The sequence below is a fragment of the Fundulus heteroclitus genome, chromosome 18 (assembly GCF_011125445.2).
Source record: "Fundulus heteroclitus isolate FHET01 chromosome 18, MU-UCD_Fhet_4.1, whole genome shotgun sequence".
NCBI lineage: Eukaryota > Metazoa > Chordata > Actinopteri > Cyprinodontiformes > Fundulidae > Fundulus > Fundulus heteroclitus.
This window is the reverse complement of record NC_046378.1, coordinates 6,526,038-6,589,171: the sequence shown is the minus strand read 5'-3', so window position 1 is coordinate 6,589,171 and position 63,134 is coordinate 6,526,038. Positions and strand designations below refer to the sequence as shown.

The following is a 63,134-nucleotide window of genomic DNA, read 5'->3' as shown; positions in this document are numbered from 1 at the left end:
ACACAGTAGCAGCCTACTGCTCCTCAAGGGGATGGGTTAAGATGCAGAAGTGAATTTCTCCATTGTGAGATCAATAAAGTTCAATTATTATTATTATTATTCTTATTATACAGAAGTGAATTTCTCAATTGTGCGATCAATAAAGTTGAATTATTGTTATTATTGTTAGTATTATAAAGTTTTTCTATCAGATGATGAACAATTAACATCTCAAAAAACTCTGGAAGCATTGAAGTCTCATATATCCTTGCCATGTTTGTTTTAATGCTTCTGACCCACATGCAAAACGCTCTCAGAAGAAGGGAGGAAAGTGAGGTAATGTCCTGTTTTTGAAATTACCTTCATTGGACCATTAAATCCCTTCCCGCTTGTCGGGGCCGCGGTTGTCTCTTCACCTGCCCCCGCTCGGCCGCGTTTGCCTTACAACCCCCCCCGCTCGGCCGCGTTTGTCTTAAAACAAACCGCCGCCCCCCCCCCCCCCCCCCAACCCCCCCCCCACACCCCGACGCTCCGAGGGGTCCTGGTTTTCCCAAATGAAAATATGGTCACCCTAGTAGTGTCGGTGATTTTTCCAGAATTTTCCCCAAGTCCCTTTTTGAATAACTGTGCCTGTGCAAGACCGTCTTACCTTGCTCTTCCGCTCCTCAGGGGTATAGCTTGAAAAAATCTCACTTTGGTCTTATTTCTTTCTACTGAGGTCGTCGTCTTCTTTTCATACTTGTATGCAGTTTACTTCTTGTGACTCTCAGCCATGTTCAGAGTCTACGGTAAGAGCTACAATGAACGGCTAACACCGAAGCTAACCGCTAAGCTAACTGGATACATAAACACTAGAAGTGCGGATGCACAACCAGCAAGCGGAAACTAACAAGGAACGGGCACACACACTGCCGTTACGTGAGTGCATCTGAATGATTTCCATGTGGGACAACCAACAGTTAAGGGCGATACCCCCGGAACTGGTGGGACACATGGGGATGATGACTTTGACTTAGGGCTGGACGATATAGAAAAAAAGCTTATCGATAAAAAAAAAAATCCATATTGATCGATATCGATAATTATTGAAAATATTTAAAACCATATTTTATGTGCAGCTCTGCCTGGACATTTTATGATATTGCTAAATGATTTAATTTTAATAAAGAACCAAAACACAGAATATCAATTAAATCTTTATTTAACCAACTTTTGTTAACCATAACAGAATTTTTTTTGTTTTAATAACTTAAGACCTGATTTATGTTATTAAATAATGACAAAGAATAAACTATAGTAACCAGTAAAATGACCAAAATAAATATACCAAATAAATAAATAAAATTGCCTATTTAGGTGGAATAGTACACTAGTTACTTCTCAGGTTTCATAATTGAAAGGCTGACGAAGGGCTGAGGTCCGAGGTTCTGGCGTGGGAAGACGCAGAATGCAGCTCATTTTGCACTGATTCCCGGTACTAGTTGCACAATTTAGGGAGCGCTGTTAGAGAAACTTGCGTCCCGGAACTTTATATCGCGCGCGGATCAAGAGTGGCAAGTAATTTTTGAAGCCAGGTTTTTCAGCTGCAGACAACAGCAGCATATTCGGGGAGTCGCGCGGGGCTGACACAGCTCGGGCTGCTGCGGTAGTGAGCGGCTGATCGGCTTACGTGATGAAACAAGTTTGTTGCGTTACCAGACTTTGTTTTTACCGGTTCCTTGCAAGTTTTACAAATCACTGGTTTATTTCTGTCAGATTGGCGAACTAGTAAAACCCCGTTTTGGGACCGTTTCCTCCGCCGCTCCTTGCTGCGACATATTCTCGTGCTTTGTGTTGTGGTTTGAGAGGGCGGCGCTTTGTGACGGCGTGCCTGGGTCCGCGATTACGATTGGTTGAGAGGAAGTAGTGACTGTAGCATCAGCTAATATGATAGGCTGAAAGGAAGGAAGGAAAACTGTTTCTATATCAAAGTTTTTTCGACCCTATTTTTTCCTATCGCGGCACACATCTATCGATCGATATATATTGTTATTGAATTATCATCCAGCCCTACTTTGACTATTCCCTGCCATTTGGACCGAATGGATTGGTCAGAGTTTTTACAGACCTCCAGCTTTGACAGAGATCACATTTTTTAACTTCCTTTTTCTGAATACATAATGTATTGACTACTGTCAGGATGGAGGGACCATTTTACCCAGTATAACAAAAAGTATTGAGTAAGGGGTGTGTGTGTGGAAACACCAGTACCAAACAGCTGCTCCACACTGCCCTCTGGTGACCACCTGAAAGAACAACAACACAACCCTGGACTCTTGACAATCCTGGGGTGTTGCTAAAGAAAACACTGGTCTGTACAGGTGCTGTAAAATCAAGAAATGTCCTGCTCCCATCCCAAGTATAAGATTATTGCCCTGATCACAGCATTTCCTTTAATAGTTTAACAAAACTCACCTTGTGATATTTATTAGTTGTTTGTCTTATAGTTTGTGAGCTGCAGCCTCAGTTGTATTGCTCAGTTTTTAACAATCAAAGTCTAATTGCTCATGCATGGCTTATAACATTTTATTACTGCTGTTTTGGAAAAAGGAGAACAGCTATTTGTGAAAGATTTGTCTGGGTCCCCCCTAGTAATGTTGGATTTGTCCTGTCGGGTGTTGTGGCTGATGTGGGGTTGCCTGGGTTTTGGGGGTGTGGGGAGCACCCGGGGTGGGGTGTCTGGTGGGTCTGGCACTGGGGTCTGTGGCCCCCGCCGGGGTGGGGCTTTGGGGGCCTCCAGGGTGACCTCCGGCAGCTCCATGCGATGTTCTTCAGGAGTCTGTTCCGGCAGGTGTGGATTACTGGCCTTGTAGCTGTGCCGTTCCTGGGTAGGTCTGGGGTGGGCATGGGGTTCTTGAGATATGCCACCTCCTGACAGGGCCTCAGGGGCTTGGCTCTTGGAGAGTAGGTCCCTGGGGTTCTGGGCCGGTGTATGCTCAGGTGTCTGGCCCGGGGGTCTTTGATGCACTAGTGGACCTGGGGGCCTGTTAAGCTGGTTGGGAGTTTGGTTCCTAACATCTCAATGCAGGTGCCCCTCTTCAGAGAGTGCATTCTGCTGGTGGGGGATGTGCAGAAGGGAGTGTGGGGTGAACTCAGCCTGATTGTCTATTGTTGTATGTGGTCTGGGAGTTGTTCGAATGGTGGGGTAGATGTAAAAAAAAAAATTTTCTTCTGGGGTGGGAATCCTTGGATGGCTCTTTATCTGAATCCAGCTCGCTATCTCGGTTCTGGTCTGAGACTATTCTCAATACTGATCCTGTCTGGAGGTCAGGGGTTCTGTATGGTTCCGGCGGCCTGGTTGACAGGAGTTGTTATGCGGGAGAGTGGTCAAGGTCTTTTGGTGGGTTCAGGTCCTGGTTGTGTGGGCTCTCCTGCAGGGCCATAAGATCAGGGGGTCAGGGTAGTCCCGGGGGAGTTTGTTCTGGTATACGGTTGGTTCTAAGCCCTCAGTGTTTGCCTCAACCCTTGTGCCTTGCAGATTTTGGTGGTGCTGCTGGTGGTGCCTCCCTCTTCGGCTGGGTTTTGGAGAACTAGGGTGCCTATTGGGGTAGTACTCTTTAGTGTTGTTATCACAGGCGTTGGTTATTTGTACCTGTGATACTCTTTTGATTGTTTTTACAGTTCTTTCTTTATCTCTTTCTGCAGGTGTAGAAGCAGACTACAAGGATGTTATATTACACTTTCTTTTTCCTCTGCTCTATTCTTATCACCTTTTTTCCCTTTAACCTTTTGTCTCATCTTTCTCTCTTCCATTCTTTCTCTTTTACCTTTACATTTTTGTGTCCATTGAATTTGAAATAATCCCAAAATAATATCCAATAAAAAATGTTTGCATACGCATGTTGGGCTCTCTTTGGCATCAAGAAACCAATTCTTAGTGCTACACTACCAGACAGGACATTACATTTTTTCTTCCCTAACCAGAAACAGAAATGGGTTGGTGAGAAAAACTAATGTGCTCACCAACTTGCAGAGTTGTTTAACCTCTCCCTACAGCTCTCCATGATCCCTTTCTGCAGATTTCCTCCATCATTGTGCCTGTGCCCAAAAAACAACCATCACCTGCCTAAATGTTTACCATCCTGTTGCTCTGACCCCAGTCATCATGAAGTGCTTTGAAAGGATCCTCCGGAAGCACATCAAGGACGCCAATCCTGCTGGCAATGCACTGTTTGTGCACTGTTAATTCTTATCAGATGCTAAGGACTATTTCCACACTTTTTAGTTTATCAGGGGGTGTTGTTGGTGCATTAAACTTAAACAGCATGTCTTGATTTGTCTCTGTATTTGATGTGTGAATTCCGGTGTCCCACCAAAATTACATTATGGTTAGATAAATCGCATATGTTTAAACTGTAATGAAGTATTAGGGAGTCTTTATTGTCCTTGTTTATTAAAACAGATGCCTAGGAATAAAAATAATAGATGAAATTCATGTCTGAATACGTCTTCATAAAATTAAGCCTCTGTGAACTGGTTTCTGATTAAAAAAATAAAAGTAACCTTAGCTCTGTTGAGTCCCAGCACCTCCTCATGCACATACACCGACCACAGGTTACATGTGGCCTCTGTAGTGTGGGGTTGAAACTCCAAGCAGCTTCTCTGTTGATTATGTCCCAGCTCATGAGTTTCCCCCCACAGACCTTTGGTCCGGGCATCTTCTGGTTTGAACAGCTCAGCTCCAATAGAAGAGTGCATCATAATCGGATAACCTGAATGCAGCCAACCTGGGAAGAGAAAAAAATTAGTCCATCCTGGTTTATATGTAACTAATTTAAAAACTTTAAAATCTTTCTTTTCTTCAGCCAGCGGCTTTTCTCACAGCAACAGTGTTGCTGTTTCTTATGTTGAATCCCCACCCAACATTTATTTTCAATTATTAATTAAATGCTTTTGAGTCATAAAAGACGGCTAACTGGAGCTGTTCAGAAAAAGAAGTCTATTCACGAACTCCCAAAGCAGATGTCAGCAGAATCGTGTAACACGATTCGTGTTACACACGTTTTATTGCTGTAGGGTACCAAGATCGTTTATGTAGCACTGAAAATAAACAAAGGTCTGTGTCTTCGTGGACTGCTCCATGTTAGGACTAAGTAAACGGCTGGCTAAACAAGAATTTGGTACCACTTTGGATCTTTGCTTTATGCACAGCTCTCACTCAGATCCTGGTTCTGGTCCTCTCTTTGACAATGTTCTGCCAGGCAGTGAAAGTAGAGACTTTCTATGCCTAGTGCTGGACCCCTCTGCCCTTCAGTGTGCTTGAATTGTTTCTTATCTGAGAGGGACTCATACCCCACCCCCCATTTCCCAACCTTGCATCCTTCTCCTCCTTCTACATTGAAAAAATATTTTTTCCTAAACTTGCCCTCTGTGTAATATTGGCTCTCAGATGTCACGTTCACAGTGTTCTTTTGCTCTGTGTTAAAAGCGTTTTTGTGATATGTTTTATCAAACAGTATAACAAACATGTACAAAACAATTTCACCATTTTTAATGTTTTGTTTTGAAAAATGTGTCTTAAAGAAAAGTGTGTCGCCTTGTTAGTTTATACTTTTACTTTAACAAATTTTTCTGCAAAAACCTTCAATATAAAACTTAAAATTTGCATTTGCTTTATGTTGTGTGTACTAAACTTTTAAAATGCATATTTATCACTTGTTTGAACTTATTGTTAAAATTTGCCATGGATTACAAGAAATTCCTTTAGAACTATTTTTCTTCATCTCATCCATCTATGTAAGTACATACTGCTTTTTTTTGTTATGTATTTTTCGTTTAAATTAATGAACTGCCAACACTGCATTCACAGAGCAGACAGCATCAAAAGGGACAACAGTTATTTTTCTGTCTCTTCACATGAATCCAGTCCCCAAAGAAATATAGAAGTTTAAAAACAAGAACTACCAATCTGCTACTAGAGTCCAACTTTTAAATCAGAACTCTACCCATATTGTCACTTTTTTAAGCCCTTTAGGTTTGGCTCTTTTGATGCTTTTCTTATTAGCTTAGTCATATGTTACTTTCAAACATTTTTTGTTATTGAATACTGAAGAAAGTTTTTTTGATTAATTGCATGTATGAAATACAGGGGTTGGACAATGAAACTGAAACACCTGGTTTTAGACCACAATAATTTATTAGTATGGTGTAGGGCCTCCTTTTGCGGCCAATACAGCATCAATTCGTCTTGGGAATGACATATACAAGTCCCGCACAGTGGTCAGAGGGATTTTAAGCCATTCTTCTTGCAGGATAGTGGCCAGGTCACGACGTGATGCTGGTGGAGGAAAATGTTTCCTGACTCGCTCCTCCAAAACACCCCAAAGTGGCTCAATAATATTTAGATCTGGTGACTGGGCAGGCCATGGGAGATGTTAAACTTCACTTTCATGTTCATCAAACCAATCTTTCACCAGTCTTGCTGTGTGTATTGGTGCATTGTCATCCTGATACACGGCACCTCCTTCAGGATACAATGTTTGAACCATTGGATGCACATGGTCCTCCAGAATGGTTCGGTAGTCCTTGGCAGTGACGCGCCCATCTAGCACAAGTATGGGGCCAAGGGAATGCCATGATATGGCAGCCCAAACCATCACTGATCCACCCCCATGCTTCACTCTGGGCATGCAACAGTCTGGGTGGTACGCTTCTTTGGGGCTTCTCCACACCGTATCTCTCCCGGATGTGGGGAAAACAGTAAAGGTGGACTCATCAGAGAACAATACATGTTTCAAATTGTCCACAGCCCAAGATTTGCACTCCTTGCACCATTGAAACCGACGTTTGGCATTGGCACGAGTGACCAAAGGTTTGGCTATAGCAGCCCGGCCGTGGATATTGACCCTGTGGAGCTCCCGACGGACAGTTTTGGTGGAAACAGGAGTGTTGAGGTGCACATTTAATTCTGCTGTGATTTGGGGAGCCGTGGTTTTATGTTTTTGGATACAATCCGGGTTAGCACCCGAACATCCCTTTCAGACAGCTTCCTCTTGCGTTCACAGTTAATCCTGTTGGATGTGGTTCGTCCTTCTTGGTGGTATGCTGACATTACCCTGGATACCGTGGCTCTTGATACATCACAAAGACTTGCTGTCTTGGTCACAGATGCGCCAGCAAGACGGGCACCAACAATTTGTCCTCTTTTGAACTCTGGTATGTCACCCATAATGTTGTGTGCATTGCAATATTTTGGGCAAAACTGTGCTCTTACCCTGCTAATTGGACCTTCACACTCTGCTCTTATTGGTTCAATGTGCAATTAATGAAGATTGGCCACCAGGCTGGTCCAATTTAGCCATGAAATCTCCCACACTAAAATGAAAGGTGTTTCAGTTTCATTGTCCAACCCCTGTATCTATAAAAAAAGGAACAATAAGTAATAATGACACCTAGAGGTTAAAATCGGAACAACACATACACAATGCCTTTCACGGAGATCCACCATTTACTCAACGGTCCATTGATGCACTGGATTTTTTCTTACACAGGATAGATATATGATGTTGTATTCTGTTGTATTTCGGGTCTCCTTCTCTTACTGGCTTCCATGTTAGCAGGCTGCTGTGCTTTTGCTAAGATAAAATACCTCTAGGTTTACAAGGAGAAAACTTGCCAAAGACATTGTTGATGGAGCGGACTGGTTGTTTATAGGGAATGTTACTTCCATCCCAGGTGACAAATGAGAATGAGTTAGATTGATTTTACAGTAAGTACCTTAATTATTTCTCGTTTAAAAATAATTTTTATACTGATCACAACAATCAAAACATTTAAAAATTTGATAGAAAAGCATCCGTACCTGCAGAAATCTGCACATCAGCCACGATGCGTTCCTTGCGGATGAATTTTTGTGGAATGACAGCTAGATCTGAGACACCCTTCATGATACCATTCCAGAGTTTTTCCACCTCCTTAGGCCTCTCCAGTTCACGAATGATGTGTGACGGTACGGTGAGGATGATGTTGTCAAACTCCATCTCTGCCCACGGTGCCGGAGCTCGACGCAGAGAGGACCAATCAGCTGGCTTTGTTACACCTGAAGAAAAACGAGGCTAGATATTGTCATAAATCTTAGGAATATCAGTCATAGAATGGAGTACAGTTGCAAAAGTTTGCAAATGTTACAAATTCGAATACAAAACTGTACACAATAAACATATCTGCCATGAAACTTATTTTAGCAACCATTCACTCTATAAGTCAGCTTCTCTCGTGAGCTAATTCAAATTGTTTAGTGCTTTTATAGTTATTGGAAATATTGCACATTAGGACATTGTAAATGAAAAAAGGTGGATGACTGATTTATGCTTTAAATCCAAATTTCCCCAAAACTCATCTTCCTGATCACAACGTACTCCACTGCCACAAGAATTCCCCTCCTGGCTGACTTTCCTGTCAGTCAAAACAGGGATTCTTTTAGACACAGCAGCTCAGAAACTTTACTAATGAACGGGCTTTGCAGCCTTTTACTCAGTCCTGGATTCATGGTTAATCTTGTGAAATCCCCACGTTTAATTTGTTATGTACCAATGTCTGGAGCACATTATTGAAATCATTCACCTGTTTGGCAAGTTCAAGCGTTTGTCTCTCAAAAGCACTTTATGAATTTCCTGTTTCCTTTGCTCTGTTATGTCTGTGTAGTGTATATGGTTAATAATATATATTAGAAAATATTTTGGTACTGTAATATTAAATCAGAAATCAATTAGGATTACCAACACGATTTCTTTGTCAGAATGAGAGTTTGTATCAAATTTTTGATTACGGTCCTCAAAATTCGTAACTCACATTCAATTATTACACGAAAAATCAGATGATGATGGTGTTGATGTTTCTAAAAGGTTAAGTTACAACATTTTAGTGAAATGGTTCACCTGTGACTCCAGCTACTTATCCCTGCCTCTCTCACCACTCCCTGCCAGGCGGTGCCTCTCTACTCACCGCCTGCTTATGGACTCCCCAGTGTTTTTGTTGCACCGCCTGCTGATCCTGTTCTCCTGTGGTCACCCTGCCTTAACTAGATTTACTTTCTAGTGCTTGTGCACCGCCTGCTTCTTGTTTAGATCTAGTGCCTGTCCTGCCCTCTGGGAATTCATCAGCTGTTCTCCTGGTCATTTGCTTGTGCTCCACACTTGGTTTATAACTCTGTTCCCCGTCTATAGAAGGGGAGTTGACAAGACACATAAATATACTGGGATATGTAATCTGATTCTATTTCTTCAGATCATGCTTCTAAACTTTGAAAAATGGAGGCACTGCTATGAAAGTATAAGCCCATTTAAAATGTTAAAGTTGATGTTCCTACATGTTTTTACCTGTGTTTACTTTGCAAGAGACCATTAACATGTGAAAAGACAGAAACAGATGTTTCCAACAGAATGCACGCAATATATCACAGGATTGAGGAACAAGGTGCATTTACCCTCTCTTCTATGGTGGAAAGTCTGTCATTATGCTTTATTATTATAGACAGACTTTACATTGGTGTCTTCATTCAAAAACAAACACAGTAAGTCACCACTGAAATAAAATACATGAAAAAGTAACCAGTGGTCTCAATGTTTTAGAAAGTTACCAAGCAGCCAATGGATGTGATGTAAACAGTAGATCAGAAATATCAGAGCTCATCACAGGCATTAGATTCCCCAAATATCATCATATGGAGCATGAGCAGAAGGTGACACTCACCAGACTTGTAATAGGGAGCAGACACAGCCTTTTGGACCACAACCTCTTCCTCATCCACCTTTACGTCACGTGGAGCCAGCAGGTAGATGAGTCCCCCCCACAAGTTCCACACCTGCATCTTCTCTGATGTAACAGGGAACCTTTTGATGACGTATGGTGCTCTCCATAACTCCTCTTTGTGCAGCGCATCACTTTGGCAGCCTATCTGGATCTTTGGACGACACAGACCGAGAAGTAGTGGGTTGAAAAGAGCATAATGTGCTGCTGTGATTTGTGGCATGACTTTTCTTCCACTGGAAGGTAAGACGCAGCCATGAATTAAAGCACTGATGTATATGGTGACAATAGAATTGTACATTTGATCTGGATATGTGATTTAGCATAATGTTTAGTGGAACAAAAAAAGACAGTAAAGATTTGATTTTATATGCACTACCATCCATCTCCTGTTGACAAGTTTTGGCGGGAAGATAATTTCTGTCTTCATGGCAGGAGAAAGGTACAAGCCCGTACTGATCCACTCCTCATGTTCTGTCACACAAACAGAAGAGTCACTGTTAAGTTCATACTTAGAAAAAAATTAGTCATTTATTGTAGTTGTTCTATAATAATTGTGAGCTCTGACCTCCTGTTTGAGCAGTGATCTTGATCCGTTGGTTCATGACCACAGGTAGTGGTGGGTTATCCTTGATAATGTAGGGCAGAAGCTCCTGCTGGTTTAGGGACACGTCATATATATTTGTTGCCAGGCTGAGGACCATGTGCTCTTTGGGACTCTTTGTGGGCTTCTGCTCACTCACCTTCAAGAAATAGTTCATATAAACACTAGAAGTGTTAAACATCAGTCAAAAGCAACATTTACTACTTGTACTGATGAGTGATGAAAATAAAATTTTAAACTGGTGCCACAGTGCAAGAAAATATTACATTTGCAAAAAACATAGTTGTGCGTAAGTCTTGTTATTCTATAGTTTTTGACTCTCAAGTTTAACTTTTACTCTTTCAGTTATAGGGTAACTTAAATGAAACCATATTCGTTCCGGTTGATTTTGTAATGGAGCTGATGGCTATTTGCAGGGTTTTTAAGACCATATCCACTGGCCAAAAGGATGTTCTTGCTGATCAATATGTGTGGATTTGGCACCTGATGTCTTGACATGAAGTGCCTTACCAAAATATTCATTACCCTTTCAGCATTTGCACATTTTTAGTCAGCAACCACAGTTTTCAATGTGTTTACTAGGGATTTTATTTGATAGATGAACATAAAGTGACAAATCATTGTTAAGTTCAAGTGATTAAAAACAAAAGATCAAAGTGAAAGTTGTGGAGAAGATTAAAACTTGGTCAGGTTATTGAACATATCCCTACCTGTGAATGTTTTAAAGAGCACTGTTCAATCCATCATCTGAAAAAGAGTGGATTACTTTTGTACTCCACAACTCAGCCCTTAATGGAAGACTTGCAAAAAGGAAGTGATTGTTGAAAGAACACCATAAGATGCCTACTTTGAAGTGTGGTGCAAGCCCTGGAGGGGCCAGAGCAAACATGTGGAAGAAGGTGCCTTGCAAAAATGTAACCAAATCTGATCTCTTTGATTATTTCAGAAATATTCTTTAATTCCATGTCCCTGAATATGCCACCCCTATTGTGAACTGTAGTGGAGACTGGATTGGTGGCAGATGTGGGGATACTTTTCTTTACCATGGATATGAAACTTGGTAGTTATTGGAAAGGCTAGATGGAGGTAGAAAAAAGGCAACACTGAAGGACAAAAGGCGATAGAATGGTGGAGTCTATTGAGGAGGTGGCATGTTCGAGTCAAAGTACAGCCCTAAATCAAATGAGAACGTGTGGCAAAGGTGTTTACCGATTCTATCAATATAATATGAAAGAGGTTAAGTTTTTTTTTCACATAGTACATTTGACTTGCAGTTATAAATGCACATAAAAGGTTGTCGACAAACCTTGCAGGTATCCAGCCCTCTTTGTTAAAAAAGAGGGCTGGATACCTAAGCACGCCACACATTTGATGTCTTGCCACTGTAAATTTTCTGAAACAATTAAGAAATATATGCATCCACACGAGAGGACACAGCAGAACTGAAAAGGCTGTAAAAGGAAAGCTGGGCATATTGGTGGCACTGTGACACTGCCAGGGAAACATGCAAAGAAGAAAACAAAAACTAGAATGTGCAGACAACTCATGTGAAGAAAGCACTTTTCCCCCCCAAAAATTCTTGAAAAAACAGTTGCTTCTCAAATTCATGACCATCTCACCCACAATAGTCTCTATGAACAGTTCCAATCTGGTTTTTAAAATAACCTTATTAAAATAACCAATGACCTCCTCATAGCTACAGATTCTGGATTACTAACAATACTCATCCTCCTAGATTTGAGTGCGGCTTTTGACACCATCTCCCACACCATCCTTATCAACTGATTAGCTTCCGTTGAATTATGTTACACCCTTGCACTGGTTTAAATCATATCTCTCTGGCCGTACTCAGTTTGTACAACTCAAAAATGTCGATCCCACTCTGCCCCCCTTTCCTCAGGTGTTCACCAAGGCTCTGTCCTTGGACCTCTTTTGTTCATTATTTACCTTCTCCCTCTTGGCCATATCTTTTGTAAACATAACATCCAGTTCCATTGCTATGCAGATGACGCCCAGCTCTACTTATCCACCAAACCCACTACATCCCTCCCTCCCACCTCCTCATCAAATTGCCTTCAGGAAATCAGATCCTGGTTTTCATTAAACTTCCTCAAGCTTAATAGTGACAAAACTGAACTTCTTCTTATTGGCACCAAATCCATCCTCTCCAAAATAAATGAATTCTCCATCTCCATCGATAATTCATCTGTGTCTCCTGTGTCTCCCTCCCCTCAAGTTAAGAGTGTGGGTGTCATCCTAGATAGCACACTGTCATTTCAGTCCCATATTAATAATATCACTCGGTCAGCATACTTTTATTTATGTAACATCTCTCGCTTACGTCCAACTCTCTCTGGTAACAGTGCTGAAATTCTGGTTCATACCCTGGTTACCTCCCGCTTAGATTATTGCAATTCTCTCCTGTATAGGCTACCTGACAAATCCATTCATAAATTACAACTACTCCTAACTTCTGCTGCCCGTATCATTACCAGAACCCCCTTTATCAGTCACATAACACCTGTCCTGCAGCAACTTCATTGGCTTCCCTTTAAATATCGCATAATTTATAAAATTCTTCTCCTTACATTTAAAGCTATCAATAATCTTGCCCCCAAGTATCTCACCGAGCTCCTTCATATCAAGATTCCCACTCGCTCTCTCAGGTCCTGTTCTTCCATTCAGCTCATCCTTCCACATGCTCGTCTGGTTACCATGGGATGTAGAGCTTTCAGTCATTAAGCCCCATATCTTTGTAACTCTCTGCCCCGCTGCTTTCAACATTCCATATATATAACTACTTTTAAAACTCACTTAAAAACATATCTTTTTAGAGAGGCATACTCTTTATGATTTTTAAATTTAATTTGATTTTAAGGAGCCCATCCTTTCTCCTGTTCTTTTCAATTGTTTCTCTTTGTTTATTCAATTGGATTGGATTGAATGTTTTATTGTTGATTTTGTAAGGTGACCTTGATTGTTGAGAATGGCGCCTATAAATAAAATTCATTATTATTATCATTATTAAGCCTAGCACCATAATGAGGGATCATACAAACATTTACAATTTTTTTCTGTCTTTATGAGGGTCGGTAGGAGAGGAACTGTGTGGAGTATGCTTGATAGAAAGTAACCATAACAAAGGCAATACTTTCCTCTGCATGAATGCAATAGCAGATGGCACACACTGTTATTTTTGAGCGCGATGTGCATGTGGGTTACAAAGAGAGGCAAAGCTACAACATCATCATTTAAGCAAAGATACGCTTGCATGTACGCACGAAAAAAGGAAATTGCCTTTTGAAATGTATCCACTCTGGGATCCGGATTGAGAAAGGCCCCGTCCACACCGTCAGTGTGGACGGGGCCTTAGCTTCTTTAAGATGAGCACCATGCAATGCCGCTCCCTTTGCTATACCTGTTCCTGTCCTACACCTACATTTTTAATGCACTGGAGACACCTTGGGGTTGAGTGGGGAGATTGCTGTCGACAAGCAGTTTGGGTTTCGTACATCCTAGCAAAAACCCCAATTTTAATGCACTTTACACATACACATACACATTCATCGCAACACTTCACAGTACCCAGGCATGCACACAAACACCACAGGGGTGGGAGCTGTGGGACTGTTGGGGGGCACTGTGATGGAGGCAACGTAGGCTGGGTGGGGGCTCCGGGGAGCTTCTCCCTTCTTAGTGTCAGGTGGTCTCATGGCCAGGGGTCGGGGTGGGCCCGGGAGGATCAGTTCCTGGGCTTGGCTTGTGCAGCTGGTGTTGTGGCTGGGTTGGTGGAGTTCAATAGCTACCGTCCAGTGGTGGTCACAGCTAAAAAAAAAAAGTTGGCCTCACTAACTCGTATTCCACAAAAAAAATATTAACTTCACTACCACTAAACCAATGATAAATAAGGAAATAAGCTATCGAAAGCCTCCAGTGGCTGTCACTCAGTCTGTGTCATATGTCTTCAGACAAAGGATGCTGCTTGCAGACACATGGTCCATGACAGACATGTGCAGTTTCAGGGGATAGCTCTACAGCAGAGACAGTAAACTAAATAAAACCTAAGACAAATTAATGTTATGTGGCCCACCTCTGAGATGCCCTGCTTCTTCAGGATGTCAGTCAGAAGGGACAGAATCTCCGTGTAGGAGAACCTGTCATAAGCCTTCACCATTAAGAATGAGGCACAATCTGCTCCCAGTTTCTTAAGGTGCTCCTCATCTTGCTTGGTGAGTTCCCCATTCTCCAGAACATGACCAGCTAAGCGATGCAGAAGATGACGGAAGTGGAAGCTGTTGACCTGGCTTGGATTGGGAGCTTTGTAGACACCTGCTGTTACTGTTTCTTTCAACAAGCTCAAGCCCATTTTGTTCAAGATCTTGTTTCCTGGAACAAAGAAAATTGAAATTAACTTGTAACACCGTAATCTTCACTTTGAATCACATATCAACATTGATCTTATTATTTGTTTTACTGATTTTTCATCTGTGTAATTTTTGTTTCTGGCTTACATACTGTATGTTGGTATTTAGAGTATAATGTAAGCCTTGTGACAATGCAACGTATGCACCACCTTCACAGAGTACAATGATTCTGTTTAGAAGAATGTGAGCCTCAGCGCTGTAGTCAGTTCTGGTGCCCTGCCCACAGAACTTTCTTCTACGTGAGCAAATAACCGTACCTTGATACTGTTAAACCCAATTTATTTATACCCCTGGCAGATTAAGGACTTGTCCACACATAACCGGATATTTAGGGAAAAAAGTGCATTTTTATGCGTTTTGGCCTTTCATCCACATGAAAGATCAAAACCAGTTTTACATCACTGAAAACGATTAGTGGAGATTTGAGATAACCCTGTTTTTGTGTTTAGACATTTGGGTATGCATGGTTTTGGGTTCTACAGTACTTATGTTTTCAGCTTTCAGGTTTGTAGGCATTTGTCCCATTAAAATATTTTCTAAACAATTTCTGTAACTTTCCCTTCTAAACAGTTCCTAAGAAACATGACATAGTTTCTAAAAATCTCATCGGTCAGGTATAAATAAAATAGCTAAAATGTTATGATGATATTGCTAAGTATGTATACTGTTATGTAACACTACTGAAACTTTCCAAAAACCAAGGAGGTTTGAGTGCATGCTTTAAATTGGTCATTGGTTGGAGCTTGGTGAATGACATCATAGTTTAGTATTGGTTATCAGCATAAAAGTCCAACAAATAAAACCACCTTACCTAATATAACCTCATGTCATACTCTATCAATAAAAAACTTTATTAATTTCAGTATCTTTACAGTTTTGTGAGAAAGTGTTTGGCCCCTTTCAGACTTCAACGTGTATCATACCTGAAAAGTCATGCATGGGGTTTTCCCCCTGGTGTGTCGATGCCCAATACCAGGCATGTCCACCAATCAGAAGGCCTCCTCCTTCGGCCACAAAGTTTTGGATCCTCTCAGGATCAATGTTACTGTATGCTTCGCAGACAAAGACACTGAGATCCTGGTTTAACTCTGTTGTCTTACATGTCAACCCTAAATTAGGTAAGGGTTTAATGTCTCGTTCAAACCCAACTACCCCTCTTCTGCCTTGGTCCAACCAATCACATGCATTCTTCCAAAATGATGCCAGTTTCTGTTAGAAAAGAGGGGTTAATTAGAGAAAGAGAGCAAAACGTTTTCTGAACTCTCAGTAGATAACAAGCTAACTGAAACTGTGCATTACACTGTGAACACATAGCTCATATTGTATAAAATTTACTATATTCTATTTTCTGCACCTTGTATTGCAGAAAAGCCTCATGAGTCACCAAAATGACTCGTCCCCGCCCGTAGTAGGTTCCTGCCAGGAACACCTCTCGTTTATCTGTGGTACAGATGGAAAATGCAAGACGGCCATGGACCAAAGCTCCAGAGGGAACTCCTTCTCCCTGAATGTTAAAATCTGAAATCCCTTTCAGCAAGAACTGCAGGTCTTCTTTGAAGTCCATCCCATAACTGTGGGGAGAAGATGAAGACAGAAACAAAGAGCTGATATTGTGAGTGAAAGAAAAACTCATTTTTAAATAACACCAATGTACAAGCTCAACATCAGTAGCTCCTCAAGCATAATATGATATACTGAACAAACACATCTGAAATGTGCATTAAAACCAAAGTTGATACGTACTCTATAGCTTTCCAAGAGGATGGGATCTCAGAATAAATGGGCAGTTTTTCTGCTTTTCCATACTTAGCAGAAAAATGGATCCCTGCCACTCCTGCTACTTTATTCCCTGGAAACTCAAGGATTAGGTTTGCATGCTTGTTCTGTGAAGCCCAATGCCAAGCTTGACCCCCAATCAGCAACCCTCCCCCTGCTTTCATGAAGGCTATCAGCTCTCCTGACTTTGCACCCACTTCGTAGGCATCTGTCACATAAACACTGACCCCATGATCTTTATCAAAGTCCTCCATAAGATTGACTTTGTAGTTGGATCTGTTGAGGTTATCTGCCACTGCCTGTCTTTTTTTCTGCACTCCCAAAGACAGGTTTGCAGACTCCCCTCCTCCCAGCCAGGCCAGAGCATTCTTTACCAGAGCAGGACAGAGGGTCAAGTAGGTCTCATGGCTCAGGACCACAATTCTTCCTCGGCCATACACTGAAGCAGCCGCTAGGATGTGACCGTGGCTGTTTATCACTAAAGGAAAGGCATCTCCTGTTAGCACCAAGTTACAAGGAACACTGGAGTGGTGAAGGTCCAGCTCCTTAATGCCTCTCATCAGGGCCCTGTAGGCATCCTTAGGGTAGGACTGGGTTGTCTGCTTTGACATGTTGGGAAATAAATATCCTCTATAGTTTGGATGAAGAGCCTATGGATGAAAGGAAGGAGTCCCGGAGAGCTTTGTGTCACTGTTTCTTCCTGTAAGAAAAACAAAATACTTATGTTTATAATGCTATCTTATAAATGAATATCATGTAAGTCATGACATTTTTCACATTTTGTTTTCACCATAAAACAACACTCTTAAACAACAGTTTTGGGGGTTGTTGATGACACTTAAAATACAAAGCATTTTCACCATAGAAATTCAGGCTGGTTGTTTGAAGACATTTTAAGTTGATAACTTATCTTGAGAAGTACGTAAGTCTAAGTAAAGAAAAAGTAAAACACCTTTAAACTTTTACACACTTTAGAATTTTGTAGACCTAAAAGGCAGTCTTTGGAACGCAGTTTATGAATCGATTGCAGTTGGTAGAATTGATATGGAATTTTTAAATGAAATAGTGGGACACCAATCAGTTCACTGGTTAAGCTGGAGTCCTTATATTAAAAGTTTCCAATGAGACATCATGGTAAACAATGATAAGAGTTGAGCCAGGTCGCCTGCAACAAAGTATATTATAGTTTTCGGAATGCCACTTGTTAGAAGTTCAAAAGTCCTTTGGTTTGTTTTTACAATGTATTCACAATGTGAATAATAAGAAAAATATTTGGCAAATAAACAGAACAAAAGTGCACGTACTAAATTGGCCAAAATTGTATTACCGACCAAACCTCTTTTCCATCTAGTCCTTATTAAATAAGGCAAAGGCTATAATATTTTAGATTTGAACTTATTTATTTTAAGAGTACCATTCACAACATCAAAATCTGTTATTCGAACTTCAGCACCAGCAAGTATTTGGTTATATCTGTTTTCTTAATAAACCCTGGAGATAGGCACCAGCCACCCCCGCGACCTCATGAAGGTTTAAGCAGGGGTCAGAAAATGGATGGATGGATGGATGGATGGATGGATGGATGTTTTCTTAATCTGCGATGGACTGGGAATCTGTCCAGGATCCACCGCAGCAGCCCTAAGAATCCCACTATAGGGATAGGCGTGCGGGTATGATAATTTATCGATGGATAAATGTGTTCTAAATGTAATGTACATTTGTCTCTAAAATATTAATTTGATTTATGTTTTATGACATTTGTTTTTGATAGGGTGTAAGGATAGATAAATACATCTCCACAATGATTCCTTATTGTTGCTTATTTTAGAGTGTTTGTTATGTAATTTTAACATCCGAAAATAAGATTTAATAAAGATTTAAAATGCTTTTTTTAGCCATTTATTTACAGTTTAATTTGTATTTTTTAAGTTGAAAGTGTTCTTGGGCGTTTCAAAAGGTGTTGTCAAGTAAATTGCGTTATTATTATTATAATTATTATAACGCGGCTAGTACAGGATATAGTGTCACTAGCGCCCCCTTCATTTCCGGAGTGCAACGGTCCCATTTCCATATAAGGTATGAGACTGACAGTGGTCTGTCCCCGCCCCTTTCCGCAGGCAGCAGCGAGGTGTACTTGGCTGAACTCATATAAAGATTACTCCCACTTTCTATGTTAACCCAGTGTAGAGTTTAATCTTTAAATTTGTTGTTTCTTCTTAATTTCTTATTTAGCCTCTTCGTTGAAATGACCGACACAGAGCCTGTTTTACGCGTGTAACAACCTTATGACGCAGCACGGTCGCATCGCGGTAAAACTACCGTGTTGATCCGTCAGCCATCATTTATTTTCCCTCCACAACACAAGTACAAATGTCTTCTTCACGGGCAATACAAAACCACAGCGCCCTCTACAGCCAAAATGCATATAACAGCACTTTCTTCACAGAATGTCTCCAAATCTGCAATAACAAAACAACTGTACTCGTTCTCAAACTGCTTAATACAAAGCAAAAACATAACACATTGATACATAACATAAATCAGTTATTGATGTCCAAATTTCACAAAATGGCGCTTACACCCAGAATGTATAAAAGTTTAGTGTGCCCTTTTCCTCTTGCTCTGTTTCCTGCAGTGTTGTATAAAGCACTGAAATCTCGGAGTCAAGTAAAAGTATAAGTACCTCTCCAAAATATGACTTTGGTAAAAGTCCAAGTCACTGACTAAAATGTTACTTGAGTAAAAGTCTTAAAGTATCTGAAATGTCTTGTACTTAAGTATGAAAATTACCGTAAAAATAGATGTACTCAAGTAATGTAATAAAAAGTAAGAGTAAAAAGTATAACAAAGCTAATGCAGTTCGAATGACATTTTTTAGATTTTGGTAAACTTTGAAGGTCAAATTTACTTAAAATAATATACACAACCAAGTGTTGGAGAAATTTAGGCCAACTTTAGACAGAAAACACAACCTTTTGTAAGCTTTCAGTTTTTCATTCTTCAAATAAGGTCAGTGCTATGCACTTTAAAATTGTACACAACCAAGTGCAGGCAAGATTTAGACAAGGGGGTGCATACTAAGAACATGGTTAAGTATTAAACCGGGCTTAGTGAACCTACAGGAAGTGGTAAACCTGCTGATAGAAACACCTGCAGGCAGGCCAGCTGACAGCTTTGCTAGGGCCCGGGGCAACAGTCTTTTTGCCCCCCCCCCCCCCCCCCCCCCCCCCCTACACCTGCCGCCACCACACCACACACACACACACACACACACACACACACACACACACACACACACACACACACACACACACACCAAAAAAGTCAAATTAAATGTATACTTCATGCCCTGGAAATCTCTGCATTTTATATTTTCAACCCATCTATTGAATTTAGTACACTAGTTGATCTTTACTTCATAAGAGAACAACAAGCACTGCAGACAAAATATGGCCTTTTTTGACCTGCTGTATATCAGCCAGTCCCTAACAAATTATTCCCTTCCATTGCAGGAGGTAGAATATGTTAGATACTTTGGGAATTCTCTGCCCTCTGAATCTGCTGGCAGTTCATTTTCCATTGCTGAGAAAGGCGTCATTAAACGCACAACATTCATTCAATGAGAATCAGTCATTTTTGTTGGCCATAACGTAGGATCGCTAAAATTAACGCTGTGATCTGATTCTGAGCCACTACGCTCAGACTATTCGATCGGGCAGTAAGCCCCTCCACCTGCACTCTGTCTCCTCCTCAAACACACGCTGCTCCCTGGACCTGTTCCTTACTCTTACTCAGCAGCTTTCACCTATTTTAGTGCAAATAATATTTAGTTTCTTAACTGGGACTAGTTTCGTAGTCTAGTATTAATTCTGGAGAGTGGAGTTAAGGGGGGGTGCCTACCTTGTCAATTAAAGGCCAGGCGCATTAGTGACCAAGCCCCGCCCCCGCTGGCGCATAGCAGCGATGAAATGATACAGTGGGAACGCGGAGCGCTTCAAACGGAGGCGCTCCAGGCGAACCTGTGCATGTACGCATGTCTGGCAGAGCCGAACCGACACGCAGGAATTCTAAGTTTTCAGGGGTGCTGAGCTAAGATTTAGGGGTGTTTGAGCACGCCTCTCTGTCTCTCTCTCTCTCTCAATGAGTTACTAAACCAAACATTGAAAATGTATCGGAGTAAAAGTATGCAATTAAGTTCGGAAATATAGTGAAGTAAAAGTAAAAGTTATCACAAAAAATGTATACTCGAGAAAAGTATAAAGTACTCCAAAATATACTTACTGTAAGTACAGTAGTGAAGTATTTTTACTTCGTTACTATACAACACTAGTTTCCTGACTACATTGGGTGATAGAGACATTCAAATGCTTCTTGCCTTTGAATTAAAAACGTACAAAAACAAGATGCATCTTTTCTTTGCATGAGTAGTGTGCTCGCTTTATTGATAATTATTATTATCCACTACATCCCTCCTTATAGCAAGGTGGGACAAGAAAACATAAACAATACCCATGCACACTGAAATAATCACATAATGAATTTAGCAACAATAAAATCAGTACACATCCATGTACAATTCAGTTAAAACAGGCTGAACAACAAATTAAGCCTGATAACCTTTAAAATGTATCTGAATGATGGCCTGGCTAGTAAAAAAGTTTTTCCATCTGTTTGTTCTTGATTTGGGATGTATGAATCTCCTTGATAGGTTCAATATCATTTTAAAACACAGGACATTTCTCAGACCACACAACAAGACATAGGTACCTTTGGTTTTACTTGCGCAAGGGGAGAGGGCTCCAGCGAAACCAGCCACCGTCTGACAAAGGGGCCCCTCCTTTCACAGTCTTTTATTAAGTTAATTTACATACATAGCAGGGAGTTAACATAACTGAACAGATTCCTTATTTGGTTATATACTCAAGTTATTTAAAGCAGATGGCATTAAGTGACAGTACATGTGTGTGTCTGTCTGTCACAGGACATCTTGCAACACAGAACAACACCTCTGTAGAAACCACAGTTTAAAAAAAAACAGGAAATGCAGTCACTTGTCAGTGTTTCCACTGAACTTGCATGATATGAACACTAAAACAATTAAAAAACAAAATAGAATTCCTTTATCAATAATAACATTCATTATTTTCCTGACACTCCTCCCCAATAGTAGTAGCTTGAATTCACTATGAAGTGGGTGAAATGAAGAATTAATTGTGTTCTGCCTTTTGCAGGACTTTTTAAAAAAAGTTTCTTCTAAATTTGACAATCTCACTCCTATGATTTTGCCAGCAATTTTTACAACTTGTTTAATCCTGTTCTTGTTTTAAGTTGATAGACTGCCAAACCAGGTGATAAAAGCGAGATGAGGACAGTTATAGAAAAAATATAAAAAATTGTCATCAACTTTTTACACACTCCAAACTTATTTAATTTACGTAGGAAGTGGAGTCTTTGGTGATTTTTTTTTACTAAGCTTATCTGCGTTTCCACTGAATGTCAGCTTGTTGTCGATGACAACTCCCACATATTTGTAGGACAGAATTGTCTCCACAGTTTGATTTTTAATGAGAACTGAAGATACTGGACTGGATTTTTTTCTAAAATCTATACACGTCTTTAGTTTTAGAGACTTTAATGTCAAATAGGAATAATCACACCACAAAATGAAATCCTCCACACTACTTGACCAATTGAGTTATCCTCTCCCTCTAACAGGTTGACAATAACTGTATCATCTGCAAATTTCAGGATGTGTCTATCTATGTACTTACTCCTGCAATCATTAGTGTACAAGATATACAGCAGGGGAAAAAGAACACAGCCCTGAGGAGAACCAGTAGAAGAAAACACCTCAAATGACGTATAACCATTTACCCTGATACGCTGTGATCTGTCAACAAGAAAGTCTAAGACCCATCCAACAATAATAGGACACAAGTTAAAATCAGTCAGTAATTTAGAAGCTAAAATATGGGGCTAAATTGTATTAAAAGCAGAGGAATAGTCTACAGACAGTAAATTAGCACAATTTCTGAGGCCATCAATGTGCTCAAAAATTAAATTAAGAAGTGTTGAAATGGTGCAGTGGGTAACAATGTTGCAGCAAGAAGGTCCTGGATTTGAGTCTTACACATAACCTGGGTGTTTCTGCATGGAGTTTGCATGTTCCCCCTGTGCATGCGTGGGTTCTCTCCGGGTACTCTGGCTTCCTCCCACAGTCCAAAAACATGACTGTTAGGTTAATTGGCCTCGCTAAGGCACCAGCACCCCTCGCGACCCCAACAGGGATAAGCGTGTAGGAAAATGGATGGCTGGTTGGTGTTAAAATGGCATCGTCAACCCCTTTGTCACATCTACAAGCCAATTTTAAAGGATCTAATTTGTCCGTGACGGATTCAATGAACTTCTTCTTAATTCGTTTTTCAAAAGCTTTCATAACTAAGGATGTGAGAGCCATCACTTATGTCCTTAGGGGACTTGTTCTTTGGTACAGGAATAATTGTGGATTTTTTTTCCACAATCCTTGTGTCACAGTTTGAGTTGTTTAGTTTTAGGTTTGCATTTTTCTTCATTTAATTTGTCACTCCTCTGTCAGTGACAGTGAGACCTGGAGAGGCGTGGTTGGGAGGAATGGCCCACCTGATCTGAACTCGAGTGGTGTTCTGTTGTTGGACTTCTGTGTTCGTCATGGATTGTCCATGACGAACACCATGTTCAAGCATAAGGGTGTCCATATGTGCTCTTGGCACCAGGAAACCCTAGGCCGTAGTTCAATGATCGACTTTGTTGTCGTTTCATCTGACCTGCAGCCGCTTGTCTTGGACACTCGGGTAAAGAGAGGGGCGGAGCTCTCTACCGACCACTACCTGGTGGTGAGCTGGCTCCAATGGTGGGGGAGGAAGCTGGTCAGACCTGGCAGGCCCAAATGTATTCAGAGGGAACGTCTGGTGCAGTCCCCTGTGAGACGTAGGTTTAACTCCTACCTCCGGGAGAGCTTTGAACATGTCTCGAGGGAGGCGGGGGACATTGAGTCTGAGTGGACCAGGCTAGTCGGAGCTGTGGCCGCAAAGTTGTCGTTGCATGTCGCGGTGGCAACCCTCGAACACGCTGGTGGACACCAGCAGTGAGGGAAGCCGTCAAGCTGAAGGAGTCCTATCGGGCTTTATTGGCCTGTGGGACTCCAGAAGCAGCTGATATGTATCAGCAGTCAAAGCGGCAGGCGGCTCGGCTGGTCGCCGAGGCAAAAACTTGGGCGTGGGAAGAGTTCGGAGAGGCCATGGAGAACGACTTCCGTACAGCTTTGAAGCAATTCTGGTCCACTATCCGGCGTCTCAGGAGAGGGAAGCGGTGCAGTACCAACACTGTTTATAGTGGGGGTGGTGTGCTGCTGACCTTGACTCGGGACGCCGTGCGTTGGCGGGCAGAATACTTTGAAGACCTCCTTAATCCCACCAACACGTCTTCCATTGCGGAAGCAGAGCGTGAGGACTCTGGGTTGGGTTCTCCCATCTCTGGTGCTGAGGTCAACTCTTAAGCTTCCCTGGTAAGGTCTATTCGGGGGTTCTGGTAAGGAGGGTCCGTCGGATAGTCGAATCTCGGATTTAGGAAGAGCAGTGTGGTTTTCGTCCTGGCCGTGGAACACTAGATCAGCTCTACACCCTCAGCAGGATCCTGGAGGGTGCATGGGAGCTTGCCCAACCATTCTACATGTGCTTTGTGGATCTGGAGAAGGCATTCGACCTTGTCCTTCGAGGGATCATGTGGGGGGTACTCCGGGAATATGGAGTACCGGGCCCTTTAATAAGGGCTGTTAGGTCTCTGTATGACCGGTGTCAGAGTCTGGTCTGCATAGCTGGCAGTAAGTCGGACTCGTTTCCAGTGAGAGTTGGACTCCACCGAGGTTGCCCTTTGTCACCGATTCTGTTCATAACTTTTATGGACAGAATTTCTAGGTGTAGCCAAGGTGTTGAGGGGTTCCATTTTGGAGGCCTTAGGATTGTTACTCTGCTATTCGCAGATGACGTGGTCCTATTGGCTTCATCAGGGTGTGATCTACAGCTCTCACTATAGCGGTTCGCAACCAAGTGTGAAGCGGCTGGGATAAGAACCAATGCCTCCAAATCTGAGACCATGGTCTTGAACAGTGTTGTATAGTAACGAAGTAAAAATACTTCACTACTGTACTTATTTGTACTTATAGTATATTTTGGAATACTTTATACTTTTCTCGAGTATAATTTTTTTGATAACTTCTACTTCTACTTCACTATATTTCCAAACTTAATTGCATACTTTTACTCCGATACATTTTCAATGATTGGTTTAGTTACTCGTTACAAAAAAAGCTAGATGGAGGGAGAGAGAGAGAGAGAGAGAGAGAGAGAGAGAGAGAGAGAGAGAGAGAGAGAGACGCATGCACGCACGCACGCAAGTGTTTTGACCCCACCTACTGATTGACTGCAGTTGGGACTTGGCTGGGCTTGTTCATCACGACCAGAGGCGTGCTCAAGCACCCCTTAATCTTAGCTCAGCACCCCTGAAAACGTAGTATTCCTGCGTGTCGGTTCGGCTCTGCCAGACATGCGTACATGCACAGGTTCGCCTGGAGCGCCTCCGTTTGAAGCGCTCGGCGTTTCCACTGTATCATTTCATCGCTGCTATGCGCCAGCGGGGGCGGGGCCTGGTCACTAACGCGCCTGGCCTTTGATTGACAAGGTAGGCACCCCCCTTAACTCCACTCTCCAGAATTAATACTAGACTACGAAACTAGTCCCAGTTAAGAAACTAAATATTATTTGCACTAAAATAGGTGAAAGCTGCTGAGTAGGAGTAAGGAACAGGTCCAGGAAGCAGCGTGTGTTTGAGGAGGAGACAGAGTGCAGGTGGTGGGGCTTACTGCCCGATCGAATAGTCTGAGCGTATCACAGCGTTAATTTTAGCGATGCTACGTTATGGCCAACAAAAATTACTGATTCTGATTGAATGAATGTTGTGTGTTTAATGGCAAAAACCACGCCTTTCTCAGCAATGGAAAATGAACTGCCAGCAGATTCAGAGGGCAGAGAATTCTCAAAGTATCTAACATATTCTACCTCCTGCAATGGAAGGGAAAAATTTGTTAGGGACTGGCTGATATACAGCAGGTCAAAAAAAGGCCATATTTTGTCTGCAGTGCTTGTTGTTCTCTTATGAAGAAAAGATCAACTAGTGTACTAAATTCAATAGATGGGTTGAAAATATAAAATGCAGAGATTTCCAGGGCATGAAGTATACAGTTAATTTGACTTTTTTTGGTGTGTGTGTGTGTGTGTGTGTGTGTGTGTGTGTGTGTGGTGTGGTGGCGGCAGGTGTAGGGGGGGGGGGGGGGGGGGGGGGGGCAAAAAGACTGTTGCCCCGGGCCCTAGCAAAGCTGTCAGCTGGCCTGCCTGCAGGTGTATCTATCAGCAGGTTTACCACTTCCTGTAGGTTCATTAAGCCTGATTTATCACTTAACCATGTTCTTAGTATGCACCCCCTTGTCTAAATCTTGCCTGCACTTGGTTGTGTACAATTTTAAAGTGCATAGCACTGACCTTATTTGAAGAATGAAAACTGAAAGCTTACAAAAAGGTTGTGTTTTCTGTCTAAAGTTGGCCTAAATTTCTCCAACACTTGGTTGTGTATATTATTTTAAGTAAATTTGACCTTCAAAGTTTACCAAAATCTAAAAAATGTCATTCAAACTGCATTAGCTTTGTTTTACTTTTTAGTCTTACTTTTTATTACATTACTTGAGTACATCAATTTTTACAGTAATTTTCATGCTTAAGTACAAGACATTTCAGATACTTTAAGACTTTTACTCAAGTAACATTTCATTCAGTGACTTGGACTTTTACCAAAGTCATATTTTGGAGAGGAACTTATACTTTTACTTGACTCCGAGATTTCAGTACTTTATACAACACTGGTCTTGAACCGGAAAAGGGTAGAGTGCCTCCTCCGGTTTGGGGAGGATGTGTTACCCCTAGTGGAGGAGTTTAAGTATCTTGGGGTCTTGTTCACGAATGAGGGGAAGATGGAGCGGGAGATCGACAGGCGGATTGGTGCAGCGTCTGCTGTGAAGCGAGCGCTGTACCGGTCCGTTGTGGTGAAGAGAGAGCTGAGCCAAAAGGTGAAGCTCTCGATTTGCTGGTCGAGCTACGTTCCTACCTTTATATATGGTCATGAGCTTTGGGTCGTGACCGAAAGAACGAGATCCCGGATACAAGCGGCCAAAATGAGTTTTCTCTGTAGTGTGTCTGGGCTATCCCTGAGGTGTTCCGGGCACGTCCCAGCGGGAGGAGGCCCAGGGGAAGACCCAGGACACGCTGGAGGGACTATGTCTCTCGGCTGGCCTGGGAACGCCTTGGGATTCCCCTGGAGGAGCTGACTCAAGTGGCTGGGGAGAGGGACGTCTGGGCCTCCCTACTGAAGCTACTACCCCCGCGACCTGACCCTGGATAATCGGAAGACGAGGAATGGATGGACTCCTCTGTCATCAGCCAGTAATCAGTCAGTATAGTGCATCTCTCAGTTACTAGCCACTATCCAACCAGTTCTGTTCACCTCTCAGACACCAGTCACTAACCAGTTCATTCCACTCCAAAAAAGATAAGTCTCTCTCTTACGTCAAGCGTGATTTATGACACCTGATTTACACTTAGACTTAGACAACTTTATTTGTAATTTTGTATGCACAGAGTGCGTACAGAAAGGAATTTCGTTGCATACAGCTTGTAAAATTGCAGAAGAATTGAATTTACAGTATGAGGTGCAGCATTGATTTAAAAGTAAACAATTTAAATGTAGACAATGCAAGAGAAGATTTATGCCCCCCCCGATTTATGACCCCCCCGATATATGACCCCCCCACACTCCCCCATGACCCCACTCTCCACCCCATAACCCCCCAGCAAAACGCACACACCCACACACACAATCCTGTTCTGCCAATAACCATACAATAGCAAGACATTTTTTTATTCTAATCATTTAAGACAGCTATAAATCTACATCTCACACTATTACAACTACAAAAAGTTTTGTTTTTTCAATATCTTACATCTATTTATGTATCTTGGTAAACCCATTGTCTCTTACACATTGTATCTCTCTTCTGTTCTTTTCTCCTCTCTAAAGAATCATGACGGTCTTTTCTTAGCTAAAAGCATTACTCAGTGGCTTAGTAATACATGGGGCTGCTCAGTTACAAAATGTGTCAACATATTGTCTTAGTGACCAGGACATCTGTTCACCTCCAATCAAATGGTCAGCTTTTAGTCGTACCGGGGTAGGTGTTTTAACAAACACCAGCTCACCTGATCAGATGAATTTTGAGGCAGCATGGCCAGTTTAAACCCAGCATGATATTTCCTTCCGTCTCAGTTAACATAATACTAGGTTTTTCACCGTGTTACTTAGAATCAAAAAGGCAGCTTTCACCCGTACCGGGGTAGGTGTTTTTTTACAAACACCAGCTCACCCGATCAGACAAATTTAAAGGTGGCAGTGCCAGTTTAAACCCAGCATGATATTTCCTTCCTGTCAGGATTCTGCAGGCCGTGCTGTTTTCCACAGCCGTGCTCTGTCAGTTTTCATTCCACAGGTGGCCTGAGTTGACTAGTGGGCGTGGCCCGCACCTGCTGCTCATTGTGGCAGTCCAGGCTGGAGCTTAAAGGGGGCACTCAGACAGCTGAAGGACGCCAGAGTGTTAAACCGTGATGGTACACCTAGTGGCCGCTATCCCACAAGTCCCTGAGAGTTTGACGTCTCAGAATCCTTGTTCTAACTTTGTCTCCTGTCACTCCTAGTTCGCTTTGTTTTGGATTACTCACCCGTTGTGACTTTGTGCGCTAAGGACTGGTTCCTGAATCCCCGCTGCTCAGATTCTGCTCTGGCGTTCCCCTTGAGCCCTCTTGGTATTACCAAGCCGAACAAGACACCCCATCCCCTGGATTCACTCTGGTTCCTTCAGCTGCTCCTTTAACCTGTTCTCCGCTGTGGTGCTGCTCAGGCTCCCCGCCTTCGTTCCACCTGCTGGTCCATCTGTCGCTCAGCCGGCGTCACCATCGAAAGGCAGAGTGCTGTAGAATCCGTCCTTCCACTAATCCTCTCGGATAGGTTTATCTTTCCTGGCGGTAAGCCAGCAATAGCAGCATCTATCCCCCCACCCCACCCCCATTCGACTCACGCTAACCTGCCTTTTCTTTTCCTGCAGTGCTCCAATACTGACGTTCCGTTCCTCGTTTGTGGCTCACTTCATGAGCAAGTTTCCCGTGTGTTACCAATCTAGTCTGTGGCTCGCTTTGTGAGCCGTTCCCATTTGTAGCCTTTATAATAAACATCTTTAACTGCTACTTGTTTCCCGACTGTGTCTGCATGTGGGCCAAACACCTAAAAACCATGACACTTCCGTCTCAGTTAACATAATATTAGGTTTTTCACTGGGTTACTTAGAATCAAATGGTAAAATTAAATTATGGCTAGTTGTTTGGTTAAGATACCGGGTCGTCCAATGACAGACCCGGTATAGAGAGGGATAGAGTTTTTCCCGTCTCATGATATAAACCCTTCTCGAACCCCCTGTGTTTTAGACGTCTCCATAGTGATCAAATCCTGTTCAACATGGCCCGAGTAGGAAGCAAGCTCCAGTCTTTTCTGAGACACATGTCACGATCTACCATGATCAGACCGGCGTTCAGCGAGCTCAGCAGACCCCTCGCAAGAAGAGAGGAATGGTCTTTGGAACAGCCTCTCCTGAACAAAACTGACACAGATTCAAGAAATAGGATCTTTGACTTGCTACTTGCCAGTCAAAGACAGGGTTACAGGCCGGTGGTTTTTCCACACAAGTCTCAGAAAAGCTCAAGATAAAACACTGTCAGTTATTTTTGTGCTCAGGTATTATAACTGACTGTGGTGTATTCAGGACATTGCTAGCCATCTGAAACCATGATGAAGGACACAGGCTACGGTATGGGGTTCTGCGGACAAGATATCTCTCCCTTCAGCAGTTTAAACATCACCGGAGCTTGGCTCCCCAGACAGCAATTCTTCCCGGGGCCATACCAACCTCCTTTACCCGCATTCTCAACAACTTTGGCTTCTTCCCAAAGTGGCAGCGGGAACGATGCAGAGATGCTTCCCTGACTGGTCCAGGCCCTCCCAGGGCATCAAGTGTGGCCCAGAGTACTTGGTTTTATGGGATAAGAATGCCAAGCTTCCTGCCTACCTGTCTCAACCAGGGACCCAGGACGAGGATTCACAACCTCCAGTTGACATGGGGCCACAGGTTCCACCCTCCCCGGGCCCTTCAATCAGAATAGAGATTGAATGTGTCAAATTACCTCTAAAATCGGTGGTGTGGTGAGCCCGACCATATTCCCAATTAATCACAAATTAAGAAATAATTTGGACATTACCACTAGAAGTACCAGAGATACGAGAATTTTCGTCAGTCTCCAGTCCCCCGACAGTACTTCACAACTCATGAATCCCTTTTCAGATGTAAATGCCCCATTAGCGCTGTCGTTGGAGAACCATTCCACCCCCTTCAGTTTCGGTTTTAGCTCAAACCTCTCTGTTGACGAGTGTTTTACCTGAGAGCAGGGGGGGGGGATCATATTTGTAATGAAATATAACTAGGTCTACGTCATCAGTGCCGCCAGCACCGGAATGATTTTAGACAGCGGAGCCACCAGTGCAGCGATCAGCTGATAACTCATCTGTACAATGAAAATAGCTGCATGAGCTGGAACACTGTAGAGAGGGAAAGCAAGAATATTTATACAATAATGACCATCTGCCCTATTTACTAGGGGGCAAATATAACTCAAGTCACTTCAGCGCGATCTCTCCGCGCAGCGCGCTCGCGATTTCCAGCGCCAAGATGCAGCGCAGAGACTGCACAGTCCAGCAGGGTTGCATAAAATGCTGGAAAATGAGTGTGTTTGAGCTGATGGAGTTCATTGCGGTTCTGTTTATGAAGGCAGCACAGGGGAGTGTTGGCGCCATGCGGGATTTGTGGTCCAAAGACTTTGGGAATTTACACATCAAAGCCACAATGCCTCGAAACAGGTTTCAAGATATAATGAAGAAATTTCGGGCCCTAGGCAAAGAAAGGCAAGGGGCCCTCTGAATTGTGAAGACAACACATGAAACAGACCCATTATACAGATACAAAAATTTTAATAGAATAGACATACATTATTTTGTCTACCTTTTGTCCCTCTCTTATCCCTTTTCTAGTTGTTTTCCTCTATGTTTTCTTTTGTCCCTTTTTCTAATAGACAAGCCATGATCTGCTTATCTGTTCTCCATTTTTTATTTGAATGAAACAATAGCTGGAAGTAAATCTGCGCCCGTCTCCATTTCTTGATAAGATCCTGTTATTCACCTGGAGCGGTCCTCTCAGTACTATTGAGCAGCGTGCACGATCAGACAGCTGATTGGCCAGAGCTGGGTCATCTTCAGGAAGTACACTGTGCTTACAGTCCAGGGCAACATATTACTGTTGATGAGCAGTTATTTCCATCAAGGGTTAGTTGTCCGTTTATGCAATACATTGTATCCAAGCCTGATAAATTTGGATCTGGACCCAAAATACATGTGTAATGCTATCCCCTATTTGGGAAAAGATCCCTCCCGCCCCACAGGAGAAAGGCTGTCTGAGAACGTTGTTGTGAAACTGATGGAGCCATTTATGGGCCACCGGGCAGGACTGTAACTATGGACAATTTGATGAACTTCGTTACAGGTTTATGCAATATAAATTAGTCTGTTGGTGAATGGACAATATAAATAGGCTCTGCATTGCCTTGTTGGAAAAGCATGGTTATGGCCTGTTCTCAGCTCAGGAACTAGGACCCGTCACAGGTTATTTGCATTACAATAGGGACAGTTAGCAAGGTGGAATGAATACACAAATTTAAAGGGGGGGGGGGCTTGCAAGAAAACTGAAATTCTATGGGACTTCTAGTTTTAAATGTATTAAGTTAAAAAGGCAACATAGAGAGCTCTGTAATTATATGTTTAAACTGATTGTTTTCTCTGTATTGAATTATATGTTGACTGATTGTTTTTCTTTTTCTAAAAGGATCAAGCACTTATGTGTTAAATAAATTAAGTAATGAGTGTTTTAGTGTAGACAGGCTGAGTAGAAAAATAGAATTAACATGTTCAGTGAAGAGGATGTGGGACTGTGGAGGAGTAGATGAGCGAGGTATGGAAAGAGTAACGATAGAGAGAAGGAGCAGATGTTGTTTACAGGAAGTCTGCCTGAGAAGAAAGAGGATGTGGTCTGTCTATAGCAGAAGAAGAGGAACGAAACCTTTGGTTCAACCGACTCAGAGAGTGGGGTAAAGGTCGAGGGGCCCCTTGCAATACTAGAAAGAAGGAACCAGAACTTCAGCTCAACTGACAAAGAGGAACCAGACCTTCAGCTTAACTGACTCGCTGCCTAGGGTAAAGGTTGAGAGGAAATGAGAGACGTGGTGCTGTTGTTCGGTACAGGGGGAGGGTTTGAAACGTTGCAACCTCCCAACAGTTCTTTCACCACATAAAGGAACGATCATCTGTGCGCTAGTGGCTCAGATCTCGACTCAAGAAGACACGCATCGCGGAGCAAAAGAACAAAAGACCCAAGATGGGAAAAGAAGATCAACGGGCCAAGGGAAAGAACACCTGTCTCTGAGAACCACAGAGACTGAGCAATTACCCACCATTCTGTGTTCTTCCACGATTCGGGGCCAACAATTCTGCAAATCCTGCCAACAAGAACTGCTGTGGTTTTGACCTGGTTGATGAGAAGAGTCTAGATGTTCCGAAAATGTGGGTTTCACCTGTGAGATGTCAGTTCTGAAGCTGAACCAACTTGTCGAGCAGAAGAGACGGACCTCAAACACAGACATCAAAGCAGGGTCTCAAAGCGTGAGTCTTTGTGAGCTGGGCATTAACGTGAAATTGGGGTTGCCATCGAGAGAAGTGATAGGGTTATTAAAGATAATCCCTTTTATCCTAGAATGAAAAGCACACAACACGAGTTTCAGACTCTTCTTATAGAAGAGGACAGAGGATGACCCAAACGGAGAACTGCACTCCCTGAAAAGTTTAGGATCGTCTGCGCTGGGTCATTTCTGTCCTCTTGCTTTTATTTTCACACATCAGGAGAAAAGGGTCAGGGGGGTTGGGTCAGGAGGTTACAACATGAGGGTTGAAAAAGGGTCAGGAGGCTTCAGGAATTTACAACATGGGGGTGGAAAGCAAAGAAGGGAGCAAGGGATTCCTTATCTGAGAGAATTATTTGTTATTCCTGTCTAAGGTTAAATACAACAGAACCTTCCTGAAAGCAAACTCTTAAAACAAACCAAATACCTGTAACTTGATAGAAATAAAATGATTACGTTCACATTTTTCCAACATTTTCCCCCTTTTAATCATTTTATTGAAAACTTAATTTAACCTACTTCAAGTATTCTTTTCTTGCAGTCTGTATTTTCAATGAGACTGTCATTTTGTTAAGCATCTAACAAGGGAAAAGTTAAACTACGGGGTGTATTTCTTCAAGAGGGATTTGTGAAAGCATTTGATATTGAAACATTACATTTCCCATAGTTTTAGCAATCATAGACTTTAGGCATGGGATTACACAAGCAGTAAAAACAAAAAGAATAATAAGAACAATAATAATAGGTGTCATTATTTTTAGTAAAAGGTGCCACCACGATCCTGAAAAGAAGTCCATACTTAGAGGAACAGCGTCCTGGGACATTGCTTGTTGCAGATTCTTCAAAGCAGACATAGCTTCAGTAATATGAGTTTCATTTACATCAGAAATGTACGTACAGCAGGAAATTCCAATCATTACACATACGCCATCTTGGCTAGCAGTTTACATGTCCAAAACCATTCTGTTTTGCAGTACCATTAAACTTAATTGTTTGTTTTGTCCTTTGTTGATGTCCATCGTCATGTTTACCAGGGTCTTCATTCTATAGTCCAATGTCTCAATCATCAGCATAGATTTACCAACTCCAAACCACGGGAAAGTCCTATTTTATTCGCTGTGCTCCAGTGCTTATGTTCAGAGGGAACGTTGGAACCCCATATGGGATCATCGGGTTGGAACACTGAGCTGGAGCTGAGTTCTCTTCTCCTCCTATTAGCAGAGTGATGGTCCTTCACAGCCTGAGCTGAGATGATGATAGTGTGGTCAGAAACAAACACAGGAGCACATGTACCTGACCAGTTTACAGGCAACGATGGATAGATACTGTCTCCTCCAAACAGGAACCAGCCACCCTCTGTAGGAAAGTTGACTTGTGGTTTCCAAGTAGAACAGCTCGTGTACGTTCCATTAGGGATGATGCCGCAGACAAAGTCAGAGTAAAGGTCAGTGATGGTACTCTGGCATCCTGCTGCATGTCCTACCTTCACCGTATTGTTCCCTCTAGGTGAGTGAATACACTGGATGTTTTATTCCTTTAGGCATAACAGCCTTCATCTTGGTGGGATAGCCTGTAACATTGCTGTTAGAGAACAGTGACGACTTTACTCCTTTGCACACTCGTTCCATCATAATCTTCCCAGTCGTGGCATTCATTAATTGAGCAGACATAAACTGGAATGCATATGATGCAAAACAAATAGCCTGTGAGATGTTCATGGATGTTATGTACAAGGTAGGCTGCTTGGTAGATTTAGGCATGACAGAACACACGTAGCAATCTTGTTATGCTGCTGGATTACAGTTCTTGCATACGTTTCCCATAGGTTGTCATCGTAGTGGTTTGGGATATCACCCAGCCAAATCTTCATGGCAGCAGAGTGGATGAACCTCTTTCCTCTCTCACTCAGCGGATCTGGACTCAAACAGATAATGCACGCATAGCCACAACGCAAAGGAGCCCCATCTCCGTGGGAACCCCATTTTTGCTAGGTTAGCAGAGATGTTAATTTTACCCAGGACTCTAAAGAACAGGGATCAGTTTGTTTCTTCACCGAGATTGAGATGAGTGGCCCTAAAAAACCAAACCCCTTTGTAGTCGGACTTCCCCACTGTTCCAACCTTTAGGTACTTAACACTCTCTGTAACTTACAGTGGCTGAGGTGACTCCAGGAAGGTCTTTCAGCGATCTTCACAGCTGTTGGCGTGGTCAGGAGCACTTGGAATGGTCCTTCCCAACTTTGGCTCGCCCAGTCCTTCCTTCTGATGATTTTGATGAACACCCAGTCTCCTAGTCTCACTGCTTGTGGATCCTGTGGAGACAAAGGTTCTCCTGGCAGTAAATTTGCATTGGACACTTTTTTAAACTGCATCATTTCTCTCATATAGTCTGCTAGAGTTTTTCCTTCCTCCTTAGGTGGCGTCTGTTTTGTGAACAGCGGTAATTTATATGGTCTGCCATATATTATTTCAAACGGAGTCAAACCACTGCTTGTTGGAGTTATTCTCAGGTACAGTTTTACTAGGTCCAGACATTCTGGCCATGGCCTCTTTGTTTCTTCCATGCACTTTTTAAGTCTGGATTTAAATGTCCTATTTGTCCTTTTCACAAGTTCTGCACTTTGTGGCACGGTGTTTCTTTAAGGTTATCTGTAACCTGCTTGCCATTTGCTGATCAGAAAATGTGGACCATTTTCACTGTAATGTGGGATGCCAAACCTTTGCATATATCTTACCTACTGTCAGTGCATCTGTGCTTTGCTGGAACTATTTCAACCCATTTTGAAAATGCATCAATCATTACCAGACAGTATTTGTAAGGGCCACTTTGTCAGTTCATTAAAATCCATATGCATCACTTCAAAAGGTTCCTTTTGTTCTGGAAACCTTCACTCTTCTGATATAAAATTAACCTGAGGGTAATTTTTAACACAAATCTTACAGGCTTTACAAAAAAATATTTTTTTGTAAGAATTAAATACTATGAATTAAATCCATATGTTGCTGTATTATAGTTATCCCTCCCTTTTTGAGACATGGCAATTGCCCATGGCTCAAAAGAGCTGCTGCTTGGAATAAGCTTTTAGGGAGAACTGCTTTGTTACAAACTATAGAATCCTTCTGATTCATTGTTGCTACATTTTTTACCCACATTTATGTTTTTCTACAGTTGGCGCTCTTTGTCTAATTAACAACACTTCTAGAACAATGATTTGCTCTGTTTTTTTCTCTAGGCAAATATCAGAAAGACCAAATTGTAATACATCTACTACATGGGGGTCTAGTGGTTGAATGAAACCAGACCGCTTCAGCTGAATTTCCTACAGCCATGGTAGTTGCTCAAACTGCTTGCAGACATGGGGGTAGCGCTGCTGCTGCTACAGGTTTGAGCTTATCACCACGGGGCTGTAAACAACACAGAAGTCGTAAAACTAGAGCTAAGACCGTTGCTGAGATAAGCTTTACTTTTAGCTCTGTGAATTGCTGCTCTGCTTTTAAGGTCCACTGGATTGTCTCCGACATGGCCATCAGCATGTCATGAATAAAATTTTAAGAGAAGCTAAGTTTTCTCTACATAATGTAGAATTCAAGCTCTGCAGTAATAACATAATCCAAAAAAAAAAAAGACGTCACTTGTTTTTTAGTGACTGGTTTGGGCGCACTTACTATAGCAATTCTTGACTTCCTGTATCTTTTTACCTTCTTCTGAGATAACATGGCCTAAGTAACGGACTTGTTTCTGCACCCACTGCATTTTATCTTTGATAACTTTGTTTCCCTTATTTTAGCCAAAATGATGTAGCAGCTGTTTAAATGCAATTAGAAGGCCATCTATGTACATTAATACTTTACTTCCATGCTTTGGATTAAAGCTCTCCAAGCATGTTAAAATAGCCTGGATAAAAATTGTAGAACGGTCTACAAATCCCTGTGGCAGGTGTCTCTCTATGTATATTTTTCCTCTTTCTTGAAAGTAAAAACTGAGAATCTGGACATGGTCTAATTATTCCTGCATCCAATAAATTTTTTATAACTGCCATATTACCTTCCTGTTCTTCATATTTTAGCCCGTACTGTTTTATCTGCGGCCTGAACTTTAATTTAGGAACTATTTTAACTGGTTCTACAGTTGTCAATAATCCTTTATCAGTTGGCCCTGTAGACCACAAAGCATTTGGAACACCTTTTAAATCATTTTCATTGGATTCTGATAGCAAAGAATGTTGGAATATTTTGTCTCATGCCAAATCCTGGACACAGGGTTCTGCATTGAACAGAACTTTGTAAGGCTGTTTCCATAGTTCTGTACTAGGGCTATAAAGCCAGCCTGTTTTGTGTGGGCACAGCTGAAAATCAGACGGTCTGTCTGCAGCTTTTAAACGCGGGCCTGTGTCTCTCCACTGCTCTTCAGTGATCTTAAACAATGACAAAAAAAATTTCCCATGATAAGCAATACAAATTTTGCATCTGTGTAGAAAGCATAACAGTAACTGCTGCAAATGAACTCTCATCTGTAGCGACAATTGTGGTTTCCTGTTTTTCAAACTTTTCATCTGAGGTTAAGCACACATTCATAGTGGTTTGTAGATCAGCTAACCGAGTTTCATCCTCTGGATTTGACAATGTGCTTCTAGCATTTTGCATAGGTTTGCTTTTCTCTTTTATTTGGAGCAGAGATGGTAAGCATAGTGCATAAAACACATGAGGATTTTGTTGCAGCGACATTTCCTGTTCTACACGGAAACCTTCATTCCACTCTGGGTGGGAAAACTGCAATGCCTAATTTTTCCATTAAATCCCGTCCTAACAAATTAACGGGGCAAGTTAGTGACATTACTACAGGAGCATACCTTTTTTCCTGTTTGAGGGTCCTTTATTTCTAATGCTTTTAACATCCATTCTTGGGATGTTTGACCATTTGCTGATTTTACAAAAATGGACATTTTAGAAGTTCTTAGTCTTAAAATATCTTTTATACATGTTTTATAGGCTCCTGAATTGCATAAACAAGTAACTGGCTGTCCATTAATTGTAAGCACTATGTATGTTTTTTTTCTTTCTTTTAATGCATTTAAAAGCTCCCATGCTCCATACACATCTACTGTTTTTAATGGGTCTGGATCCCCATTTGCTTTAGGCCCCTAGTCACATTTTATATGAAGAACTGCCCCTGCGGTCTCTTCCTTGTCCCCGCAGATGAGGTGCTTGTATCTGATTGGGACATTCCCTGGAACAATGGTCAGGTGACCCTTCAATTCCAGCACCCCCCATCTGTTTTTACTGATTTGGGCTGAAAGCCCCCTCGGTCGCTAGGACCGCCCCTGCCTCCTCGGAAACCTCCTCGACGCTCCAGTGGCTTGGAAAGCAAATATTTCGTCTGGGTAACATGAAGGATCTGCCCAGAAAATGTGTCCCCCCCTCCAGACGCACCACCTCCCTTTTTAACGTTTTTTTCGGCGTGACGCGCCTAGGCCTATTCCATAACTGTGGTTACGTTAGACGTTATCAGTGTAACTAAGTGTTTTTTAACCCACGCAGATATATGCGGCTGGAAACCTTCCATTAACAGATATAAGTATTTTTATTGTTTTATGGATCCCAAATTTCCAATTATCCGCCCTCCTGCGAAAACTGCTCCCGCGGCGTCTGCTGCTGTTCCCCATTTACGCTTCATGTTCAAATATTCCGCCTTGTGGGGTTCTGCCTGTATAATTCGCCCTTATTTTTTTCCCCAATGTTTTTTTCCCACTGACGACTGTAAGGCTTGTCCGAACTCATGTCCATTTAAACCATATGAGTTATAAATTCCCTCCATGTCTTGGATCCATAATTCTGGATCTTCCTGCGGAGAATTACACATTCTTCAGCCTTTCTGACTTCTTCTAACGACCACGGACAGAAAACTAGGATTGTTTGAGGCTGCTGTGTTCCTACATTAGCATTTGCGACCTGCACCATAGGATACAATCATTTGGACAGGTCTGTTGATAACGAATGATCTGATTTACTCAGTCCATCCAGGTCTGGGTACAGATCTGAAATATCTCTGGGGGGGGTTAAGAGATTACACGGTGGTGGTCTGCCTTCTTCAGTTGCTACCATAGTTTGCGTTACTTTAGTATTGTTCTGGCGAGTTCTTTTTTATTTAGAGCCTAATTTTGTGGGAGATCAACAGGTGTTGGGGGAAGGTTGTCAGCCGGACGCGGCGGTGCTGCAGTCACCGTCGTTCCATCAGCCAACCCAACCCCTCCTGCTGCACAGGACTGTCTCTCATCCTGCCTATTTTGTGCTTGAATTAACTTACAGCGCGCAACATCAAGCCCTTAAATAGCTATAAATATATTTATATACATACATACACACATAGACATAGACATACACGCACACATTTTTTATTTCCCCTCTTTTTTTTCTTTCGCAGCGCTTATTTTTAGCCGGCACACAACGTTTTTCCATTGATTCACCTTCAACACACCATCTATTTTATACTTTTTCTTCCACTTCTCCAAGTATTTTTTAATATTAAGCAATATATATGATAATATTTATTGCAATAACATTTTAAATTTACTTGGATACACAAACTTTTCATCCCCTCTGGGATTTCCCCTTCTACTTTGTCCTGAACCCATCCTAATTACTTTTGCAATGTGTTTATCTACCTTCCAGGACCTTAATCCTGTTTATTTTCTTTTAAGGTACCGTTCAAGACTTTAACCTGAGTTTTTTAGCTACTTTTAATTCTACGACGGACTGAAATCCGGTCGTATTGCTTCGAGGGACTCAAACCTCTCGATTTAACTTTTCTGGGATTATTTTAATCACCCGTTACAAGCGACTAAAACCGCTTGCACAACTGTTCGGGGAACTTTTAATCACCCGAAACCCTGAACGACGGACTTTAACCGATCGCTTTAAAACTTACTTGCTGTGGTGTGTTTTTCTCCCGGTCGGATCCCGTCAATCCCTCATTGGCGAAAGGAGTTAACCTATGACGCTGGCCCAGCGAGGAAGTTACCTCCCGGGACTTTAGACAGGTCCTTGACTCAGACCACCGGTGGGTTTCAGCGTGTCCGCTACTCTCGTCAGCGAGCTGATATGTTGGGATCCGCGTCACGGCACCAGGCTGATAGGGTTATTAAAGATAACCCCTTTTATCCTAGAATGAAAAGCACACAACACAAGTTTCAGACTCTTCTTATAGAAGAGGAGAGAGGATGACCCAAACGGAGAACTGCACTCCCTGAAAAGTTTAGGATTGTCTGCGCTGGGTCATTTCTGTCCTCTTGCTTTTATTTTCACACATCAGGAGAAAAGGGTCAGGGGGGTTGGGTCAGGAGGTTACAACATGAGGGTTGAAAAAGGGTCAGGAGGCTTCAGGAATTTACAACATGGGGGTGGAAAGCAAAGAAGGGAGCAAGGGATTCCTTATCTGAGAGAATTATTTGTTATTCCTGTCTAAGGTTAAATACAACAGAACCTTCCTGAAAGCAAACTCTTAAAACAAACCAAATACCTGTAACTTTATGGAAATAAAATGATTACATTCACATTTTTCCAACAAGAAGGGAAGTTGTTTGGCTTAACAACTCCTTTACCCAGAAATCAAAGACACTTTGGGATTCCATCTGAGGTTCGGGTCCGTTTGCTCATCCAAATTTAAAAGCCTCTCCTGAACGCATTAGTAAGCAGCCTTAGATAAGAGATAGGAAGTTGATTAAATTTTAATTTGTCAAATTACTCAATGCTGTTGCTAATTCCCTGCTAAAAGCATACTAATTAAAGAAGCATATACAATTTTATTAGAAGTTGTGGACATTCTGTTATTCAATTCAATTCAATTTTATTTATATAGCGGCAATTCATGAAACATGTCATCTCGAGGCACTTTACAAAGTCAAAATCAATCATATTATACAGAAATATATTCCTGATAGTAAAGAATTACAATAGTCCAGCCTTGAAGTAACAAATGCATGGACTAGTTTTTCAGCATCACCCCTGGACAGAATGTTTCTAATTATGGCGATATTCCTGAGGTAAAAAAAGGAAACCCTGAAAACCTCTTTAATATGGGATTGAAATGACAAGTCTTGGTAAAAAATAACACCAAGATTTTTTACTTTATTACCAGAGGCCAAGTTAATGCCATCCAGATTAAGTGAGTGATTAAGAAGTTTATTTTTTGAGGACTCTGGTCCAAAGATTACAACTTCTGTCTTGTTAGAATTTAAAACCAGGAAGTTTAAAGTCATCCAGCTTTTGATGTCATCAAGACATGACTGTAGTTAAAGTAATTGATTGGATTCATCAGTATTTATGGATAAATATAGCTGAGTGTCATCAGCATAACAGTGGAAATTAATCCCATGCTACCTGATAATTTTACCAATTGGAAGAATATATATTGTAAAGAGAGTTGGCCCAAGGACTGAACCCTGTGGTACTCCAAAAGTGACCCTAGAGTTTGAAGAAGATTTATTATTAACATGAACAAACTGGAATCTGTCCGACAGATAAGATTTAAACCAGCCTAATGCTTTCCCCTTAATCCCTACAGTATGCTCAAGTCTTTGTAAGAGAATATTGTGATCAACTGTGTCAAATGCAGCACTGAGATCTAACAGGACAAGTACAGACACAAGTCCATTATCTGAGGCCATGAGAATATCATTAGTGACCTTCACCAGAGCCGTTTCAGTGCTATGATGAGCTCTGAAGCCTGACTGAAACTCCTCAAGTAGGTCATTACTTTATAAATGTTCACATAGTTGATTAGCAACTACTTTCTCAAGAATTTTAGATAGGAAAAGAAGATTAGATATAGGTCTGTAATTTACTAACTCATCTTGATCAAGAGAAGGTTTCTTAATTAAAGGTTTAATAACAGCTACTTTAAAAGCCTGTGGTACATATCCATTTACTAAGGATAGATTAACCATGTCCAAAATAGGGCCACTGATCAATGGGAATATCTCCTTAAACAACTTGGTTGGGATTGGGTCTAACATACAGGTAGAAGGTTTAGATGAAGCTAAAATTTTAGATAGCCCAGAAAGCTCTACTGCTTCTAAACAGTTCAGACACTGTGCAGGTTCTAAAGATTCCTCCAACGCTGCCTTACTTACTGAGGATGAGGTAATCATGTTTGGGAGGATGCCAATTATTTTATTTTTAATGGCATCAATTTTATTTATGAAGAATCCCATAAAGTCATTACTGCTAAGAGCTAAGGGAATGGATGGATCAACAGAGCTGTGGGTCTGGGTAAGTTTAGCAACCGTACTGAAGAGAAATCTAGGATTATTTTTATTCTCCTCAATTAATGATGAAAAATATGCTGCTCTAACTCCGCGAAGGCTCTTATTATACAACAATAGACTGTCTTTCCAGATTAGGTAGGATTCCTCTTGGTGTGTAGAGCGCCATTTTCTCTCCAATTTCCTAACACTGTGCTTCAAGGAACGCAGCTCTAAATTAAACCAGGGAGCCAGCTTCCTGTGAATTATCAGCTTCTTTTTCAAAGGAGCTATATTGTCTAATGCAGAATGCAATGAGGAAGTCACACCGTTAACAAAGGTGTTGATTTGTGAATGGGAAGAAACAGCATTGATGCCATCTACAGGGCATTTCTGCAATACTGAGGATATTAAAAGGGGGACAGACTCTTTAAGTTTTGATACAGCATTATCCGACAAAGATCTACTATAATGGAACGCTCTTTTGGGGGTGGAGAACTCAATTAGATTAAAATCAAAGGTTATTAAAAAATGGTCAGATAGGACAGGATTGTGAGGAAATATTGTTAATTCTTCACAATCAATGCCATATGTCAGCACAAGGTCTAAAGTATGTAACCAGGAGTGCGTCGGTTTATTCACATTTTGAACAAAACCAATTGAATCTAGGATAGTTTTAAAGGCTACACTAAGGTTATCACATTCAGTGTCAACATGAATGTTAAAATCACCCACTATAATAACCTTGTCAGTGTTTAACACCAAATCAGATAAGAAGTCTGACAGCTGATCCAGAAACTGAGTGTAAGGGCCTGGTGGACGATACAAAACAACAAACAGAAGAGGTTTTATTGCTTTGCAGTTTGGATGAGGGAAACTGAGGGTTAAATGTTCAAAAGAACTGTAGTTATTAATTGGCCTGGGACTAATTAATAAATCAGACTGAAAGATGGTTGCCTCCTCCTTTTCCCACAGATCTGGGAATGTGGAAATTTAAATAACTGGAGGGAGTTGACTCATTTATACTAACGTAGTCCTCTTGTAGCCAGGTTTCTGTGAGACAAAATAAATCAATCTGATTATCAGAAATCAATTCATTAACTAACAAAGTCTTTGGAGGGAGAGACCTTATATTTAATAAACCACATTTAATTGTTTTATTTTTTGGTTCAAAGTGAGCTGTATTGATTTTTATTAGATTTTTATGATATGCTCCTTTTAGATCCGTTTTTAATTTGTTTAGTTTTGGCCGTGGGAAAGACACTGTCTCAATAGGGTAATGGGTGGGTAACAGTACAGAAGCTGCAGAGAGGTGTGTTAAACTACGGCTCTGCTTCCTGGTCTGGACCCTGGGTTGTCAGCATTTAGGAGAACTAATAAATCCGGCCAGATTCCTAGAAAGAAGAGCTGTACCATCCAAAGTGGGATGGATGCCGTCTCTCCGGATCAGACCAGGTTTTCCCCAGAAAGTTCTGCAGTTATCAATGTAGCCCACGTCATTTTCGGGACACCACCTAGACAACCAGCGGTTGAATGACGACATGCGGCTAAACATGTCATCACTGGTCAGATCAGGCAGGGGACCAGAGAAAATTACGGAGTCCGACATTGTTTTAGCAAACTCACACACCGAAGCAACACCAACTTTAGTTACCTCCGATCGGTGTGACCGGGTGTCATTACCGCCGGCGTGAATAACAATCTTACTGTATTTACGCTTATCCTTAGCCAGTAGTTTTAGGTAGGATTCTATGTCGCCCGTTCTGGCCCCTGGCAGGCATTTAACTATGGTCCCTGGTGTCTTTAGTGCCACGTTTCTTAATATGGAGCTGCCAATAATTAAGGTCGGCTCCTCAGCGAGACTGTCGCTGAGTGGGGAAAATTTTTTAGAAATGCAGACGGGTTGGTGGTGATCTGGGGGCTGAAATCTAGAGCTATGCTTTCTACGAACCGTCACCCAGCCGGCCTGCTTAACCGGCTGTTCAGGTGCTGCGGCTATTAGTTCGCTACGTGAAGTTACTCTTTGTGGCTCCGCGCTAGCAAAGGAGCGGCTATCAGCAGGTTTTTCCACAGCACGGAGTTGGGTCTCCAATTCTGATACCCTCGCCTCCAAAGCTACAAAAATACAAATATATAACCGGACCAATTCTGTCCACCATTTGACTCTGCAGCGCCAGGTAGTGGCTTCACTGAGTCAGGACCTTGAGCCAGCAGGTCAAATTGATCAGAGTCTGGCCTGCTTGTTTTCACAAAAACCTTCCTACACCGCCGGGGATGAGGAGAGTGAAAAATCCTCCAACTCAAAAGACCGAAACGTGGCGTAACTACCAGCATAACTCTGCTCACTCTCCATGATTCAGTACAGCAAATCAAGCAGCGTGTGTCACTCTAATATATATATATATATATATATATATTAGGGCTGGGCAAGTTAACGCGTTAATTTCGCGTTAAGTCATTAGACTAGGGTGACCATATTTTCATTTGGGAAAACCAGGACACCTCACCTCGGAGCGGGGGGGGGGGGGGGTTGGGGGTTGGTTGTAATGCAAACGCGGCCGAGCGGGCGGGGGGGGGGGGGGGGTGGATAAGAGACAAGCGCGGCCGACAAGCGCGAGGGAGGACTCTATCTTCTGATTAATAACAGGGCTGCCCACACTGACGCGGCTCAGGGATTACGTCACACGGAGCGTGACCTACCAATGAAGGTAATTTAAAAAACAGGACATTTCCTCACTTTATAAAAAAAACCCGGGACGCCTGGGACAGGACGTGATATACGGACATGTCCCGGGAAATACGGACGTTTGGTCACCCTACATTAGACTATTAACGGCGATATTTTCTTTAACGCGCGTTAACGCATGTTGCTCACATGCTTTTATTTTGTGAAGGTCTGTTGCTGCGGTGTAGGGGGTTGAATTAGAACAGTAGGTGGCGATAATGCGCCAATAACCTTGCTGTCAGCCAAGCCTCGGATTCAGAGTAAGAAAGGTGCTGGCCGGAAAAAAACAAAGCCGACATGCGGAAGGCGGTGTTTCCCGCAGGAATAGCGTACCGCGCACGTGACGTCACCGTCTCAAGAGCAACGCCCCTTTTGCCGCTTAGGTCATACAGGTAGAGAACGCCCAAAGCAACCAGCTATTACACGCACAACAGAACCAGCGATATGACCGACTTTGCTGCCGTTAAACTTTCCCAAGACGATGTCCCAGGCGCACGGATTACTGGCCGCACTGTCGAAGAACACACCAACCTTCAGCTCAAACGATGGCTTGAGTGTCGAGGGCTTAAAAAAACGGAAAACGGGCCGACTTGATCGAACGGTGTTACGTCAATCCGCGTTTCCCCATCACATACGGTTCCCCCTTCGTCTTCTTGCCGCTCCGCCCCGCCCACGCGGCAAAATAGGCGCGTGCTCGTGATGAGCACTGAGAAAGCACGCGCGTGGCAAGCACGCGCTTGTTCGGCGCGCTTGTCTGAGGAACTACGGACACCGTGAAAGCTCAAACAACATGTTTAGGCAAAGTTGTCACACTTTCTTCACGTTTTTGCGGGAAACTAATAGTAATAATACTAATAATTATAATAAATATAATAAATATATATGTTATACATATTATGATTATAATAAATAATATATATTTTATACATATATTATAATTATAATACATAATATATGTTATATATATATATATATATTATAATACATAATATATGTTATAGTTATAATTATAATATATATATGTTGTATATATTATAATTATAATATGTTGTATATATTATAATTATAATAGATAGATAGATAGCATAATGCTATATGAATTAAAAACAGGGCAATGCAATTTAATGCTCAATATTACCCATCAGATACCGTTTTCCCTGTTTTACAGTGGGGGAACGCTATCTGATGGCCATAAATCTCCCTTCAGATACCGTTTCCTCTGTCTTAAAGTGGGGGAACGCTATCTGATGGCCATATTTCACCCATCAGATAGCGTTCCCCCACTGTAAAACAGGGGGAACGCTATCTGATGGGTGATTTTAACATAGGGGGAACGCTATCTGATGGGTGAAATGTCTCCATCAGATACCGTTCCCCCACTGTAAAACAGGGGGAACGTTATCTGATGTGAAATTCATGGCCATCAGATAGCGTTCCCCCACTTTAAAACGGGAAACGGTATCTGATGGGTGAAATATGGCCATCAGATAGCGTTCCCCCACTTTAAGACAGGGGAAACGGTATCTGAAGGGAGATTTATGGCCATCAGATAGCGTTCCCCCACTGTAAAACAGGGAAAACGGTATCTGATGGGTAATATTGAGCATTAAATTGCATTGCCCTGTTTTTAATTCATATAGCATTATGCTATCTATCTATCTATTATAATTATAATATATACAACATATTATAATTATAATATATACAACATATATATATTATAATTATAACTATAACATATATTATGTATTATAATTATAATATATATATATATATATAAAACATATATTATGTATTATAATTATAATATATGTATAAAATATATATTATTTATTATAATCATAATATGTATAACATATATATTTATTATATTTATTATAATTATTAGTATTATTACTATTAGTTTCCCGCAAAAACGTGAAGAAAGTGTGACAACTTTGCCGAAACATGTTGTTTGAGCTTTCACGGTGTCCGTAGTTCCTCAGACAAGCGCGCCGAACAAGCGCGTGCTTGCCACGCGCGTGCTTTCTCAGTGCTCATCATGAGCACGCGCCTATTTTGCCGCGTGGGCGGGGCGGAGCGGCAAGAAGACGAAGGGGGAACCGTATGTGATGGGGAAACGCGGATTGACGTAACAACGGTAAGCTTTGTTTTTTTTTCCTGCGCTGCGATTATGGCGTCGTCGGCCGTTTTTTTTGTTTGTAATCACCGTCCAGGGATCGGTATATGTTTAATGCTTGTCTTATTTGAAATGTTTTTGAGTAAGCTATCCTGGTAGCAGGGTATCATGTTAGCGCCTGCTACCATGATAGCCTATATGCTATCATGGTAGCAGGCGCTACATTATTAACATGTCGGCCACCAAAATACTCTTACCTGTTCACTACTTGATGTCGCTGGAATTGGGTCAGGATGTTCTTCGGTTGGGCCCTTTCCTCCAACAAAATGCTTGCTACATATGTACTTAATTTTGGTAACTTTTTCCGGGTTGAACTGTTGTGTAGGCTGACCGCACCGGTGTACCCAGCGCACACATTTCTCCCTGGCAGTCTTGAAGAAAACATCCTTCATATGCGGCCGATCAGCGTACCTCAAGTCGCTGTTGCCCGTTCCATAGCAACAATGTTTAAAAACCATGGTCTTAGATTTGGAAAAAGCAGTCATTTACCGAGTAAAACCAAGGGTAACGCACGTCTCTTTTACAGCGAAACAGCGACGGACTATGCAAGCTTGCCCTACTGCGTACCACGTGATGTGACGTTACGTTTCTAAAAATAGCTCGCTCGCGGTACGCTATTTGCTTAGGCGAGGCGGTGAGTTGGCGAACGGAACAAGTTTTGTGCGGAGCGGAGCGGGGGGGGGGGTCTGCTTAGATGCCGTCGGTGAAGTCGCTTCGCGTTTCAAAATATCCATGTGTTTTCGCCTGTTTTCCCCCTGCCATTCACTATATGCACGCGAGAAAGCAACAACAAAAAACCGCGTGTCAACGTCAAATAAACGCAAGCAACGCAAGCATATCGAGTTAGCAAGCATTTCAGTTTAAAGTTCTTCCAGCATCGAATATGACAGAAACAAGTTAGTTGTAACCACTGCCAAGTTAAACTTTGGTATTGAACATAAAATGGTAATGCTGCTCCCTGGTGTTACCTCAGAAATTGCCTGTTTTTGGTAGATTTTTTCCCCATAAAGAGAATTCCCTGTCAGTGGCAATAAGCTTTAATTTATTATTATTGCTATTTTTTGTTTTACATGTTTAAGTTGAGCTTTACACTAAATATGTGTTACTGATAAGTGCTACAAATGTTACAACACTTTTGTTCATATGGCAGCAGAACATTAAAATAAAAGTGCTCTTTACACTGCTTTTGAATTCATTCTTGGAGTTTGTAAATACAATGCGATTAATCGCCCTGATTAATCGCGATTAAATATTTTAATCGTTGCCCAGACCTAATAAATATATATATATATATATATATATATATATATATATATATATATATATATATATATATATATATTGCTTAGGCGAGGAACATCCCATCATCCCATCATTTTTGCCTTTTTTTTATTGTATGTCCTTGCTTCATAAGTACGTCTATGTGGTCTCTGGTAACAATAGACGGTCTGCCACTCCGCCCTAGGAAAACAAATGTTAAGTATTACATTTTATACAGAAGACAACCCAATCTTTAACAGCAAAAAAAATAAAATAGAAATCAATTAATAAAAATAAAAAAAGAAATTCTGTTTGTGAGGACTTACCTGAACTAACCCACCTTATGAAGAAACGACGATCCTCGGTTCGATGGAAATGAGCTATTGCTAGCACTCCAACCTCAGTCAAACTGCTTTACTGTTCATTGTAGGTTTCTGTAGACAATAAATGTTCAATTCTGTGAAGGTTTCTTACACAACTTTCTATTGAACGTCGCTCTCTGTCGCTACACATTCCCTGGCTAAGGGCTTGCTCAGTTTCATGCCCTTTTCTTGCAATTCTGTCAATTACTACCAAAGCAAATTGACGGACAGAAAGCGGAATTTACAAAGTTGGATGTCTTACATATTGGTTTCAAAATTTTTGATCATTGATTTTTGATATCTGAAATAAAAACTATGACCGGTAAAAAATGGATTATGGAGATCAAAGATTAGTTTTCAGACATCCAGAAAGTTTATTTTAGATAGGAAGAAAGTTATTTTAGATATCCGAAAGTAAAATCCCACTACACATAAATGGGAAAAGTGATGTAATTTCTACTATAAATAATTATATTTAAGATATCTAAAGTTTCCACTGCACAGTACATGGCACTTGGCCGACAAGGGACCCAGCAACCTATCCCGCTCTCAAGATAAAAGCATCTACAAAACAGGCAGCGCTGTGGCCACTTTACTCAGTGTAACATAACACAGTAGCTCTAGCTAGCACATAGCAAGCTGCTGTGTGGGGGCCATAGGTTCGCCCACTTTGCTTGCCTGTCTGAAAATATTTAGATATCTAACCTCACACCATTACAAGCATTCCTCAACGTGAACAAAGTTAGTAAGCGTACAATTTATTGTAAATATCAACAGAATAGGCTAATAACATGACGCCAATTATTTTCAACCTGTTTTATCTACTTGCCAACAACTTCACCGTTGCTCCTTCTCTTGCTGGTAAAAAGCTTTCTGGCGAGTGCCGAACATGACTTCTTTGTCAGAAAGACGTCTTTGGTGTAGACACTTGTCAATCAAACATGTCTGACCAATAGAGAAGCACCCGCCCACCACGGTACGTTTGTGTCAAAATGATTCAATCGAAAAAATTTGAACTTCAAAACTTTTTGAGCTTCAAAAAAAAAGTGATTCAAACAAAAAAATCTGAACTTCAAAACTTTTTTCACTTAAAAAAAAAGATTCAATCAAAAAAATGTGAACTTTAAAACTTTTTTCTCTTCAAAAAAAAAGTTATTTAATCAAAACAATTTGAACTTCAAATTTTTTTTCACTTCAAATGAAAAAATAAAACAACAAAAAAACACATTCTCTTTAATACTTTTTTTATTGACAGGTAAATTTCTTTTTGCATTTAAACATTTTTTTTTAATTGAAAATATTTTTTTTATTTGTTTTGTTTTTATTTATTTTATTGGAACAACTTTTTTGGAATTGAATGATTAAGACACAAATGTCCTACCCATGTATACCCCAAACGCAAAAAAGATTACTTCAATCAAAGAAAACATTTTCAATAAAAAAAAAAGTGTTCAAATGCAATTTTTGGAGTCTCAAATATTTTATTTGCATTCAAAAACTATTTTCTATGATTGAAAACGTTTATCTTTTCATTGAAGTGACTTTTTTTATTGATTCTGTTACTGTTTCACCGTGTCCCGTCTACGGTGAAGCACCCTCGGTGGACCCAGCTCGTTTTACCCAGTCAGGCGACCCCCACTTACTTATTACCTTGAATGTAGGACGCATAAAACAGACAAGTATGCTTTTAGTTATATTTTATCTACGTAAAGACAGAGAAATAGTTACAGTCACACCAGCGCTGATGGGCCCCTGATCGGCAGGCGGCCTCGAGTGCTCATCACACAAACATTATAAAGGGATCTCGGGACACACCCATACAAGGGCGGTACACATCCAAACTGTGACATCAGCAGGGAAGCTGTGTCACCTCCGGGGTGGTATCTGATAGATATGTGCCGGGATAAACAGCTCGTTCCACTTGACCTTGTTGATATCCTAACAGACCCCCTGATGATGTGTCATTATGGCACATCACCAAAGATGATCAACCAGTGGAACGACAGCTCTCAGTCTGTCTCTCTCCCAGAACAGTCGGTCATTCCGTCCAGTCCAAGCAATCCACGCACGTCAGCTTCCGGCTTCCAGAGTCCATCCATCTGTGATCTCCACGGCAGTCGATAGTGCGGCTCAGTCTCTGGGGCCACACAATCTCTGCTGGTGTGACTGAAAAGCACTTTGTAAAAACCAGTCCAGTTGTCCGTTAGCCCCCCCTGTTGGTGTGCCCCAAAGGCACATCACAACGAAAACAGTTCCAAGGAATGGGCCGGACAAACCACAATGGTAACATCTTAGCATCAATCAGCATGAATACTTCATAATTCAGCATTTGCTACTCAACACCACAGTCCAAGCATTTTAACTACAATTTAGGGTTCAACTATTTGAGCTAGGCCTGTTTTAGGTTCCTATGCGCACATTATTTTAAGTTTACTTTAGACTAGATAAGCTAAAGATGTACCTTAATCAAGGCCAAATTCGTCTACTCTACCCCCACCCCAAGAAACCTCCTACTCGGTCCTCCACTCTCCATTCCTATGGACAATCATCCATCACCTTCATACCTCACAAATCCAAGAGTACCAGTAGGGGGCATCAGAGGGCAGGCTGAGCCTCAAGAAGGAAAACCCCATCTCTCTAAGAAATGGTAAAAAACCCGATCGAGCCCAGTCTAGGGGAATCCCACTCTGGGCCAATCTGAGCGAGAAGACACCCTGTATTGAATCTAAAAATTAGCCTTAGCAAGTAATTTATGGATCTGTGATAGCCATCAGATCCTGGTTTTCTATATAACAAAGCAAAAAGATTGCAAGAACTGCTGGTCTTGGTGTGTGTGTCATTCTTAGTCATAAAGCCATAGCGATCAACATAATGCAACATCACAGTATAAACATCATAACACATAAAATCAAACATGGTGATGGAAGTCAGTGGAGAAGAGAAAGGAAAAAAATCAGTTTTGTGATATAAAAAGAGTCTGTACGTCAATAACGCAAAGTTAAGGAAGCCTTCAGGCCATTCAGGCACAAGGCAGAAAATAATCTAATCGCGCTTAGAGTCTCTTCAGGCAACTCCTCCCGTTGAAGAATAAGGAATCAGAGTTCTCTGGCTTCTTCATCCCCAGTCCTCTTCTTGGTTCCTCCGCATGGACAAAAACGATTTAGTTGGATGGTAATGAGAGTCCTGTCCTTTTTCAGGCAATAAGCATTTTATCCCCAGGAAAATGCTCTGTTGAGATGGTTGGCAGACACCAAGCCTTGTTTACTGTTGGATAACAGAAACAAGGTGTAATTAGTGTTCTTATCAAGACTCCCAATCCTTTTTACATTTACCTTCTTCAAACACTTTCACATCCAGATATTTCCGTTCACAATTATTATGCTCTTAGCTTAACCTCCTTTACTGTAATCATTAGATCTTGCATTACTCTTATATAAAAGGAGAAATCTGAAAGTTCAATGTTATCTGCAGCAGCATTTCTCTATAATCCTTTCCCATGTGTGTCTCACCTTACAATTGTCCAACAGTTGAAAAGATCTCTGCAATAGAAATTTATCATCATATGTTTCATGGCTACTGTGACACGGTTCATCTCAATTTATCTAGCACACAAGGAATTGTATTAAAACCTTTCAGAAACTTCTTACTGAACCAGCTCTAAAATACTTAAAATTTTTCTAAAAAGCCCAACAGAAAAACCCTTAAGTTTGTAAAAGAAAGCTCTACTATATATATTTGCAGAATAATGTTGTGATATTAATAAGAAGCAGCCCTATGTACTTCTTGTCTTATTTTGAAAAACTCAGCTAAGAGAAAGGAAGTGTGTGCATGCCCCTCGCCCACACGGAGTTGTGATTGGTTGCTATTCAGGAAGTGGGTGTAGCCCAGGGCGGAGACAGGAAGTAGCTCTGTGAATCAGTTTCAGCTTGACGTGCATCAACCCAAAAGACTTGTAGTTGAATGCGCCCTTCACCTAAAGCGAAGAGCAATTCTAACCCCATTAATTCTTGATTTTTTTAATCACTTCTGCTTGTTTTAACAGACAGCTTTTGTAAACAACCCTGGTTTTATCTTATGTCCCCCTGTTTGAATCTTGTTTGAAACAAACCTTTAAACTGTAGTATGATGTGAGCACTAACTCATTGTTGCTTATTAAACACATCGCCCCCTGACCATGTAAGAAGCTCCATACTGCTCTAGGTCTTTAAACCTTTTTCAGTCATTCAACATTAGTTTAATTGATAATACATCCAAGCATAATTATATCCCCAAGTAAATCAACCCTTTAACAAGTATCTAATTCTTGTTCTCATGTGTTTAGTTTATCCTTGAAAAACTTTAAGCAGACATTACTCCGAGTGATTTTCTTACATTATTATTCATTTATTATTATTACCTTTGTGATCTTATATCACCCAGTGATCTATAAATCCTTATTTTATGTTTGCACCGTCTTGTCCCAGCAGATTAAAAATTCCCATTTTATAATTTGCTTTTTTGTTTCATCAATCACTGTCTGTTGTAATCATTCAAGAAATTGTGCAGTTCCTTTAAACCCTCTTAAATATTGACCACCCATTGGTAAATGATCAGCTTTAAGTTTTGCCCTTCTTCTAATTCTTTGTTTAGCCTTAGTATCTGCACCTTAAATTGATGAATAGTGGAATTCTTTGTATAAACACTTCTCTGTGTCCGTATTTGTTTTGGCCTCTATAATTTTGTTTTTTGCATTTTAAGTGTGAACCTGGTCAGGATAGAGAAAGTCATCTCCGATGCTCCTTTTGGCAATCCCAGCAAACCCAAAAACAAAAATTGTTCACAGTCAGTGTTAGGTTACAGGTAATCCTTGCGGGAACACGACGTCGTCTCCTTTGTCCAACCTGGTTCCAAGCGCCTGGGTCATCGAAACACTCCACCACCTGCGACAGATCTTTGACATTTTCAAACCACAGCAGCAATTCCCGGGTGTCCACACCCCCTGTCTGAAATGTCTCTTGTCGTAAGCCCAGGCTTTCAGTTTATCTCCTGTTAAGTGTCCCCCTTTAGAGCCCATTTACCCCAAAGAGTCCAAGAGTGTGTTCTAGGTGCGTTTCCTGAACGCCAACCTCTCCATGTCATGTTCGTGAAACCTTGCAGTTGAATTCCATCACCTGTGAAGCAAAGCAGTCATACATAGTTCTTTTCAAGATGTTCTTTAGCACAGCAGGAGTGTCACTGTCTGATGCCATTGCAGCTCTGATGTTCCTCAGAGCCAACCTTCATGCATCGATATCATGTTGAAGCTGTTATCCTTCCTCATCATCTTGTGTCCAGGAGTCACTTCTGCTGTCCTGACCAGATACCAAATGTCCAACTAATCTAATTGGCCTCATTACTTTTCTGCATGTACAAGAGGACGGTCGTTAGATTATCCAAGGATTATCCAAGGGTTCTAAGGGTTCTGTATTAATTTATTTTATTTCTTCTTACTGGGGATTTGAATGCAGCTAATGAGAAATTTTGAGAAGTGTCAAGATATCACAAGGCCACATTAAGCATATCATCGGTTACAAAAGCATCTGATGTTATTAGTTATGCTGAGCTGAGGCAAGCCTCAGAGGGTCAGTTTAACCTGAAACAGGACAAAAGATATGATAAACAAATCTGACCATGATGTAAACATCTGAATGTTTATGGCAAGGCTGGGTCTGTGTGTTCTGGCCTGGGGACACGAAAAAAAAGTACGTACAGAGTTAACTAAAGCTTGGCCAGAAAGTGTGTGTGTGTATGTGTGTGTGAGACATGTTACTATCATTGAGCCGTGGAAGTGAAGGGTAAGGATGCACCTGTTCAGGTGACATATAACCTGCTCATCCTGAGTACACTGGCTCATTGAAACTGCCGTGTAAAAACACAAATATAAGGCATATAGGAACATAATAAGTTTTGGTGTCTGAGAGATAAAAAAATAAGCTCTCATTGGACCGGGGTCAGGACGCTGTCCCAGCAGGTTGGCCAAAACGTGTGAGTGCTGGAATGGCAGAGAATCAGGCAGAAAATGAGCTCCAGGGGGGTTCTTTAGGAACACTGCTGGAGACAGGAAAAGGGAGCATAATGGCAAGCTTCCCACATAAAGATGCTGAAAACCATTTGAAACAATTTGAGGAGTGGTGTGAAAAAATGAGGAGAGACGGGGTTTTTGGTGATACAAAAGGACCTCCACCCGATGCCCAAATGTGCACTTACTATTTGCAAATGTTAAAAAATAGACTAGCCCAAGCACAAGTAGAAACGGCTGATGCAGGTGAGTTTGCTAGAGAAAAATGCCAAAAAGAGGAAATCAAAATAGCAGGCTTGATAAAACCAACTGAACATTATTTCAGCATTGCTTTTCAGGCCTCGACAAACAACAAGAGGGTGAAAATCTGCAGGGGGTAAGGGAATCATCTTCTTTCAAACAAGAAGATAAGTACACAGCCCATGTTATTCCAGAGATGTCTGCTTCTGGTGCAGCCGCTGTTATGCAAAACAATCTGTGTGGTGATAGTGCAGAACTGTTATCCAAGGCCAGGAGTGTGGTGACTTCATCAGACCCTTCGGTGCATGTGCCTGGTATAGAATTATGTGGGGGACAGGTAAGCTGTGACGTAAGACCCAGATGTAGCCGGCATTCTAGCGAAACTGATCTTTCTTTACCTGCAACAAAACAAAGTGTGCAACTGCCATTGTTTCAGACTCACAGTGCTACAGGACAGGAGAATGCAGCTGGTTACAGCCCTCTTTCATGTGCTGACAACGTTTATCTGAGGCACATGTTCCCTGATCCCAGAAAAAGGGCGCACCTTTGGATCAAAGCATTCGTGGAGACTTTAAACGGGTATGTATTGGCTATTGGTGATGTGAGGACTAGCTTATCAGCATACCTGGAACCACAAGAGGTACATGCGGTTGAAGTTTCTGCTGGAACTGACGAACTAGGAGCAGCTGCCCCTCTGGACCCAGTGGCACGGCAACTTTGGAGCACACTGAGGGCATTTTATCCGGTAAGTACGGATTCTGGCCTTTTAAATGACACTACACGTTGTGCAGGGGAGTCGGCTTTAGCATATGTGAACAGGATGTTGAAAGTATGGGAAGACCAGACCGGCTCTTGCCCGTTATCAGTCACGCTGCAGCAACTCTTTAAACAAGCAATGTTAAAGGGCCAGGCACAGGATGTTAAGCAGAACATGTATAGAATGGTTGCGAGTTATGATATGCCTTTAGATCAATGGATGGCAGCTTTGGTTCATCAGCTGGATATAGATGAAAAAAAACATGAAGCAACTTAGCAGTGATATACAGAACTTAAAACAACAACTCGTAGCTGAACAGCTACAACAGCTGAGAGACAATCAAAGTAAAAGGAGGAGGAGGAAGAAGAATGTTGCAAAAGCTCAGATGGTTATGGCCCCGACACCTGTGTTTGGTTCATGACAAAACGGGTGATTTAGAGCGTACTTTTAGTTAGTTTATTTTTGGAATCTAAACAATGCCTACGACTTGTGCTGCTCCAGACAGCGGCGGCTGCTGTAGCGATCGCTACACGGGCCGGAGAAGCCGCTGTTGCTGCTGTAGCCGCCGCTGTCTGGAGCAGCACCCGCCTCCTGCTGCTTCAGACAGCGGCGCTACACGGGCCGCTTCTCCGGCCCGTGTAGCGCCGCTGTCTGAAGCCGCAGACAGCGGCGGCTGCGGCGGCGGCTGTAGCGATCGCTACACGGGCCGAAGAAGCCGCTGTTGCTGCTGGAGCAGCACGCGCTTCCTGCTGCTCCAGACAGCGGCGGCTCTCCGGCCAGTGTAGCGATCACCACCTCCCCTCCGCCCGTTCACGGGCGCTAGTACTTCTGTGTTTACGCTGCAATGTCGCCGACACCCCCACCCATTTTAACAAGACAAAAACACCAAAATAATCCGTAGTGAGTGATGTTTTTTTTAACCTACCGGGCGGGTCTTCCTCTCTGCTTTCTGCTGTTACACAAACATGTCTGAACATCCATCCATCCATCCATTTTCTGACCCGCTTAATCCCTCATGGCGTCGCGGGCGTTTGCTGGAGCCTTTTTCCTGATATAAAATAATTGCAGCCGTCCAGTGGTTTCAGAGGCTTTCGTGCTCTCTTGTCCGTACTGGCCTGCGTGTTTATAAAGCAGCTGTGTCGCGGTACGAAACCTTTGGCCAGCATTTCACAGACTCGCTCCGTCCCTTCAGGCTTTTGCTGTGTGGATCTGGCAATCTGATACCATCAACCATCAACTTACTCTTAAAACGATCTTGTGATACGTTATCTAAAGAAGAAAAATACCTGGAGAACTCATTTCGTCAAATGGCGTGCCATCCAATATGGGCGCCACGCAAGGGTTTCTGGGTAACGGAGTCACGTGGTTGCAAGGGGTCTATTCTCATAATATGATGTTTTTATCATAACATTATCACTTTTGTGTTTGTTAGTTTATTTTTACTTTAGGACTTTTTTTTCTCATATTATTAATTTTACCTCTTTAATACTCACCCAAAAAGTCTGTTCCTAAAGGTTCACATGTGACACGGTTTTATGAAATAATGAAGACCACAATGTTTAGATTTAACAAATTGATCCTTATATTCATAACAAATAAACACACACAAACACACACACACACATATATATATATATATATATATATATATATATATATATATATATATATATATATATATATGTGTATATATATATATATATATATATATGCGTGTGTGTGTATTTATTGCTGCACAGGAATGAAGCATCTTCTCTGATCCACGTTCACAATAACAGAACTCAACTTTTTTCTGCCACATACAATATGGCGGTGACGTTGACGTGCGAACCTGCGCCCTATGACGCGTCTACATATATATGTCTGTGGGTAAGAGATTTTTAGTCTTTTGTTAGAGATCGCGACGCTAGAGGCCACGACTGATTGCATACCACGACGGTAACACTCTGGCATCTTCCCGCTGTCTGCGTGCTGCTTAAAGGTATACTATGCAACCGGCGTTGATTTTCCAGCGAGGCTCCCCCCAGAGGGCGAAAGTAAAAGTGCACTGTCGTAAAGATGCTCAGCTGTTCTCCTGGTTTGTCCGTCAAGCCAGGCGCGGTTGTTTTGAGCTAAGCAGACAGGCGAACACAACGAATACAAAAGTCTAAAAAACGGCAGTACAAACAATGACTAACACAGTGAAAGTATGAACATGCACACACAGAGAGAGAAACCATTCCAATGCAGTGTTTCCCCTAGGAATTTGGGACGACTGGCGGAGCGGGGGGGAGACAAACTTTGCGCCGATGAGCGGCTGAGCGGAAGGGGGGGGAGACAAACTTTGCGCCGCTGAGCGGAGCGGGGGGGGAGAGACAAACTTTGCGCCGCTCAGCGGAGCGGGGGGGGGGGGAGACAAACTTTGCGCCGCTGAGCGGAGCGGGGGTGGGGGGGTGGACAAACTTTGCGCGGATATCGAGTCAATTTTATTTTTTTATCATTATTTTTTTGGAATGTCGGCGAGGCGGTAGCGTGAGGGAAACCCTACAATGTTACTTACAATCGCATCAGCAGAAACGCGAGGTCCGCATCAGCCTTGCAGCCTTCTTTTTCTTTTAGTTCTCGCCATTCAGAAAAAGCTTGCTCGATGTTCACCCGTGTGCGACTCCTCTCTCTGTCCAGAACCCTTTTTGCTCGTTCTTGCCTGCTCCAACATGGGCTTTCGCTGTTTTCTCGCTGGTTCCGCCACGATAACTGCACAAATATCGCCACTGCGCTACCAACGAGCACACCTTTCACTGCGGGCGTGTAGCAGTTCTCACCGTAAAGCAAGACCGACTCTCGCGATGCACACGAGACTTCTGAGCCTGTGTGTGCGGGCCGAGTGCTCCTGCAATTGCAAGTGCGGTATTTCCCCCACAGACCACCAGGGCGGCCGAGAAAACCTTAGTTCAACCTGAAATGACTCATTTAATCATCCAAAACGGTATGGAACATATTAATGAACTGAAAAATGTTGCATAGTATGTCTTTAAATGGAGCTGTCTGGTGCTGCTCAACCGTCCGCAGGTGTGTGGGCTCCGCCCACTGGCCAACACCGAACACCTGTGGAAAAAGGTACGGTGGCCCTGAGGTGCAAAGCGCTACAACTTTAAGGAAAGCACTCCAACATTAATGAAAGCGCTACAACAATAAGGAAAGCACTCCAACTTTAAGGAAAGCACTCCAACATTAACAAAAATATTACAACATTAACAAAAGCACTTCAACATTAACGAAAGCACTCCAACAATAACGAAAGCGCTACAACATTTAGGAAAGCGCTGCAACGTTTAGGAAAGCGCTACAACATTAAGAAACCGGAAGAGGTACGTCTCAGTGGGAGACCTAAGAAATCGCTGATTGGACTACACTCGTTTTTTCTTTTGAACCGAAAGTTATTCTGGCTTTACTGTGTTTTTTAAAACCATGAATGTTCTCGGTGATCCAAACCGTAAGATGCAGTCTAAAACGCCACTTAGTCTGTTTATAAGTTTCGCTTTTATTAATTGTCATGCACGGCTATCCGATATGAAGAACTTCTCGAGGCAACTTGTGCAGCTTGTCGAACTCAGCTTTATTAAGCAGGGTGCCGAATAACAACAGGACCTACAGCGTATATGCGTCAGTCCCAATACGGCTACGGAAGCCCAAAAGTGCCATATCACTACATCTCCCCCTCTTTAGCAGCAAACATGCATGCTTATTCTAACTTAGGTGTTTTACATAACCCTTAACACTTTATTAAAGTAGCATGCTCAAACACTAGGACATCGGGGTGGACTACCCTCCGTCCGCAGCAACGTAGGGATTATTCTGCCCTCAATAGTTGCTGTTCCTAGGAACACTTGAATCAAATATTAAATAGAACATTTCGAGTCACTAAGTGTCTCTATATCTCAGAGGAATTCTGATTACTCTTCCCCTGGATGTAACTTGTGAACCTTCAAGTGATGTAGGACGTTCCACCTCTGGGGACAGCCTTTTCTGAGGAGAGCTTCTGGCCGTGCAGTCGGAGCTGTCCTCAGATGGTAAGCTACCAGTCGGTTCCATTGGGGAATCAGATGACTGTGGCTGTTCTGGTCGATCAGTGGGCTGTGGAACAGCCTGCAGGTGTCTCCGGTTCCGTCGTAGCACAGCACCATTCTCTGTCTCCACCATGTAAGACCGTGGCTCCTTGCATTTTGCAATTATCTTAGCTGGGGTTCCCCATCCTTTTTCCCCATCAAGTTTTATCCTGACAGTCTGTCCTGGTTGTAGTCTAGGAAGTAGTTGTGCAGAATGATGGCGATCATGGAAGAACCGATATGCTGACTTTGTCTGACTGTCTTTTTGACGTACCAGATCTTTGTCCACCGGAGCAGCTTGCAGTTTGTTCTCCAGCATCGGAAGTGTAGTCCTAATCTCTCTTCCTATCATAAGTAATGCAGGACTTACTCCTGTAGCAGCACTCGGGGTTGCTCTGTAGCACATCAGAGCAAAATGAGGGTCAGGCTGCTTCAGGATGTTCTTAGCAGTCTGAACCGCTCGTTCAGCCGCGCCGTTCGCTTGAGGGTAGTGGTGACTAGTGGTCGTGTGCATGAATCCATATTCCCTCGTGAAATCTTGGAATTCAGTAGATGTGAACTGCGTGCCATTATCGCTGACCAACTCCAGTGGAATTCCCCACCTCACGAATATGCTCTTAAGTCTACTAATGACGTCTCGACTGGATATAGAAGACAGGCGAGCTATTTCTATATCTCTGGAATAATAGTCAGTTACGATGAGATAGTTCCATCTCTCAAACTCGCACAGGTCAGCTGCAATGCGCTGCCAGGGTCCCTCTGGTAGAGTCGACGTCAGTAGAGGTTCGTGCGTCTGAGTCGGTTTATTTTCAGTGCAGAATTTGCACGATGACACTGACTGTTTAATCTCAGCACTGATGCTTGGCCACCACACGGCCATTTTAGCGCGTGCCCGGCACCGCGTTAGTCCTTGATGTCCTTTATGTAGCTCTGCTAGCACCTCAGCCCTCTGTGCAACAGGAATGACCAGCCGGTCCTGATATAACACCAATCCATCCGTTTCAGAGAGATGTGCTCTTGCGGAATAATAACGATGAAGAGACGAATTCATCACCGTTTTGGGCAGCCATCCATTCCGGATGAATCTTGTGATCTGCTGAAACTCGTGATCGTGCTGAGTGGCTTCACGGACAGTCTTTGAGATGAGACAGGTGCATTTGCTACAATCGACTCAACATGTGCTTGCACTATGTGATCTGTGGTCTCATCGCTCACGTTTTTCTGCGGCCTCCTGGATAGTGTGTCTGCCACCACCAACTGTTTGCCCGGAACATGTTGTGCCTCCACGTTAAACCTTAAAAGGCGCATCAGGAGTCTCTGGCACCTTGGAGGGGCCTTATCCAGGTCGTAAGTGTTTATGAGTGGTACAAGCGGTTTGTGGTCCGTTTGCAGAATGAAACTGTCCATTCCTTGAACATAGTGCGCAAACCGCTCACACGCCCACACACCTGCCAAACACTCTTTCTCAATTTGAGAGTATCTTCTCTCTGCATCTGACAGCGTACGGGAGCAGAATGCTACTGGCTTTAAGCCGTCGTCATGTTCTTGTAGTAGAGCTGCCCCTAAGCCATAGCTGCTTGCATCGGCGCTGATGACAGTCTTCCTATTTGCGTCATAATATGCCAGAGCTGGGGCCGACACGAGCATAGCTTTAACTGTGATGAACGCTTGTTCTTGTGTGTTGTCCCATACCCACTTGTTCTCTAATCTTAACAAGCTGGTGAGTGGGTGTAGCTTGGTGGAAAGGCCTGGCAAGAATCTTCCCACGTAATTAATCAGACCCAGAACCTGATGAAGCTCCTCCACATTTGTGGGACTCTGCATCTGTGCGATGGCTTCTACCTTGGTCGGGTCCGGTCTAATCCCCTCGGCACTGATGATGTGACCGAAGTACCTAGTTTCTGATTTGCTGAAATGACACTTTGCCTTGTTCAGCTTTAAACCACTGCTCCTGATGGTCTTCAGAACTGCATTCAGGTGGTTGTCGTGGTCCTCCTTAGTCTCTCCATAAATGAGAATGTCATCCATGACAACCACGACACCTTCATGGTCCTTTAGCAATGTGGATAACTGTCTTTGAAAAATTTCTGGAGCTGACGTGATTCCAAATGGCAGTCGTCTGAAGCAGAATCTACCGATTGGGGTTATAAATGTTGTCAGTTTTCTGCTCTTAGCATCCAGAGGGATCTGCCAAAATCCACATGAGGCATCTAAGGTGGAAAACACTTTAGCCCCCGCCAGCTTTGGAGCGATGTCTTCCAAAGTTGGTAAGATGTAGCGCTCTCGTTTCACTGCTTTGTTTAAGCGTTTCAGATCCACACATACTCTTACTTGATTTCTGTTTTTCTTTTCAACAGGAACCATCGGGGCGCACCAATCAGTAGGCTCGGTAACCTCTTCTATGATGCCCAAATCTAGCATGCGCTTTAGTTCTGTTTCGACCTTCGCAAGGAGGGGAAATGGGACCCGGCGTGGCGTTGTCAGGCTGTAGGGCTCTGCATCTGCCTTCAATTCTATTTTGACTGGGTCGCATTTAAGCAGGCCAATTTCTCCAAAGAGGAGGTCTGTGTTTATGTTATTGATCCTCCTGACCAAACCCATCCTCCCAGCAACACTACCTCCCAAGAGGTTATGAGCATAGGGTCCCTTTATGACAGTAACCCAGAAACGGTATTTCTGGCCCTTAAACTGACTTGTGGCCAGAAACTTTCCCACACAGTGGACTTCACCACCGGGGCTGGTGACCAGTGGCATTTTACTTGCTGTGACCAATCTTGGGCTCTTTGTCAGTCTGTTAAATGCAGCCTGGGACATCACTGTGATGTCAGCACCTGTGTCGATTTTAAATCTGACAGAACAGCCATTTACAGGTAACTCCACAAGCCACTCATTTTCTGAATCTGGCTGCTCAATTATGGCTGGTTTAGTATCTGTTACTGCTCCAAGAAAAAACATGTCGTCCCTCTCAGCTGAGTTGTTGGAAGCCACTGACACTTCCTTCAGCATTTTTGTTTTGCAGACTACTTCAAAATGTCCAGTTTTATTACATTTCCGGCACCTTTTGTTCTTAGCTGGGCATGGCTGCGTTTTGCCATGTTGTCTATTACAGTGAGAGCATGAAAGGAGATGTTTGGACTCACCCGGCTCTGGTTGCCTCCTCCATTGTGCATCATTTTTGCTCTTTTCAGTATGAAAACGCCTTCTTCCTTGACTCATTCCATCCACAGCATGCTCTGAACGCAGGCTCGCGCTCTGCTGCTTAACTTGTTCGCTTTGCCGTGCTATCTGAATAGCTTGTTCAAGCGTGAGGTGTGCCTCTAGCTGTAGTTTTTGGGAAACCTCTCGGTCCGATATTCCTATCACAATCCTGTCCCTAATTTGTTCATCTTTGGTGCTTCCAAACTCACAATATTGTGCTAGCTCATATAATCTTCTGATGAATGCTTCAACAGGTTCTCCGGCTTTCTGCACTCTCTTATGAAAGCAAGCTCTATCATGAATAACGTTCCTTTTAGGCACGAAATGGTCGCTAAACTTTTCCATCACCGTCATGTATTCTAGCTCGGGGTGAGTTTCTTCATCTGCCGCGTCTTCGTCGTTTTGCATCTCATACACGAAAGAGTCATAAATAGCCTCCGCCTCTCTTCCCAGGGCGTAGAGGAGCGTGTTAACTTGGACTTCCCCGCTCTCCCTGTCCAGCTTCGCTGCTACTCTGAA

General features: G+C 42.3%; 1 protein-coding gene and 1 long non-coding RNA gene across 2 annotated transcripts in view; both read right to left on the bottom strand.

Annotated features, from left to right (window-relative positions):
- Positions 1–21,353, bottom strand: part of LOC105933176 (TRPM8 channel-associated factor homolog) — a 23,796-nt gene extending 2,443 nt beyond the window's left edge. The window contains exons 1-10 of the mRNA XM_036149611.1: positions 21,337–21,353; positions 16,537–17,269; positions 16,148–16,364; positions 15,717–16,002; positions 14,460–14,755; positions 10,334–10,508; positions 10,145–10,239; positions 9,709–9,919; positions 7,820–8,056; positions 4,522–4,745 (exon numbers count right to left, since the gene is read on the bottom strand). Coding sequence (XP_036005504.1) covers positions 4,522–4,745; positions 7,820–8,056; positions 9,709–9,919; positions 10,145–10,239; positions 10,334–10,508; positions 14,460–14,755; positions 15,717–16,002; positions 16,148–16,364; positions 16,537–17,180 — 2,385 coding nt within the window. The 5' untranslated portion in view covers positions 17,181–17,269; positions 21,337–21,353. The remainder of the gene's footprint in view (positions 1–4,521; positions 4,746–7,819; positions 8,057–9,708; positions 9,920–10,144; positions 10,240–10,333; positions 10,509–14,459; positions 14,756–15,716; positions 16,003–16,147; positions 16,365–16,536; positions 17,270–21,336) is intronic.
- Positions 21,354–34,315: 12,962 nt separating this feature from the next.
- Positions 34,316–39,736, bottom strand: LOC118566781. Its single transcript, XR_004933279.1, has 2 exons — positions 39,459–39,736; positions 34,316–34,845 (listed from the first exon to the last, which is right to left on the bottom strand). It is a non-coding gene; the product is annotated as an uncharacterized LOC118566781 (long non-coding RNA).
- Positions 39,737–63,134: the final 23,398 nt, after the last annotated feature.